The 71523-nt window shown below is 40.3% G+C and overlaps 6 protein-coding genes across 6 annotated transcripts; 1 reads left to right on the forward strand and 5 right to left on the reverse strand.

Moving 5' to 3' along the window:
* The first annotated feature begins 3070 nt into the window (after nucleotides 1-3070).
* LOC138891254 (uncharacterized) lies at nucleotides 3071-6256 on the forward strand. The gene is made up of 2 exons (XM_070174523.1): nucleotides 3071-3229; nucleotides 5969-6256. The coding sequence occupies exons 1-2, from the start codon at nucleotides 3071-3073 to the stop codon at nucleotides 6254-6256; spliced, it is 447 nt and encodes a 148-aa protein (XP_070030624.1).
* Nucleotides 6257-15092: 8836 nt separating this feature from the next.
* LOC138891256 (secreted RxLR effector protein 161-like) lies at nucleotides 15093-15604 on the reverse strand. Its single transcript, XM_070174525.1, has 2 exons — nucleotides 15584-15604; nucleotides 15093-15488 (listed from the first exon to the last, which is right to left on the reverse strand). Exons 1-2 carry the CDS (start codon nucleotides 15602-15604, stop codon nucleotides 15093-15095), a joined length of 417 nt encoding a protein of 138 aa, XP_070030626.1.
* A 16088-nt stretch (nucleotides 15605-31692) lies between these two features.
* On the reverse strand, nucleotides 31693-33489 carry LOC138891258 (uncharacterized). The gene is made up of 2 exons (XM_070174533.1): nucleotides 32368-33489; nucleotides 31693-32262 (listed from the first exon to the last, which is right to left on the reverse strand). Exons 1-2 carry the CDS (start codon nucleotides 33487-33489, stop codon nucleotides 31693-31695), a joined length of 1692 nt encoding a protein of 563 aa, XP_070030634.1.
* A 306-nt stretch (nucleotides 33490-33795) lies between these two features.
* Nucleotides 33796-34974, reverse strand: LOC138891260 (uncharacterized). Its single transcript, XM_070174540.1, has 2 exons — nucleotides 34701-34974; nucleotides 33796-34640 (listed from the first exon to the last, which is right to left on the reverse strand). Exons 1-2 carry the CDS (start codon nucleotides 34972-34974, stop codon nucleotides 33796-33798), a joined length of 1119 nt encoding a protein of 372 aa, XP_070030641.1.
* A 9343-nt stretch (nucleotides 34975-44317) lies between these two features.
* Nucleotides 44318-45998, reverse strand: LOC104231752 (putative germin-like protein 2-2). The gene is made up of 2 exons (XM_070174542.1): nucleotides 45879-45998; nucleotides 44318-44515 (listed from the first exon to the last, which is right to left on the reverse strand). Exons 1-2 carry the CDS (start codon nucleotides 45996-45998, stop codon nucleotides 44318-44320), a joined length of 318 nt encoding a protein of 105 aa, XP_070030643.1.
* Nucleotides 45999-46590: 592 nt separating this feature from the next.
* On the reverse strand, nucleotides 46591-47013 carry LOC138891264 (uncharacterized mitochondrial protein AtMg00860-like). Its single transcript, XM_070174546.1, has one exon. The coding sequence runs from the start codon at nucleotides 47011-47013 to the stop codon at nucleotides 46591-46593; it is 423 nt and encodes a 140-aa protein (XP_070030647.1).
* Between the last annotated feature and the right edge of the window lie 24510 nt (nucleotides 47014-71523).

A 71523-nucleotide genomic window follows, 5' to 3' on the forward strand; every position in this document is an offset into this window, starting at 1 on the left:
TTATGAAAATTGAAAATCCTAAAATGTTTTATTATTTACTTTCACACTTATCTCCCAGAACTACACTCAAGCTGATTCATGTGGGGTCATGATACGTAGGCAATCTCCATTGGATTCGACCATACATAAAAAGAGAGAGAGATAGAGAGAGAGAGAGAGATAGAGAGGAAAAACAAGAGAAAAACAAGAAAATAGAAAAGAGAGAAAAACAAGAAACCATGGAGTGGAAACCATGAGAGATCAAGCAAAGAAAGGTAAGAATGAAAAAAGAAAAGAAAAGAGAAGTTGCAAAACGAAAATAAGGAAAAGTCGGGATGACGCAAGCAGCCGATCAAATGCACAATAGAAACGGTTAACTGCTTAGGTGCATTCATTCCCCAAAATATGCGGTTACTAATTTGTTAAAGCCCTAATCGCTAACAAGGTTGCTGTTGATGTATTGAGTCCAGGCAGGTGGTTAGTTGATTGGCATTCTGGCAACTCACTCCTACAACACCCGATCAAAAGACAAGTTGAACATAGCCAACCAAGAACCGGAGGCAAGTATCGTTGATCCGTCAAAAGAGGTGGAAGAATTGGATGTTAATGAAATGAAAGAAGAGATGTATAATTTAAAGCAGCAAATGACTGAAATGTACCAAGCCTGGGCAAAGGGGAATCCACCACCGGTTTATCGCGCCAACCCTGCTTATATCCCACCATTGGCTCAGCCTCAGGAACCTCCCACTGTGAACTCGTCTCCGGCCTTTCCCCTCTACCAATAATGCTATGGCACCACTTCCCATACATCACAAGCTCCACCACCCAAACAAGTATTGCACCCTCTTCCACCAGTCACTCCTGTTTTGTGTCACCTCCACCTGCTGTATTACATCAGTCTTCCAGTGAGCCTCTATTCCAGACTCATGACAACCAGTATTATCCCCCTGAGCCCACCTTCAAAGTTCCAGAACCATATTCTTACACCCCTCATCTTGATCTCCCGGTAGAGACCGAGAAGCCACCCAAAAATCCCGAACATGAGGAGATGATCAGAAAGGTCAAAAGCTTAAAACAATCGTTTAGAGATATGAGGGGGTTGGGAGGTCAAATAAGTGTGGCCTATAAGGATTTATGTCTATTCCCGGATGTTCAATTACCAGCAGGATTCAAGATGCCCAAGTTTGATTTGTACGATGGGCATGGTGACCCAGTAGCATACTTAAGAGGATTTTGTAGCAAGATGAGAGGAGCAGGCGGAAGAGATGAATTACTGATGGCCTATTTCAGCCAAGTGTGAGTGGATCGGCATTGGAATGGTATTCCAGACAAGATCACAGCAGGTGGTACACATGGGACGATTTGGCCCAAGTTTTCGCCTTCCATTTTCAGTACAATCATGAAATTATCCCAGATCGTCTGTCATTGATGAAGATTGAGAAAAATCCTGGTGAGTGTTTCAGGGAATATGGATTCCTTTGGAGGGAGCAAGCAGCGAGGGTTGACCCTCCGATGAAAGAAAGTGAGATGGTTGATTATTTCTTGCAGGCCTTGGAGCCCACTTATTTTGGTCATTTGGTGTCAGCAGTGGGCAAGTCCTTTAATGAGGTTGTAAAAATGGGAGGCATGGTAGAAGAGGGACTCAAGTCTAATAAAATCATGAGCTACTCAGCAATTAAAGCAACCACCCAAGCCATTCAAAATGGTACTGGGGGTGTACTCGGGAAGAAAAAGAAAGAGGATGTTGCGGCAATTGAGTCGGGAGCTTGGGTCGGATCCAGGGGCCCTTCAAATTACTACAACTAGCCTCGACCCTATCACCAAACTTACCACCGCACTCCATATAGTCCACCACAACACTATTACCCACCGCCAGGTCCCCATTTTTCTATCCATCATGCACAAACATACACTCAACCTCCCGCTCACGCGTAATGGCATGCGCCAGCTCCACAAAGTATCTACCCAGCTCCACAAAATGCCTATCCACCACCAAGAGCCTACCAAAATCCCCCTGGAACAAGTTTCCGGCCCAATCAGGCCACCAAGAATGAGAGTTTGCAGAAGAAGACTTTCACTCCATTGGGAGAATCCTATACCAGTTTGTTCCGCAGGTTGAGACAATTGGGTATGCTGAGTCCGATTGAATCAAAATTGCCAAATCCTCGCCCAAGGAATCTTGATCACTCCGTGAGTTGCGAATATTATTTTGTGCCCCGGGGCACAACACAGAGAAGTGTTGGCAATTGAAAACAGCTATTCAAGAGCTCAATGATACTAATCAGATTGAGGTCCAAGCTCCGGAGACACCTAGTATCAACCAGAACCCATTGCTAGCTCATCAAGAGACGAATATGATTGAGATAGTGCATAAGGAAGGGGAGCCTAAGAAGCATTCACAAATTGTCATGATGATTCGGTCCATTAATGGCAGGTCGTTCGAAAAGTCAACAAGTGAGAAGTCTGCGATCAAGTTGAATGGGGAAAATAGTGAACCATCTGTGGTGGTCAAGAAGGGGTCGTCAAGTGACGTTGCAGGAAAACATGAAAGAGCGAAAGTGGTTGTGCCAGGAGTGGCGAACAAGCCTGCTGTAATTGTGGAAGGTGCCCGCATAGACCCTGTCATCATAAAGCCGGTAACTCAATTACCAATAGTCAACAGCAGGGCGGTCCCATGGAATTATGAATGAGTGACAGTGACTTACAAGGGGAAAGAAGTTAAAGAAGAAGTATGTGAGACCCATGGTTTGACTCGATCGGGAAGATGCTTTGCCCCCAAAGAGTTGAGAAAAGCTTAAAGCTCCAAAGACAACCCAGTATTGGGGAAGAAAGTTGTGACTGAGTAAGAAGCAGAGGAGTTCTTGAGAAAGATGAAAGTGCAGGATTATTCCATTGTGGAGCAGTTGAGGAAGACACCGGCTCAGATTTCATTATTGTCATTATTAATCCATTCAGACGAGCACCGTCGGGCTTTGATGAAGATCCTGAATAAGGCACACGTTCCTGGCAAAATCTCAGTAAACCACTTGGAAAAGATAGCTAACAAGATATTTGAGGTTAACAGAGTCACTTTTCTAATGATGAGTTGCCCATGGAGGTTACAGAGCACAATAGAGCCCTCTATCTGACAGTGAAATGCGAAGATTCTGTGGTTACTCGGGTGCTGGTTGACAATGTTTCCAGCGCGAACATTTGCCCTCTCTCCACTCTGAACAAGTTGAAGGAGGATGATGAAAGAATTCCAAGAACAGTATCTGTGTTCGGGGATTCGACAGTGGAGGGAAAGATTCAGTCGGGGACATAGTGCTTGAGCTTACAATAGGGCCAGCTGAATTTACCATGGAGTTCCAGGTGCTCGATGTGGCTGTTTCTTACAATCTAATGTTATGTCGACCCTAGATTCATGCTACCAAAGTGGTCCCGTCTACTCTACATCAAATGGTCTAGTTTGAATGGGATAGACAGGAAATCGTTGTGCACGGCAAAGATAATTGGTGTGTTCCTAGCGATGTTATTGTTTCGTTCATAGAGTTCGAGGACGACAAGGGGCCATGGGTTTATTAAGTTTTTGACACGGTATCAGTAGAGAAAATTCCATAAGGGAAGTGCGTTCCAACCTCGAGGGTAGATGCCGCATCAGTCATGGTAGCTACCAAAATGTTGAAAAATGGTTTTGTACCGGGCAAGGGTTTGGGTGCATCTCTGCAAGGTATCGTACAGCTGGTGTCTCTCCCCAAAAACTTGGACACGTTTGGTTTGGGGTTCAAGCCCACAGTTGCGGACGTGAAAAGAGCTAGAAAGTTGAAACAGAGGACCTAGGTCCTCCCAAAGCCCATCCCACGACACTTCAGATAATTTGTTAGGCCTGGCACCAAGAAACACACAGTGGCAACAATTCCCAGTTCAGTGGTTGATGTAGATAGAGATTTGATTGAAAAGTTCGAGAGGTTATTCGCAGATGTGAACATGTTAGAAGCTGGAGAGGGTTCGAGTAAAATGGATGTGCAGTTTGTTGGCCCAGTGCAAAGATTAACAATTGGGAAGCTACTCCTCTCCCCACCAGGAAGGAGTTTTGATAGTTTGCTTTGATTTTCTTTTAGTTTATCTGGATAATTCCAGGGTTGTAATTCAGATTCTAGGTTCCGTCCATTTGGATGTATAAACCTTGTTATCTTTAATTTCAATAAAATGCAATTTCCCTTTTTCTTCCTTCGTGATAGTTTTATTTTTGTTTTTCTTTTCTTCCTTATACAGTTCTTTTTATGCTGGATTCAATGATATGACATGCATGAGGAATCTCCGGCCCAGTCCTAAAAGCCAATCTAATTCTGAAATAGTAATTCAAGAAATAGAGTGTGATGGTAAACCGGAAGATGACGAGGATGAAGCCTTTAAAGAGATTAGTAAAGAATTAAGCCATTTTGAAGAAAAACTCAAGCCTAACCTAAGTGATACAGAAGCAATCAATTTAGGGGACCAAGATAATGTCCGGGAAACTAAAATAAGTGTCCATCTTGAACCACAACTCAGAGAGAAGATAATTAAAGCATTGTTCGAGTATAAAGATGTTTTTGCATGGTCCTATGACGACATGCCGGGTCTAAGCACTGACTTGGTGGTTTGCAAATTGCCTACTGACCCGTCATTTCCCCCTGTCAAGCATAAGCTGAGGAAATTTAAAACTAATATGAGTGTGAAGATTAAGGAAGAGGTCACCAAACAGTTTGAGGCCAAAGTCATTCGGGTCACCCAGTATCCCACTTGGTTAGCCAATGTTGTGCCTGTGCCGAAGAAAGATGGCAAGACCAGGGCGTGTGTTGATTATCGAGATCTCAACAAGGCAAGTCCCAAGGATAACTTCCTGTTGCCGAACATGCATATATTGATCGATAATTATGCCAAACATGAGCGTGGTTCTTTTGTGGATTGTTATGCGGGATACCACCAGATCTTAATGGATGAGGAGGACGTAGAAAAGACGACATTCATCACACCATGGGGAACATACTACTATCGGGTCATGCCATTTGGTTTAAAAAATGCTGGGGAAACCTACATAAGGGTGATGATGACCATATTCCACGACATGATACACAGAGAGATCGAGGTTTATGTGGATGATGTGAGTGTAAAGACTAGAAAGCAGTCTAACCATGTCAGAGATCTGAGAAAGTTCTTCCAAAGGCTTCGCAGGTACAATCTCAAGCTCAATCCTGCAAAATGCGCGTTCGGTGTTCCGTTTGGAAAGTTGTTCGGATTCATAGTCAGCCGCCGAGGTATTGATTTAGACCCATCAAAGATCAAAGCTGTCCAAGAATTTCCACCCCCAAAGAACAAGACTGAGGTAATGAGTCTGTTGGGGAGATTGAATTACATCAGTAGGTTTATTGCTCAGCTCACGACTACTTGTGAACCTATCTTCAAACTGTTAAAGAAAGATTTTGCGGTCAAGTGGATAGATGAATGTCAGGAAACATTTGATAAGATAAAGGGGTACTTGTCAAACCCACTTGTGTTGGTCTCGCTAGAACCAGGGAGACCTTTGATTCTGTATTTGACGGTCTTGGACAACTCATTTGGATATGTGTTGGGATAGCATGATGTCACCAGCAGGAAGGAGCAGGCCATCTATTATCTCAGCAAGAAGTTCACATCTTACGAGGTTAAGTACACTCACCCTGAGAGGACATGTTGCGCCTTAACTTGGGTAGCACAGAAGTTGAAGCACTATTTGTCATCTTACACTACTTACCCCATCTCTCGTTTGGATCCGTTAAAATTAATCTTTCAGAAACCTATGCCTACAGGGAGGCTCGCAAAGTGGCAAATCTTGCTCACAGAATTTGACATCGTCTGTGTGACTAGGACAGCAATGAAAGCCCATGCATTGGCCGATCATTTTACTGAGAACCCAGTGGATGAAGAATACGAACCTTTGAAGACCTATTTCCCTGATGAAGAGGTAATGCACATTGATGAATTGGAATAGATTGAAAAGCCAGGAAGAGAACTTTTCTTTGATGGGGCTGCTAACATGAAAGGTGTTGGGATAGGAGCGGTACTTGTTTCTGGAACAGGGCATCACTACCCTATTGTGGCTCAGCTTCGGTTCTACTGTACTAACAACATGGATGAATACGAGGCATGCATTTTAGGTTTGAGGATGGTTGTGGATATGGGTTTCCATGAAGTCTTGGTCTTGGGTAACTCGGACCTTCTGGTGCACCAGATTCAAGGAGAATGGGAAACACGAGATTTAAAATGCATACTGTACTGACAGTGCTTGCAGGATCTTTGTCAACGGTTCCAATAAATAGAGTTCAGGCATATTTCGAGGATTTACAATGAGGTTATTGATGCTTTGGCTACTCTGGTGTCAATGTTGCACCATCCCGATAAGGCTTATATGGACTCTTTGCAGATTCAAATCCACGATCAGCACGCTTATTGCAATGTGGTGGAAGAAGAGCTCGATGGGGATCCTTGGTTTCACGATATCAAGGAATACATCAGGATGAGGGTGTATCCAGTGCAAGCCACAAGTGATCAAAAGAGAACAATTAGGCGGTTGGTAAATAATTTTTTCTTCAGCGGAGGGGTTCTATACAAAAGGACTCCTGATCTTGGGTTGCTGAGATGCATAGATGCTAGGCAGGCTACAACTATTATGATCGAAGTACATTCTGGAGTCTGTGGACCGCACATGAGTGGGTACGTGCTGGCAAAGAAGATTCTCCGAGTAGGTTATTATTGTCTCACTATAGAGCGAGATTGTATCAGTTTCGTGCATAAATGTCATCAGTGCCAAGTGCATGGAGATTTGATTCATTCTCCACTATCTGAATTACACACTATGTCTGCACCATGCCCTTTGTCACTTGGGGCATGGATGTCATTGGGCCAATTGAGCCATCAACATCAAATGGGCACAGGTTCATTCTGGTGGCCATAGACTATTTCATCAAGTGGGTAGAGGCTAAAACATTCAAGTGTGTAACCAAGAAGGCGGTGGTTGATTTTGTGCACTCAAATATCATTTGCCGGTTTGGGATACCAAAGGTGATCATTACAGACAATGGGGCTAATCTCAATAGTCATCTTATGAAAGAGGTGTGTCAACAGTTTAAGATTACACATCGCAATTCCACCCCATATCGCCCCAAGGCGAATGGAGCAGTCGAGGCAGCCAACAAGAACATAAACAAGATACATCGGAAAATGGTGGAAGGGTCCAGGAAATGGCATGAGAAGCTGCCTTTTGCATTGTTGGGTTATCGCACTACTGTTCGTACTTCAGTAGGGGAAACTCCTTATTTATTGGTATATGGCACGGAAGCAGTGATACCCGCGGAAATTGAAATTCCATCCCTTTAGATTATTGCGGAAGCCAAAATTGATGATGATGAGTGGGTTAAAACCAGCCTGGAACAATTGAGTTTGATCGATGAGAAAAGATTAGCAGCAGTGTGTCATGGCCAGTTGTATCAACAAATAATGGCAAGAGCATATAATAGGAAGGTGCGTCCACGGAAGTTTGAAGTGGGTCAGTTAGTATTGAGACGCATTCTTCCTCATCAGGCTGAAGCCAAAGGCAAGTTCGCCCCAAACTGGCAGGGGCCATTTATCGTGACAAGAGTGTTGTCCAATGGTGGTTTGTATTTATAGATATAGGAGGCAAATGTGTAGAAATGGCCATCAATTCTAATGTAGTCAAAAGATACTATGTATGATTTCTTTGGTTAAACTGGGTTTGTTTGTACTTGGCATATTTTGGAGATTGGAATGATGAAGGCATTTTGTTATGCTACCTAAACACTTTATCCTTTGTTACCCCTTTTGAGCTTGTTTATTTTCTTTCATACCCTCTTTTGGAATCAGTGGCAAAGTTCAAAAACGCGAGAACAAACGACAAGTAAAAGAAAGAAACTAAAAGAAAAAAAACTACAAAAAGAAAAAGGAAGAGAAAAGAAAAGAAGAGAAAAGGCACAAAAACAAAGCAATTTCTATGACATGAACTATGTTTGACCTGATTCCTTTTAAGGATACGTAGGCAGCCTCACGGTTCGGTTCCATCAAAATAAAATCCAAAAGTCCCAAGAAAGAAATTGGGACAAAAGTTGTGGTTGTTGCAGGAAATCTGATTCTAAAAGTTGTAATTTTGAACCTAGTTGAATTGTTTTGAGCCTTTGATACCATTTCTTTCTAACCCTATCCAAAAGCCCACGTTACGGTCCAAAGAAATACCTTCAGATCAGTCTTCGAGAGATGCCAAGTCGAGCAAGTAGAAGCGATTCATATCAGGGGCAACACTCTGGTCCAAGCAGGAAAATCAAAATGAGAGAGTCTTATTGGAGAAAACTCTCACGGGCACCGTAAGGCGACGGAAGATGAGAGAAACCAAAAATGAGAGAGTCTTATTGGTGAAAACCCTCATGGGCACCTTGAGGCGAAAGTGAGTTGAGAGATAAATAAATGAGAGAGGCTTGTTGGTGAAAACCCTTCAAGGCACCGCAGGCCGAACAAGGTCAAGGTTTTGGTAATGAAATCAGGTTATGGAAATTCCGCGGCAACAAGTATGGCAACTGAAAGTTGATTGGTTGGACAGATTGGGCCGATTAGTCCTAAATGCATGTTATGATTATCGGTTCCAGCAGTTCCACTCAGATAAGTCCATTTTTTCTTTTTCCCCTTCAGATAGTCTTCCAGTTTTGGATTCTTCTCATCCTTAACTCTGGAAGTCATTGCATTTCATTTCTTTTGGGTTTATTTTTCTAAGATGTTCCCAATGTCAGTTTTGTTTACGCAAATAAAAAGGAATTTCAAAGCTTAATACCAACTTCCAAAGTGGCACAAAACGCAGGGCGGCCAGGGCATTGCTAGATGTAGTATGATGTGAAATGGGGTATAAAAGGTCAGTGGAAGTTCCATCGGTGAAAGCGGTTTGGTAATTTCGTGGGAAATGCAGAGGTTCAAATAGATGGGTCAGAGATGTAACACAACGGTTTGGGTCTAAAATACTCGGGTCATCCAAGGTCATGGGGTTTGAAAGATAGTCAAGAGGTTCAGAGCCAGTTCGGGGAAGCCAGTCAAAACAAAGCACGGCGGTGGGAAGACTTTCAGCAAGAATGTCACAAACTAACCACCACATTTTAAACTGACAAGATTTTTCTCTAATTTAAACAGGGGCATAAAGTTTCGATTGTTTCGGGGAAACCCTCCATAAGGAAAGGCAAGCACCAGACAGGTTTGACCGTAAACTCTCAAGACCCTCCTGGATAATGGGATTTCATTTGACGTTTGCAGGACCCGCCTGGATAATGGGATTTCATTTGAAGTTTCAGGACCCTCCTGAATAATGGGACCTAGCTGTAAGATTTCCATTAGATAACAAGATGTACCATAAGTTCTATTGTAGGGCAGCATAATTCGGCAGAAAATATTTGTCACTCTTAAGATAAGATTTGACGTTTGATTTTCAGGACCCTCCTAGATAATGGGATTTAGTTTTAAGTGTTCAGGACCCTCCTGGATAATGGGATTTAGTTTTAAGTGTTCAGGACCCGCCTGGATAATGGAATTTAGTTTTAAGTGTTCAGGACCCACCTGGATAATGGAATTTAGTTTTAAGTGTTCAGGACCCTCCTGGATAATGGGATTTAATTTTTTGTTGTCAGGACCCTCCTAGATAATGGAATTTAATTTTTTGTTGTCAGGACCCTCCTGGATAATGGGCTTTAATTTTAAGTGTTCAGGACCCTCCGGGGCAGACGTTTTCTTTGTTTGTTTATTTTGTGGAAATCAGGAGCCCACCTGGAGAACAAGGGAATACATTTCAAATTCAGCAATCAGGCGCCCACCTGAAGAACAGGGGAATACACTTCAAGTTCAGCAATCTGGCGCCCACCTGAAGAACAAGGGAATACATTTCAAATTCAGCAATCAAGCGCCCACCTGGAGAACAAGGGAATACATTTCAAGTTCAGCAATCAGGGCCCACCTGAAGAACAAGGGAATACATTTCAAATTCAGCAATCAGGCGCCCACCTGGAGAACAAGGGAATACATTTCAAGTTCAGCAATCAGGCGCCCACCTGGAGAACAAGGGAATACATTTCAAATTCAGCAATCAGGCGCCCACCTGAAGAACAAGGGAATACATTTCAAGTTTTGGTAATCAGGCGCCCACCTGAAGAACAAGGGAATACATTTTAAATTCAGCAATCAGGCGCACACCTGGGGAACAAGGGAATACATATCTTAAATTCAGCAATCAGGCGCCCACCTGGAGAACAAGGGAATATATTTCAGTTTTGGTAATCAGGTGCCCACCTAAATAACAAGGGAATACATTTTCAAGTTCAGTCATCAGGCGCCCATCTGGAGAACAAGGGAGTACAAGTCAAGTTTTAGCTTTCAAATTCTTACTGATATGTGGTAACATGATTTAGTTTACAATCACATATGTGCCTAGCCACCAAACTGGGGCAGCAAATTTTCTTTGTTTTCGTCTATTTTTGTTGAAATCAGGAACCCACCTGAAGAACAAGTGAATACATTTAAAGTTCAGTAATCAGGCGCCCACCTGAATAATAAGGGAATACATTTTAAGTTCAGCAATCAGGCGCCCACCTATAGAAAAAGGGAACACACTCATGTTTCAGCAATCGGGAGCCCACCTGGAGAGCAAGGGAATACATTCAAGTTTCAGCAATCAGGCGTCCACCTGGAGAGAGGGAAAACATCTCAGATTACAATTCAAGGCGGCGACAAGGGGATTCCACCGTAAGAATACAAGTCAACAAGGTAACAGGAACCATAAGAGCAAGTTTGAAGATATAGATAGGAATTTATAATGCATAGATCGTAGTCTAGTCTAGCTTCTTTTTATTTTATCATGGTGTAATAAGGGGATTCAGCAAGCAATAGCAGCAGCAGCAACAGTGAAATCACAGCTTCATGGTAGTCCCAGCTACCAAATGTTTCCGAACTATACTGACCTGATTCCTTTATAGCCAAGGATATGTAGGAAACCTCGAAAGCAGGGTGCGATCAAATATTTCAAAAATGCTTCCCACAGAGTATTCAAACGGGCAAAAATCGCTTATATCCGCTCATTTTATCTTTGCACGAAAACTCTTCGTGTTTCCGAGCAAAGAGGGGTAGATGTGAACACGTAATTTTTGCCCTATATGAATTACTCCCATAATTTCAAAAAAAAGTAATTTATTTTCATTATTTGCAATTTTATGGATTTTCGTGGCATTTTATGTTAAATGTTTGCATTTGTTTATGCATGTCTATTTTATTTAACTAATGAAAAATATAAAAATATGTTGCATTTGCATTTAGGATTTAACTTTGCACTTTTGAATTAAGTAGTAAATTTGTTATTCGATAAGAATTGGAAAATCACAAAATAGTTATTTTTGCATTTTTAATTTTAATTTTTGAACTTTGGCAGTTTTTCCTTTAATTTGGTTTTAATTAATTGTGGTAATTATTAGTTAGAGTTAATTAATTCAATGTGGTAGGGTTATTTTGATTTAGGATTTAGTTGGGGTTTTATTTTATTTTTTATTTGAAAAAAAAATTGAAAATAAAAGAATTAATTTGGAAAAGAATGAAAAGAAAAAAAGAAATAAAGAATCAGTTTTGGGCCATTTTTATTTTAACCCACCCCAATTCCAGCCCAAACCCTTCTTCTTATTTATAAAATCACATCCAGCCCAAACCCACGCCCCAACCCGGTCCACCCCCACTTCCCAACCAAACGACGTCGTTTGCCTCCCCGGATCCCAGCCGTTAATCTCCATTGATCCGACGGTTGGGAAGTAGCCTCCCCAAGCTACTTAAATGTCGAAAAAAAACCCTCCCCCCCCCAGAAACCCCCCTCCCATCTCGTCTCTCTCTCACCTTCGTCTCTTCAGAGTCCAAACCTAAACCCTAAACCGCCGCCCCTAATTCCCATCGCCTTAACCCGGCGGCGCCACCTCCGTTCACCTCCATTTTTACACCCCAAGACCTCCTTCATCTCCTCTTCCCAAATCCCTAACCTATATCCTTCAAATCCCACTGGTTCGTCTCGAATCTTAAATCGAAGACTAGACCAAAAACCTAACTTTTCCCAAATCACCCCAAATTAACACCCTAGAATCCCCGTAGTCCTCTATTTCCCAATCTCAAACTCTGGACTCTCGAATCACCTTCAAGCTCATCGAATGTTGAACCGGACGCCCGAGCTTTCGAAGCCAAATCCAAGCCCTTGCATGCAGAGTTGTTCTTTGAAAAAGAACAAATACTTAACGTCATTTTAGAGTGCCAAGCCCCAGGTTCGAGTTTTATTCGGTGAGTCCTTCCTTCGTTTCTTGGTTCATCTCTCCTCCTCTTTCTGGTCGATTCAATTGAAACCTGGTTAATTGTGTTGTCTGAGAGTTGGTCATGTTTTCGTGTTCTTCGTTAAGTTTTATTTTCCCAGATTGGTTTCTTTAATTGTTTTGATCCATTAAGCACGACTTTGTTAGTACCTCGGTTTAATTATTCCAAACCTGCTTAGGGTTGATTTTGTTGTGTCAACTTTGATATTATTGATCTTGTCTCCTTTTAATTCATAATTGTCAAGGTAATAGTCAGTACAGAGTAAAATTGTTTATTCGTGTTACTGTCACTTAGTTTTGTTGGGATTTTTGGGTCAAAGCTCGAGTTTCCGAATGTTCATTTGGACTGATTTGGAACCAGCCTTGGGCTTTTTGAGTCATTTATGACCCAATTCAAGATGCCCAGTTGTTTTGAGCCCAAATTTGTTTGGTTAGCAAGGTAAATAACATGGGCATGGGGGATAGTTTGGGTATTTGGTTGAGGGAATCTTTCTGATAACAAAAAGAGGAAGCTTCTAGTAGGAGTTTTTATTTGAATTTCAGATTGTTAGTAAGTTAGCTTGGTTAAAAAGCCAAAACTTGAGGGATCTCTAAGCTAAAGGCAAATTTGAAAAGGGCTTAAAGGGTAGAACTAAAATCTGAAAGGTTGCCCTATTTGCTTGCCTATAAAGGCACATTTTCTTGCTTGAGAAGGCAGAGATTGAAGAATTAAAAATACAAAAAATACAAACGGCTGAATTATTTTACTGTTTTATTGAGTTTCTTCGGTGATCTTTGAAGTTTTCGATTACCGAAACATTTATGATTCATCCGGGATTAAATGGCATGAATCTGTGTTCTTAGAGCTTGGTTTTTGAGGTTTTGTTGCTGGGATTACTGTGCTATTAGACTTGGTTTCGAGTTCTGCTGCTACTATTACTGTTTTATTGACCAAACCAAATTGGATCCTTGCCTCGTTTTCTGATTATTGGGTTGTTGCTGTTACTGCCTCTTCACCTCTTTTCCTTTCATTTCCAGGTACATATTCTGAATTCTTCATGATGTAAATTTCAATTTGAAGATGGAAATAAAGACAGTGGTTGAATCATGGCAGTAGTTCTATTTGTGCCACAGCTGTACTTCCTTCTCGATGTTCATGCTTTTAGTCAACTGATTCGTAATGTAGTCTAGCTAGTTTTTGTTTGAATAGCTGAGTTCCCATGTGGTATTTAAATTATGGAGTGTTGTAATGTTGTATTAAGGTCTTTAAGTAAGTCAAAAAATGCAGCAAGGTTGCTTCAGTCTCGATCAAAAATGAGTAATCATCGCTTTGGGTGTTAGCTTCATGTTTGAATTGGGATTAAAGATGTTGAGAGTAATCATGATATTGTTTGATGTATTGTCAAAGGGTATGTGAGTGATTTTAGTTTAGAAATGGTGTAGAAGTTGAAATGCTTATTCGGTTGGCTTAAATGTGAATATCAAAGAATGAGCACGATTACTTAGCCTCATGAGTTTCAATAGTTGCAAACTTTTAGCATTTCATTGATTAGCATATGAATGTGTTTTAACTAAAATGGTTTGGAATAGGTTTCAGCTTAATTCTAATCAGTCTTTCAGTGCCCAGTAGTTGTTAATTTAAATTTTGTGGATTCTCAATGTCAAGTTTACAAATCTGCTTATGTATAAAATTTCTTTATCGTCAAGTTTCAAAATCTGATCGCTTCTGCTATTGTACGGGTTCGATATGTGAATCCCTGAAATGTCCAGCTTGTGCGTTGCTTCGTATGAATTGGGATCATATTGGGCCTGAACATGAAATAACTTGCCCAGAATCAGGATAGTGTATTTGGCATCGTTTGGGCCCGCTTGATTTTGTTGGCCCATTTCCCTTGCTTGTTGGTTTGTGGATATCAAATTTAGTTCGGGCTTTTTAGCATAGTAGAGAGTCTGAACTCCTGGGGTTGCCTCTCTTCCATAATTAATTAGACTTCCTAAAATGAACTTGAGGTGCGTCATATTTAACAACAAATAGCTATGGCCCTCATTATTAAATTTAGAAGTTAGAATAAATAGAGGTGTGTCGTGTCGAACAAAATCTCAAAATGCATGGCCCTCGCTTAATTAATATTTTAAATCCTTAGAACTCGAGGCGCACCATTTAGCAAATTTTCCATGGCCCTCGCAAAGTTAGAAACGCGTAATTACTTTAGGCGCGTTATTTTAATAATTTACTTTCCTAAACTCGGGTGCGCATTTATGTGACCCAAATCCAAATATCAACAACGTTAGATAAAATTTGTTGCAGACTGCGGGTGCATTTATGTGACGTGGTTCAAGACGCGTTTTATGTGACGTTGAATTTTCTAAAATAATTAAACAAAAACGGTAATAAAGTTAAAACTGCACCATAAGTTAAAACATGTAAATAGGCCAATTATAACAGTTGAGCGACCGTGCTAGAACCACAGAACTCAGGAATGCCTAACACCTTCTCTCGGGTTAACATAATTCCTTACCCGGATTTCTGTGTTCGCGGACTGTAATACAGAGTCAATCTTTTCATCTATTCCGGATTTGAACCGGTGACTTGGGACACCACAAAATTATCCCAAGTGGCGATTCTGAATTTAATAAATATATAATTCCGTTTCGATTGTCACTTTAAGTTGGAAAAAAACTCTCTTTTACACCCCTTTACTCGGGTGTAGGTAAAAAGGATGTGTAACAATGCACATCAATGTGCTTAGTTCTATTATGTTAGACTGGATTCTTGGCCATGTTGAGTGCACTGGTGTTGTCACGTAGCAAGGGCACGCACTCAGAGAACATACCAAAATCTTCCAGCCACTGCTTAATCCATAATAGTTGAGCACAGCAAGATGCTGCAACAACATATTCAGCTTCTGCAGTAGAGAGGGCCACTGAGTTTTGTTTTCTTGTACCCCATGAAATCAGACATGAACCCAGAAAATGTACCATTCCAGAAGTGCTTTTCCTGTCTAATAGATACCCAGTGTAGTCAGCATCCACATATCTAACTAGATCAAAATTGTCTCCTGATGGATAGTAGAGAACGAGGTCCTGTGTTCCTTTGAGATATCTTAAGATTCTCTTGGTAGTTTCAGATGAGATTCCTTTGGATTGGATTGAAACCTGGCACAAAGACCCACACTAAAAACAATAATTGGCCTACTTGTTGTGAGGTATATAAGTGACCCTATGATACCTCTATACATGGTCTGATTTACAGGCAAACCAGGTTTATCCATGTCTAGACGAGTAGCTGTGGAGATGGGAGTGTCAATAATTTTTTATGTTTACGTGTCAAATCTCTTCGGCAGCTCTTTGATGTACTTCTGATGACTTATCATTGTCCTCTTTTGAGATTGCTTCACCTGTAGACCCAAGAATAAGTTTAGTTCCCCCATCATACTCATTTCAAACTCACTTCCCATGCGTTTTGCAAATTCTTCACATAGGGAATCAACTGTTGCTCCAAAAATGATATCATCAATATAGACTTGCACAATGAGCAGATTCCTTGCTCTTTTCTTTAGAAAAAGAGTGTTGTCAATTTTCCCTCTTGTAAAGCCATTTTCTAGAAGGAAATTTGACAACCTTTCATACCAGGCACGGAGAGCATGCTTTAACCCATACAAAGCCTTGTCAAGTTTAAAAACGTGCTCAGGATGTTCAGGATGCTCAAATCCAGGAAGCTGCTTAATGAAAACTACTTCTTTTAGAAAGCTATTCAGAAATGCATTTCTGACGTCCATTTGAAACAATGTGAATTTCATATGTGATGCAAAAGCAATAAAAATTCTGATAGCCTCCATTCGAGCGACTGAGGCAAATGTTTCATCATAGTCAATCCCTTCTTCCTGATTGTAGTCTTGAACTACAAGCCTTGCCTTATTTCTTATTGGGTTTCCAAACTCATAAGTAATTGAGAAGGCAAGTGAGTTTCTGGTCTTTGATCTGGTTTGAACTCCTGAATCAAGAGGAGTGATTATGTTATCAGGGGGATATGAACTTTTTTGTTTCCAGTTAGACATCTGAACCTCATTGTGAGAAGGTCCAGGTATTTCAGTCTGTGCACCTTGATTGCTTCTCATATCAGCATGTGGGGTCCTTTGAACCGCATCGACGACTCTATTTTCAGCTTCAGTTGTTGTGATTGAGGGACCAGGTTCTTCTCCATCAGTTGGATATATGGTTGCACCTTCCTCATTTGATTCTTCAATGTGGCTCATCATATCAGCCTTTCCATTTGGCATGTCAATGATTTTACCAGGAACAAGTGACTGTTCTCCATCTTGATCATTCTTATCATTCTTATCATTCAAATCCTTTCCACATGGGTCATGAGATTCATTGAAGATCACATAAATGCTTTCCTCAATACACTGAGTTCTTTTTATATATATTTTATAGGTTTTGCTTTATGATGAATAGCCTAAAAAGATTCCCTTATCACTTTTGGCATCGAATTTTCCAAGTGTTTCTTACCTATTATTGAGGACAAAACATTTGCAAACAAATGTTCTCAAATGTGTCAGCTTGGGCTTCCTTCCATTCAATAGTTCATATGACGTCTTGTTCAAAAGGGTCCTGATCATGCACCTATTCACCAAGTAGCATGCAGTATTGACGGCTTCTGCCCAGAACCCTTTTGCAATGCCACTGTCAATCAATATTGTTCTTGTCATGTCTTCAAGCATTCTGTTCTTTCTTTCCACAATACCATTTTGTTGAGGTGTTCTTGGAGCTGAGAAGTTGTGAGTGATGCCATTTTCAACATAGAATTCATCGAATTTTTCATTATCCAATTTTGTCCCATGGTCAAACCTGATACATACTACATTAAGGCTCATATTCACCTCTTCTTCACAAATACCACAAACACTTAAAAAGTTTCATTCTTGGTTCTGAAAAACAGAGTCCAAGTAAATGTGGAATAGTCGTCCACTATGATAAATATGTACCTCTTTCCTCCTCAACTTTGCACCCTCATAGGTCCACATAGATCCATATGGAGGAGATTGTTACATCCCGTATTTTGAGTGAAATATTTTTTGTAACTTATCTTCAATAAGTAACCATAGCAAGTTCCCTTTTTTATTTTTAAAATTTTAAATTACTATATTTTCTTGAATACCCAATTGGGGTTTTTAAATTGTTCCGCTTCTAATCTTATTATTGGTAAAGTTTATGTCTTTGGAGCTTTGATGGGTAAAAGTTTGAATTTTGTATGAAAGAAATATGATTAGGGGAAGTATAGTTATTGAAAATTGGATTTATCTTGTTGTTTGATTTCTGATTTTATGAGCAAAATGGCTTGATTTATGCATTCTTGGTGTTCATTAGATATTGGTATTTTCTAAGGGTTACACCACTGAGTGTTGCAATATTTGAGTTGATGAATTGTAGGGATCATGTAAATCTTTGTTTTTTTTCATACTTCTAGGAAATTCTGGGTTTAAGTGGTAATTTTGCATTGAGTTGGTGTGGTCTCATCTTCACTAAGTAAGATATAGTCATTTTTGCTTTTGTATTAATTTTTGGAGAGGTTTAGATGTGTTAAGGTGTAATAATTTCAAGATATCTTTAATTGCAAGTAAGGTAGTGATATCTTCTTTTAATCTCTTACAACAACAACAATCCAGTATAATCCCACTTAGTGGGGTCTGGGGAGGGTAGTGTGTACGTAGATCTTACCCCTACCCTGGGATAGAGAAACTGTTTTCAAATAGACCCCCGACATCCTTCCCTTCAAGAACTTCCCACCTTACTCTTGGAGAGACTCGAACTCACATCCTCTCGGTTAGAAGTGGGGGTTGCCTCTCTTAATGTCTTAAACTGTCTTTATTAATTGACCATACTTTGAAAAGCCAATATATGAGATTAGGAACATTATGAGTCGAGAAAATACAGGTATCTTTACATGCATATTTTTATAAAAATAATAGTGTATGTATTTATTTTATGTAGTACCATATGATCATGATAGTAGGATATATAAAGTGTATTAAAAATAAGTAAAATTTTAAGAAATTTGAAATAATTTTTAATTATGCTGGTAATTAGTTAATTACCAGGTAACGGGACATTACCTAATTACCTAATAGGTAGATAAGTTTAAACTTTCCCCACCCCCACTCCCCACGTGGCAGCACCCTCATTTCAATTTAGTGACTCTTAAATTTCTAACATAGGTGTCACAGTACATGGTACCCGATCTCATTTCAATTTAGTGACTCTTAAATTTCTAACATAGGTGTCACAGTACATGGTACCCTATGGTTTCACACAGTTCCATGTTTGTCTGCTTCCCAATTCCTTACTTAGGAATGTTTATTGAACAATTACTCTTGGCATCACAACATTCTAGGGCAAGAATTATACTTTACATAGACATAAAGGAACAGATAACCATGGACCTACAGTCTAGCAATATTTTCCCCTTGAATACAATTCCTAATTTTAGTTAGTTGGTCATGAATACAATTTGCCCATTTCCTACATTTGATGTTTTTCAAGGAATCAACTTGAAATTATTAACTTGCTAGTAATAGCGGTGGAACAGGAATTAATATGGGGTTAAACTTTCAAAGAAGGGATTCAATTTTTGCTCTACTTAGCTCCACCATTGGCTACCGCACGTTGTTAAAGGAAGTAGCATTTCTTATGCTTAACCCAAAAAGATTCAATTGATTATCTCTTCTGAAAATAGGGGAACTAAAAATCTCAAGTTACTAGAAATCTCTCTTCTACATGCACATTGACCAATGAACAGAAAGGCTATACTAGTATTGAGAATAGAAAGAGATTCTTTAATCTGCGGACGTGGCAGATATACCTCGAAGTCTCTCCGAAAGCGCCTCGCCTCAAGTGTGATAAGACTGAGTGGAAGTACCTGGATCTGCACATGAAAAACATGTGTAGAACGTGCATGAGTACACCACAGCGGTACTCAGTAAGTGTCAAGCCTAACCTCGACCGGATAGTGACGAGGAAGATTAGGATCCTACTGAGATTAAATGAAATATAAGGTATAACAGTATAGAATGAGACAGTACAACTAAGTGCAACAGTAAGAAATAACACATAATAGAAAGAACAACAGCAACTATAACAAAGATAAAATAATCACGGAAAGGAGTACAGCTCAACACAGAGATAACAACGGGGGATCTTTCAGGATACCGTCCTATAGTCCCCAAATATAAATATTCAGTGTATCCCCCGAGTGCAGTCCCGTAGTCCAATTCATAATGCACGGGGATCTACCGGAAATCCGATCTGTAGTCCTAAATGTAAATATCCAGTACAAGGGGAATCTACCGGGTGCAGTACCGTAGTTCCAATGTAAGTGTGCAGGGGAATCTACCGAAATACCAATCCGTAGTCCCAAAATAAACACGCAGGGGGATCTCCCGGGATACCGTCCCGTAGTCCCAAAGTAAACACATCTGCAACAACGCGAAGAATACAATTCAATTCAAATTCCATACCAAGGTAAAACAGGTATTTCTAGCCTATCATGTTGCACATAATCTAAATAAGGCAGTTTGAGCAAGTAAAGCAATTAAATCAATTAGACATGTTTTCCTAAGCTAACAACATGCTTAAATTGCAAGTAGTATAATCAGGAAAAAGGAACACAATTAAAATTACTTAAAGAAAATCGGATTTCAATAATTAGCACAAGTACGCACCCGTCACCTCACGTACAAAGAATTTCAAATATCAATAATACCAAATCCTAAGGGGAATTTCCCCACACAAGGTTAGGTAAGCCACTTACCTCGAACCGCCTCAAAATTAACCCGAAACCATGTTCTTGCCACGAGTACTTGACTCCAAATGGCCCAAATCTATTCAATTCAATTGCATAATGTAAATAACACTTCAAGTAACTGATTCTACAAATAAATTCTAAGCTAATACGCGAAATTAGGTAAAATGACCAAAATGCCCCCTTGGCCCACGTCTCGGAATCAGGTCAAATTTACATTTCCAGGATTCTCATACTCTCACGAGTCTAACCATACCAAAATGATCCAAATCCAATGTAAATCCCCAATCAAAACTCGAAATTTAGGTCTAAGAACTTTCCCCCAATTTTCATTCCAATTCCGAAATTAAATGATAATTCATGTTTAGATTAATGGGTTATAAGCAAAAAGGAGTTAAGAATTATTACTCAATCGATATCTCTGAAAATCTCTCTAAACCCCGTTCAAATCCGAGCTCCCAAGCTCTGTTTTCACAAAAATGGCTAAACCCTCGACTTTGAAATTCTATATCCTGCCCAGCTAATTCCTTCATCGTAAACGTGGAAGGACCCTCGCGTTCGTGAAGCATAACTCCACTTGGTCCAGCTTTCCTCTTTCCCAAACGCGATGCCCAAGTCGCGAATGTGATGACCAACCTCCTCCTCCTCCTACGCGAACACGGGACTACCTTCACGGACGCGTAGGTATGAGACCCTACAGCCTCACAAATGCGGGAATACTTTCGCGAACGCGAAGCATTAACCCTTCACCAGCCCCAGCTCCTCTTCACGAATGCGAGACCCCACTCGCGAAAGCGAAGAAGGAAACCAGAACTGACTGCTGCAACTTTTTTTGCAATTCTCAAAGTTCCAAAAATGATCCGTTGAGCATCTGAAACACATCGGAGGCCCCCGGCACCTCAACCAAACATGACAACCAATCCTAAAATATCATTCAAACTTGTTCCAATCTTCGAAACGCTCAAAACAATATCAAAACACCAATTTAACATCGGATTCAAGCCTAAGAACTCCAAAAACTCTCAATTTACGCTTCCGATCAAAACGTCTATCAAACCTCGTCCGAATGACCTGAAATTTTGCAATCAAGTCACATTCAACACTACAGAATTACTCCAACTTCTGGAATTCCATTCTGACTCTGATATAAAAATCTCATTATCGAACCGGAAACTTCAAAAATTCAACTTTCCGAATTTCAAGCCTAAAAAAGCTACGGACCTCCAAAACATTGTTGACGCCCCCTTTTTCCATCCTAAAAGAAGCGAAATTGGGTTTACGACATTATGGGCAAAACAACTCTTATTCCCTTTTGAGGAATCGGGTTATGGAATTTGAAGAGTCGCCACCTAATGATTATAGTGCATTAGGACACTTTTAGAGAAAAGAAGAAGGTTTTTTGGAAGAAAACCAGAGTTCGGGTAAGGGCTTAAAATTATCTCGAGGGGAAGGTGTTAGGAACCCCTCAAGATCCACTAGTGTGGTTCCCAGCCATGCTTAATTGTGACTTTAAGAAGAGTAGGAGTAGACAAGCAAAGTTTTCACATAAGAAATATAAACAAGTTGAAAATTTTGAAAGAAGAAAGACACAAGTGATTTTTTGGAAAAAAGGAAAGCTTAGTTTGAGGAAAATGTTAATTTAAATGAAGGAAAAGCAAAGAATAAAGTCCTAGGTTTAAATACAATATGGATCACCTTGGTGCAATACCCAGCAATCATTCTCACACGAGATATTAGCGCACCGGTCATCATATCCATATTCTACCCTTCCCACCCCATTAAAGTATTAAACGTGATTAGTCTCGTTTACTTATTGCATGCTAATACCCGTCCCAACCTATCTGTCCCGGGGTATTAGGACTTCTAATCCTAAGAGGGAAGAAAGGGATGGGGCCTTTATAGAGTTTAAAGGATAAAATTCTAGTTTCGACATTCAAAACAAATATCAAATAAAGGGATGAGTAAACAAGCAAACAAGGCTCAAATAAACCCCTTAAATCAGACAACACTTAGTTTAGCATGTCTTAGCATATACTGATTTGGTCTTAAGTTAAAAACTAAGCGGCGAGCGGACTGGTTCAACACATATATTTAGACAGAAAGTCTGCATTAGGCAACTCGGATACAATTGTCAGAGATTAAGGCACTTAATTAACACGAGTGGGATTACTGATTCTTTTGAAAAATAGACAGAAAAGTTTTGAAGAAAAGGCAAGCCGCAGACTTAACAAAATGACGTAGAATAGTTCCTAAAAGACAGACCATTGAATTGTAGATTAGTAGAGAAAGAGCAATTTTAAACAAGTTTCAAAAGAGGCAGATTGTTTAAGGAGAAAACGAGTTCGAGCTGCAGAACTTATTAAAAAATGATAAAATACAGAAAAGTGATATGTAACTGAGTTGGAAATCGTTCATCGAACTACTAGAAAAGGCAGTAAGTTTTAGAAAGCATGCAAGTTTACCAGAAGATTAGGTTTTAGAAAGAGTTGCACTAATCTGAGAAGAGGCTCAATGGTTCGGAGAACCATTGGTTTTTTGTCTGTTCGTCAATGAAATCGTTACTGCTTTTAGACGAGTGAGGCAAGTTTGAAAAAAAAACTTCCTATAGACATGATCTCTACTAGTCATTTGTTTATGCCATGTTAACAAACTTGTAAATAGATTCTGATTTGATTATCCCTAAACATTCGCCTAATATCGTGAACATGCACATTCCTATAGGCATGATATCTATATGCAAGATTGCAGAAAGTTAAATATTGTCTCCTATAGGCATGATTTCTATGTGATTGTATCAGAAACATTAAAGAGAATTAAAACCCTAAAGCATGGTTTCTACCCTTTGATACAGGAAAGTAAAATCCCTCCCACACCTTTTTACTAGATCCCCGAGTTTGTACAAGTTATTATAGACCAAAAGAAAAGATAAAAATACATCAAAGACCAACAGCCGCATCCGAGGAACCTAATTCAATCTTAATGTCTAATAATATGTGATTAACCAATTCCGAATCCAGATTTCCAAGGCCTTCTCTTACCCAAAGTGTTTCAAAGTTCCAAGGAGCCTCGAGGACTCCAGGCAGCGCTTACACTCTGGATAACAATTATTTTAACAGAATGGTGCAGTGTGGAATAGCAAACCCTCAGGCATCCAAGTTCAGAGGGAGCTCGAGGGTCCTAAAGCATGGCTTACCAAAGGGGGAAGAACTTAGAAACTAGGAATAAGTGCAAAGTGAGAGAGGGATTAAGGAGCCATAGTAGAGGGTGGTCATACCCAGCCATGGGTATAGACTGGCACACCCCTGACCCTCTTCTTGGTCCAAGCAAATAAAGAGTAGACTTTAGAAGTCAAACTTGGGTCTGGATGGTGATTAGGACACCACCAGACCTAAGTTAAGGCTCAGCACATAAGGGGTAAAGGGAATAGGGAACTGACTTGAGTAGAGGTTCAAAAGAACCTGATTCTAAGTCATGAGTGGCAATAATAGATACCAACATGACTCAAAATTACTCACACATAAGGAGGGGCTAGAGGTAAAGGGACTTACATAGGAAAGCATATACAGAACCATCAGGGAAAGACAAGAGAGCATAACAGACTGAAGATGCAAGGACATAAAAGAAAGAGTAGAACATGCATAAACACATAGTGAGGGATGTGTAGAAGAGGAGAATTAAAACATAGTTGGAGGGTATTATTTAAACCAGAAGGACATACCAGTTGCAATCTCAGTACAACAAGACAAACCACAACAAATAAACAGCCAGAAAGTTAACAAGAGCAACTTAAAAACTTCAGCAAGCACTTGAGAATTCAAAGGAACTCAAGAATGTTTTCGCAGTAATGAGAAGAGGAGCAGGGTGCTCAGTAGAGAAAGCAGTAGTAGAGAAAAATCAGTAGTAGAGAAAGTAGTATATCATTTTAAAACAGAGGTGTCTGTGTGTTTTTGAACTCTATTGTTCGTGTGTTTAAAGGAAAAAGAGCAGGGTATTTATAGTTTAAAAACCAGGCAAGTAAGCAAGGCAAAGAATAATTCAGTATCAATTAGAATCAATTAGGAGAAGGGGATTCCTTTAATTAAGGAGTCCAAATTTGAACGGTAAAAGGGCAGAGTTTTATTTAACGAAAGAAAATCAAGTAACACATTGGGCAATGAAGGGTAAATACATAAGGGAAGTTTAAAAATACACGGTTAGGTAAATAAGGTAAGAAGTAAATCAACTAGTACATAGTAAATCAAGGAATCAAGGATTCACAATCAATAATGAACCAAGTCAGAAAAAGGTCAAAATTAGACAAAGAAAGAATCAAACAAGCTCACATAATGGTACTCTGAAATCAATCCCCAAAATTAGGGTTATTTCGAGAGGGAAAGGTCTGACTATAAAGAGTGCATAGCTTTAAACATGCGAGGCTGGAATTAAATAAACAGAGTGGTCATGCAATCAAGAGTAGAATAACATAGCTAGAAGAGAGTGTCAGATAGAATGAGAGAAATCAGAAGGTCTTGCAAAGCTCAGCAAGAATCAGAGAACATGAGACGAACTTAGAAATTAGGGTTTTCGAAATCAAACTAGTTTAGAAACAGGAAGCAAAACAATCGCACTCAAGTGTTTTGAAAACCCCCAAAATCTAGGGTTTCCTCCATAGATTAAATGTAAAGACGAAAGCGTAGAAAATCAGGCAAAATAAACTCAGAAAATCCAAGGAACATAAACATTTCATGGAATCATAATGAAAGAAAACACAGTAAAAGAAATTACAAGTAAACGATAGGAGGAAACATAGTAGAAGAAAACACGTAGGAATCACAGTAGAAACATATAGGAGTTGCAGTAGAACAAATACAGTAAGAGTAACACATAGGAATCACAGTATAACAAGTAAAATCAAAGAAAACCTAAGTCGGAGAAGATGAACAGTTTTTGAAAGCAAGGCTTTGAGAGGGACTTAAGAAATCGTTTGAAAACCCTAAAATAAACACAGATCTGGAGCAGATCTAGAGAAAAAAGGAAAACCTCGAAAGGCTAGGATTTCAGAAGAACCCTAGAAGTGAGAAAGGCCTGGAAAAGGGTCTGCTTTGAGTCGAATGAGTCAGGGATGGACTTATAGGGCTAGGATACGCTGGAGCCAAACCGTAGATGGTCGCAGAACTCGAATCGGCGGAGGTCTGAGCATGAGCCTTCAAGGTCAGACCTTGAATCTTCAAGTAACAGGGGTATAAGGACACATGGAGGTGAGTATAGGTTACTCGGGGCTTGGGGTGCCATTGATTCCGGTGAAACAAGGTGGAAACCAGCGGGATGGGGGCTAGGGTTTCGAGTGTTAGAAAGAGTCTGAGAGACGAGGGAGTTTGAGGGCGGCGGATTTTGGAAAATGAGGTAGGGTTAGGATGGTTTGGGAATTAAAAAAGGTAAGGATAGTTTGTGGCCGTTGATCACAGAGATCAACGGCCTGGATTAAAAGAAATCCGGGCGGGTTTAAATAATGGGTTAGGGGCCGGGTAAAAAATGAAATTGGGTCGTCGATTTGGGCTGGACTTGGGGTCAGAATTAGGATGCCCAAATAGGCTATGATTGAAAGTAATTGAGGCCCTAAATGAAATAGCCAGTTTTTCCCTTTTGATTTTATAAAAAAAAATAGTGAAAGATGTTTAAAATCAAATTAAAAACATTGAGTTAATAAATAATATTTAATTTTAATTTTAAAAATATTGGGATTGATTTTGTAATAAAAAATGTTATCAAATCTGAAAGTGGGCTAAAATTGCAATTATATGCAATTTAGTTTAAAAATATCAAATGGACTTGTAAAATTATGCAAAAAATAATGTAAATTATATTTTGGTGTAAATATAAGGATGGAAATAAATTATTCACCAAAAATGATAATTTTGGGAATAATTATTGGATTTTGTACTGCTAAAAATAGGCAATAAATTGGTTTAAAAATCATTAAAAATGGCAAAACCCTTCGGGGTGCTTATATACGCGCATATATGTTACTTTGAAAATATATAGGGAAAAATTGGGTATCAACAGCTGCTTCTCTTTACCCGAGGAGGATGAAAGAGTTGTCAGGTAAAGATAAGATGGCCAATTTTGACCAGAAGCGGCAATTGAAAAGAATTTTGACCGAGATCTGGTTTTTGAGCCACCTACATATCCCTGGTCTTACAGGAATCAGGCCATATGTAGTTCAGGATCCATTGACGGAATGTGTCAATGGAGATTCGAAAAGACGGACACAATGGTCAGATTTAAAAGGTGTTTGGATTCGAATAGATTGCGGAGAACTGGAGTGGGATCGCTTCTGCTGAGACGGCCGTTCGCTAGCCAGTGTACCTGTGGATGAGCAGATGCACATATTGTGCATAATTTAAACATGATGCAAATTCCTGTTAGACCATGAATGCTGTCTTTGGACGGTTAGGATGACGTCCTCAGACTATGATGTCCTGGGCCATGAAGAGCATAAAATAAAGATTCGCAGGCCATGAAATGGTGTTCTCGGCCTATGCAGATGGTGCCTCCGAACTATGACGCCTTTGAATAAGTTGGCGATTTTTCAGCCCATGAGAAGGTGGTAATCTTTCAGCCGAATGAATGCAAAGGGTGGCGATCTTTCAGCCAAAGCGAAAATTTAAATGCAGGTTACGATATTTCAGCTGAAGTGAGAGATTGAATGTAGGTGGCGATATTTCAGCCGTTCGAAAAAAAATAAAGTAGCGATATTTCTGCCAAAGCACGATGGAGACAATGCTTAGTCTCGGAAGGCAGATAGGTAGCCTTATGCAGGTGATAATGGAGGTAGAGCTTAACCCCGGAAGGCAGAAAAGTAGCCTTATACAAAATGCAGATGGAGACAAAGCTTAGTCTCGAAAGGCAGATAAGTAGCCTTATGCAGGATGGAGGTAGAGCTTAACCTCGAAAGGCAGAGAATAGCTTTATGCAAAAATATAGATGGAGATAGAGCTTAGTCTCGAAAGGCAGATAGATAGACTTATGCAATATGGAGGTAGAGCATAACCTCGGAAGGCAGAGAGTAGCCTTATGCAAAATGCGGATGGAGACAGAGCTTAGTCTCGGAAGGCAGATAGATAGTCTTATGCAATATGGAGGTAGAGCTTAACCTCGAAAGGTAGAGAGTATCCTTATGCAAGATGCAGATGGAGACAGAGCTTAGTCTCGAAAGGCAGAAAGTAGCCTTATGCAATGCAGGAATGTAAAGGAGCAAATAGTATTAATTTTCTTAGCTGATAGGCGGTTGCGATATCATGACTACTGGGGAATGTTGGGTGTAGATAGTAGACCTTTGTGAGTTGAGTGATTGTTTCGAGGGTTTCGACTTTGAAAAGTGAATGCATTTTGCATTGCAATTTGAGTTCCTGCATCCAAAGAAAAATCGTGAGTTCTGTAGAGGGGAAGGTTAGTTCGTATCCCTTGGCTCCTGACGTTACGTATCATTGGGGTAGCATTGCTAAACGATGGTAGTGCAAATGATGTTTATGCATGATTCATTAAATGTAATGTAAGTATATATATTTTGAAAAAAAAATGACTTTATTTTTGATGAACCAACAACTGCAACATGGTTCAAGACACGGCAACCTTACTTGCTCTAGAATTTTGAGGGTCCTCAAAATTCTGCCCCAGTTCACTGGGCTGGCGCTGCTGACGGCTGTGCTGAAACCGGATCGATTCCGAAATTTTGAGGGTCCTCCTCAAAATTCTGCCCCAGTTTACTGGGTTGATGTTGATGCGAAAGCCGACAAACTGACTTCGGAATTTTGAGGATCCTCCTCAAAATTCTGCCACAGTTCCAATAGCGGGGAAAATGGAATTTTTATTAAAATATGATCGAACCCATAGGGCTGCCTACGTATCCCCTCTTAAACAGGAATCAAGTCAGGCGTAGTTCAAATTACATCATAAAGAAAAGCATACGATCAAATATAGTATCTCTTTACTGCGTCTGAGTTGATAGGCTTCTGCCGGACTTCTCCGTCCATTTCTACAAGAATAAGGGCTCCTCCGGTTAGAACTCGGTGAACCATGTATGGACCCTGCCAATTGGGAGAGAATTTCCCTTTGGCTTCGTCTTGATGTGGAAATATCTTCTTCAACACCAGCTGTCCTGGTGTAAACTTCCTTGGTTTAACTCTTTTGTTGAAGGCTCTGGACATTCTGTTCTGGTATAACTGACCGTGACATACTGCATTCATCCTCTTTCCATCTATGAGGGCTAACTGCTCGTAGCGACCTTTTACCCATTCTGCGTCATCTAACTCATCTTTTTGTATGATCCTTAATGATGGAATTTCTACCTCAACGGGAATGACCGCCTTTGTATCATAAACCAGCATGTAGGGAGTTGCCCCGGTTGATGTACGGACTGTGGTACGATAACCCAATAAGGCGAATGGCAACTTCTCATGCCATTGTTTGTGCCTCTCGATCATCTTCCTTAGTATCTTCTTGATGTTTTTGTTGGCCGCTTCTACGGCTCCATTCATCTGCGATTTATAAGCCGTAGAGTTCTTGTGTCTGATCTTGAAAGTCTCACACATTGTTTTCATCAGTTCGCTATTAAGATTGGAACCGTTGTCGGTGATGATTGACTCTGGAATTTCGAACCGACAAATAATGCGGTCGCGGACGAAATCTGCTTCCACCTTCTTGGTAACTGCTTTGTATTATGTTGCTTCAACCCATTTAGTAAAATAATCAATTGCTACCAAGATGAACCTTTGCCCGTTTGACGCGGTAGGCTCGATTGGACCGATAACATCCATTCCCCAAGCAGCGAACGACCATGGTGAGCTTGTTGCATTAAGCTTGTTTGGAGGCACTTTTATCATATCTGCATGTATCTGAAAGTGATGGCACTTTCGGACATACTGGATGCAGTCTGTTTCCATAGTAATCCAGAAATATCCTGCTCGGAGTATCTTCTTTGCTAAAACAAAACCATTCATGTGCGGTCCGCAGGTCCCTGAATGTACTTCCTCCGATAACTTGGTTGCTTACCTTACACACCTTAATAAACCCAAATCAGGAGTCCTCCTGCACAGGATTCCTCCGCTGTGAAAGAAATTATTGGATAGTCTCCAAAGCATGCGTTTCTGGGTAGCATTGGCAAGCTTTGTATATTCTCCTGTGGTCAAATACTCTTTGATGTCGTGGAACCATGGTTTCCCGTCGGCTTCTTCCTCAACATGAGCACAATAAGCTGGTTGGTCATGAATATTGACCTGGATGGGGTCAGTGAAATTTGTATCTGGATGCTGAATCATAGATGACAAAGTGGCAAGTGCATCGGCGAACTCATTCTGTACCCTGGGAATATGCTGGAATTCTGTCTCTCTGAAAGTCTTTCTCAATTCCTGTATGTGATGCAGATAAGGGAGTATCTTGGGATTCTTGGTTGTCTATTCTTTTCGAACCTGATGTATGAGTAGGTCCGAGTCTCTGATTACTAGTAACTCCTGAATGTTCATATCAATGGCCAGTTTAATCCCTAGAATGCAGGCTTCATATTCGGCCATGTTGTTGGTGCATGGGAACCTGATCTTGGTGGATACCGGGTAATGCTGACCATTTCTGATACCAGGACTTCTCCTATGCCAACACCTTTGAAATTTGCAGGTCCGTCGAAAAACAACCTCCAACCATCATAGGATTCTGCAATATCTTCTCCTATGAAAGATACCTCTTCATCGGGAAAATACATTTTTAGGGGCTCGTATTCTCTGTCTATAGGATTCTCGGCGAGATGATACGCCAAGGCTTGCCCTTTGATTGCTTTCTGGGTCACGTAAACAATGTCAAATTCACTTAGCAGGATCTTCCACTTGGCGAGCTTGCCAGTGGGCATGGGCTTCTGGAAGATATACTTCAGAGGGTCCATTTTGGATATGAGATAAGTAGTGTAAGCACATAAGTAATCCCTCAACTTTTGCGCGACCCAAGTCAGAGCACATCAAGTGCGTTCTAAAAGAGAATATCGGGCCTCATACCAAATACTCCTTACTGAGATAGTAGATGGCTTGCTCCTTTCTCCCTGTTTTATCATGTTGCCCCAAAACACAACCAAATACTCCATCCAACACTGCGAGATAGAGCAAGAGGGGTCTCCCTGGTTCAGGCGGAACCAAGACTGGCGGCATAGACAAGTATTCCTTGATTCTATCAAAAGCCTTTTGACATTCATTGGTGCATTTGGTGGAGGCATCCTTCTTCAGCATTTTGAAGATGGGTTCACAAATGACAGTAGACTGAGCTATGAATCGGCTGATATAGTTGAGTCTTCCCAGGAAACTCATCACGTCCTTATTCTTCTTTGGCAGCGGAAATTCTTGGATAGCTTTGACCTTTGATGGATCCAATTCTATTCCTCCACGACTCACGATGAAACCCAATAATTTTCCAGCAGGAACCCCGAATGCACACTTGGCGGGATTCAGTTTCAAATTGTACCTTCTCAACCTGTTAAAGAACTTTCGCAAGTCTTCCATATGATCTACAGCTTTCCTAGATTTGATGATGACGTCATCCACATACACCTCGATCTCTTTGTGTATCATGTCGTGAAAGATGGTAGTCATGGCTCTCATATTGGTAGAACCAGCATTTTTCAATCCAAACGACATCATTCTATAACAGTACATCCCCCATGGCGTGAAAAACACCATTTTTTCTGCATATTCTTCATCCATCCATATCTGATGGTACCCAGCGAAACAATCAATGAATGACTGCAGCTCATGTTTGGCGCAGTTGTCGATCAAGATGTGTATATTCGGCAAAGGAAAGTTGTCTTTGGGACTGGCCTGGTTGAGATCCCGGTAGTCGACACAGACTCTAACCTTCCCATCCTTCTTTGGTACTGGCACGATGTTAGCTAACCATGTCGGATATTCTACCACCCTGAGAACCCAGGCTTTGACTTACTTAGTAACCTCTTCTTTAATCTTCAAACTCATGTCTGGCTTGAACTTCATGAGCTTCTGCTTTACCAGCGGACATGTAGGATCTGTTGGCAACTTGTGAGCCACAATGGATGTGCTGAGGCAGTCATATCGTCATAAGACCATGCAAAGATATCCTCATACTTTTTTAGGAACTCTGTGTACTCTTTCTTTTCTGATGGCGACAAATGTGCGCTGATACGTGTTTCCTTGACATTCTCAGTATCACCTAAATTAACGACTTCGGTCTCATCTAGATTAGACTTAGGCCTATTCTCAAAGTTTTCGACCTCTCTGACAACCTCTTCTAGTATATGATCTTCTTCTGAATCTATATCCGTTTGTTGCATTGCCTCGTTGCAAGTTACAGTCATCGGTTCATCATCAAGATATGTAATAGTAATGTTGTGTAAAATAAAGTGAATGATAGGAAAATAATAAGAGCGCAATATATAATGGATTTGAAATGCTTTGATTGAAATTCATAATCGTTCGAGACATCGGAGCTCTTTTGGAAAGTAAAGACAATGCAGAAAGGAAAAGCAACTAAGAAAATAAAGATGCGATGCATGATGCTCGTTCAGCCTTGCTACCCCGAAGATGTCCGGGCACTGGTGGTCCTGACCGACCAATTGGTGAGGTGTTCCCCTCGGTTTACGGCTTGAATGGAAGGGCCTTCCTCCCCTTTCTCCTTGAAGATAACACAACAATCCATATCATCTTCCAGAAATAGGTTCTTTATTGCTGCTAGTGCCTCGTCTTCCTCTGATCTGTACAAAGTGTGGAATGGCTGAAAAGTCTGCTCCAACTGAGGTATAGGGTGCTCCAGCGGATAGTATGGTCCGTGCCATGGAGGTGACCAGTGGTTGAACTCCTCCCAAGTGTACTCATACCCTAGGCCAAAAGTGGTACCGTGCTTCTTCAGCTTGATAGGTTTGGTGATACCCTGCAGGTTCTTGCCAAGTCCTTTTCCGGGTTCATACCCGCTCCAATTCAGGATGCTTTCGATCTTGTTATCCCACCACTTGTCTTTGTCTACAACATTGACTCGCTCGATGTGGTGGTACGTTTTTCCTCCTATCCTTCTTTTGCCTCCGATCATCGGAATGGTTTGGCGACTGTATATAGGGTTACTACCGTCACCATGAATGATTACTTCCTGATGATTCCATTCAAATTTTACAGCTTGATGCAAAGTTGATGCTACAGCCCCAGCGCCGTGGATCCAGGGTCATCCTAGCAACAAATTGTAGGATGCTAGTACGTCAATGACTTGGAACTCGACATCAAACCAGGTGGGTCCCATCTGTAGGCATAGGCTAATTTCTCCAATGGTGGACCTCTGAGATCCATCAAAACCTTTGATACTGATAGCCCCGTCTTTGACCTCGTGCAATCCCTTACCCAATGTCCTGAGAGTTATCAATGGACAAATGTTAAGGCTGGATGCCCCGTCGATTAAAATCTTGGTGATAAAGTGATCCTCGCATTGCACAGTGATGTGCAATGCTTTGTTGTGACCAAGCCCTTCTGGTGGTAATTCGTCCTCGTGGAAGGTGATCTTGTGGCTTTCCAGTACCTGCCCCACCATGTCTGCCATTTCGCCTCCTGTTATGTTGCTGGGAACATAAGCTTCACTCAGTATTTTCATTAAGGCATTTTTATGTGCCTCAGAGCTTTGCAGAAGAGCCAGAATAGAAATTTGTGTTGGTGTTTTGTTCAGTTGCTCGACGACTGAGTACTCTTTGGCCTGTATCTTTCTCCAAAGGTCATCGGGCCCAGTTTCGACAGGACCTCCAGAGGCTTGCTTGCTGGACTCGGCTAAATATTCTGGGTTGTATACCCTGCCTGTTCTAGTCATGCCCTGTGCGGTGACCGCTTCTCCGGTATGTGTCTTCCTTTTCCTTCTAGCATCAGCTGTGTAATCCCAAGGTATAGCTTTCGACTTGAATGGGGTCATGTCTGTCATGGAAACCGGAATGGGCACCCTTGGAGGTAACACAGCAACTTCAAACGGTGCGGGTGCCTTTGGAATCCCTAACTCAACCTCAATCGATTTTGGCACCTTTGCAGGCGGTGCTTCAAACTCGAGTGGCACAGACACATTTACCACATCCTCCTTAGAAGGCTGAATCTGAACAACAATGGGATTAAGGGTAACCGCCAGCTTCTTAGGTTTATCACCTTCAGCTATCAACCCGATTGACCCTTTGGGGTCCCAATCGTCTTCAATCTCAATCATATAGATGCCCCCGCCCCTGTGGTCAGGCATAGGGTTGTTGCAGACATTGGGAGCGGGCTCCTTTGCTACGATAACCTTGTTATCAATCAGGGTCTGAATCTTATCTTTCAATGAGAGACACTCGTCGATGGTATGGCCTTTCATCCCGAAATGGTATGCGCAAGTCTTGTTTGGGTTGATCCATTGGGAAGGATTTTCTGGAGTTACGGCTGGAATAGGGGTAACGTAACCGACTGCTTTGAGTTTTTCATATAATTGGTCAATTGGCTCGGCTATGGCGGTATATTGTCTGGGAGTATTACGGTCGAAGTTTAGTCTAGGTCGGGGAAAGTTTTGGCGGGTAGGAGGTGATGGGTAGTGAGAAGGTTGGGAGTTGTATGCTTGGTATACGGGTGCGGGTTGAGAATATCTGGGTGAAGTGGGTTGATACGTAGGTGGTGGAGGTGATTGTTAAGCAGGTGGTGGAATTTGGTAAGTGGGTGATGGTGCTTGGTAGTTTAGGGTAGGTTGATATGTGAGTGGAGCTGAGGGATAGGTTTGGTACTTCATAGGGGAATTGTTTCTTTGCGCAGCCATCACGGAATTCACATCCTTTTTCTTTGACGTGCCACCAGACTGTAAAGCCTTGTTGGTGGCCTGCAACGCTTCGAGATTAGTGACCATACCGTTCTTGATACCTTCTTCGATCCTTTCTTCCAACTTGATGATGTCGGAGAACTTTTGACCCTCTATCAACATCAGCCTCTCGTAGTATTGCGGGTCCTGAGCCCAGACGAAAAACCTGTTCATTTGTCCTTCCTCCAAGGCCGGTCTGACCTTAGTAGCTTCAGACCTCCAACGAGTACCATATTCGCGAAAGGTCTCTGTGGGCTTCTTCTTGAGATTCTGGATATAGAACACATCTGGTGCGTTCTCAGTGTTGAACCTAAACCGGTCCATAAAGTCAAATGCCATGTTCACCCAACTAGTCCATTTCTTTGCATTCTGGCTAATATACCATGATAAAGAATCACCCTTCAAACTCCTCATGAACAGCTTCATGCGGATTTTCTCATCCGTTCCGACTCCTACCAACTTGTCACAATACATTCTCAAGTGGACCCTGGGATCACCTGTACCATCGAACATCTCGAACTTGGGGGGTTTGTACCCCTCCGGGAGCTCAACATCTGGATAAACACAGAGATCTTCGTAATTCAACCCTTCGATACCTTTGTTACCTTGAACCCGGCTAGTCAACTTCTTGATCTCAGCGACCAAATTCTGAATGAGGGAACTCTTGTAATCTGACTCGGCTGCACTTGTGATTGGCTAACTGTAGTGCGGCATAGTGTCCACAAAGATAGGAGTGTTACGGTCTTTTGTGGTGTTTTGTGGTTCAGAAATGAGCCTTGGAGTATTATGAGTGGGTTGCATCGGAGGTTGTGGGGTGTTTTGTGGAGGTGCGGGGTTCTGGGTGTTAACATCAGGAGCGGCAAGAGTGATTGACAGGCTTTCCAGGTTTCTAACTTGATCCAATTCCTCTCGTAATCTTAGCAAAGTTTTCTCCAGATGAGCAGCAGTCTCCTTGGTGATTGCAACATTCTGAGAAGTTTCCTCAAGTTCCTTTCTAGCGCTTGCATCTCCCATTTTGCCTTTGTTCCTGTTTCTAGTATGACTCGGAGGAGGAGGAGGTGGAGGACCCTTGGATCTTGTTGAGTATGTTGATGGTGCCAGAATGCACGAACTAACCTTTGGGGAGGGGAATAAAAAATAAAAGAAAAACAAAAGGTAAGAAGAGTTAGTGCGGGTTATGAGAAGAAAATGTTGCAATATTTAAACACATTGTGCAAGAATATAAATCGCGTCCTAATTTGAGTGTCTCGTTGTGACTGAGGTAGGCCTAGCGACAAATTAACTTGGAGAACTTATAATGCTAAATGCTTCATTTTATTGATAAAAATAAGACGAATCCCAAAACGACACTAAAATAGTGGAAAGTAAAAATGTCACTAATGGATATTGGCCTTATTACATTAAAAGCGAAAAGAAAGACTCCTAACTACTTGGCCCCAGAAGGACCTTCTTCAGGTTGAATGTTCTCGTTGATCAAGTCTTCAGCTCGCGTAGATTTTCCAGTTAAAATGCTATCGCCAGACGTTCTCCTTTGCCTTCCTCAACATTTTGACAGTCGATGACTCTTTTCCTCACTTTCCCTTCCAATTCCAGCAAGCTGTACTCCAGGTATTCTATCTTCTCACTAGCCTTGGTGACTCTCTCCTTCCACTCGTTGATATGGTTGCTCGATGGGAGGTTTCTCCACCAAGCCTGCAAGAGTGAAGGCATGTTTACCATACCGAAGTCAGGAACTTTGTCATTCATTTTCTGCAAAACAAAAGGGTTAAGACCTCACCCCCACCGGACTCGACTATTTAATACCAATAATCAGCATAAAAAGCATTTAGTTCTCCAAATAAATGCACAGAACATGTAGGAGTCCGTTTGGGTTTCAGGGAAACCCAATGGACTTTGGACAAGGCTATCTTACTGAGTCATCATGCGGACAACATAACTGACTCGGCTAGGTTTGACCATGATGCATGCACAGTTTCAAGGGAATATGGTTTCTACTTTTTTGAAGTGCTAGACAAGGTACCCTTGAGTGGAAAAATCAAGAGGGAAAGGCGCGGAACCGTCGACTACACCGTTGATCGACTGGTTTTACTGCAAATATGCCTTTGCCACATTTAGGGGGTTTATAATATCGGAAGGGCGCAACCACTCATTATAAGCGTTGCTATAGGATTTGTTTTGGCACGAGTGGAATATGATGTTGAGGAATGCAGTTATAATAATGAGACAAATTGCATGTATTTTCACGTTCATAAAGTAAAGATTACAATAAATGCTCAGTAATTACAACAGAATTGAAATAATAAGGCAGTAAAAGAAGAAATTAAAAGGAAAGAAAAACATGAAGAGCCAAGTTAGTATTTTGATGAAATAATTAAAGACAGAAGGTAAATGCAATTAAGGAAGAAATAAAGTCACAAAAGCACGTAATGGTAAAAGCCTTAAAGGTGTCCCCAGCAGATTCGCCATGCTGTCGATGCCCCCTTTTTCCCTCCTAATAGAAGGCGAAATCAGGTTTACGACATTATGGGCAAAACAACTCTTATTCCCTTTTGATGAATCGGGTTATGGAATTTGAAGAGTCGCCACCTAGTGATTATAGTGCATTAGGACACTTTTAGAGAAAAGAAGAAGATTCTTTGGAAAAGAACCAGAGTTCGGGTAAGGGCTTGAGATTATCTCGAGGGGAAGGTGTTAGGCACCACTCAAGATCCACTAGTGTGGTTTCCGGCCATGCTTAATTGTGACTTTAAGAAGAATAGGAGTAGACAAGCAAAGTTTGCAGATAAGAAATATAAACAAGTTGACAATTTTGAAAGAAGAAAGACACAAGTGATTTTTTTTGGAAAAAAGGAAAGCTTAGTTTGAGGAAAACGTTAATTTAAATGAAGGAAAAGCAAAGAAAAGGGTCCTAGGTTTAAATACAATATGGATCATCTTGGTGCAATACCCAGCAATCATTCTCACATGAGATATTAGCGTACCGGTCATCATATCCATATTCTACCCTTCCCACCCTATTAAGGTATTAAACATGATTAGTCTCGTTTACTTATTGCATGCTAATACCCGTACCAACCTATCAGTCCTGGGGTATTAGGACTTCTAATCCTAAGAGGGAAGAAAGGGATGGGGCCTTTATAAAGTTTAAAGGATAAAATTCTAGTTTCGACATTCAAAACAAATATCAAATAAAGGGATGAGTAAACAAGCAAACAAGGCTCAAATAAACCCCTTAAATCAGACAACACTTAGTTTAGCATGTCTTAGCATATACTGATTTGGTCTTAAGTTAAAAATTAAGCGGCGAGCGAACTGGTTCAACACATATATTTAGACAGAAAGTCTGCATTAGGCAACTCGGATACAATTGTCAGAGATTAAGGCACTTAATTAACACGAGTGGGATTACTGATTCTTTTGAAAAATAGATAGAAAAGTTTTGAAGAAAAGGCAAGCCGCACACTTAACAAAACGATGTAGAATAGTTCCCAGAAGACATACCATTGAATTGCAGATTAGTAGAGAAAGAGCAATTTTAAACAAGTTTCAAAAGAGGCGGATTGTTTAAGGAGAAAACGAGTTCGAGCTGCAGAACCTATTAAAAATGATAAAATATAAAAAAGTGATATGTAACTAAGTTGGAAATCGTTCATCGAACTACCAGAAAAGGCAGTAAGTTTCAGAAAGCATGCAAGTTTACCAGAAGATTAGGTTTTAGAAAGAGTTGCACTAATCTGAGAAGAGGCTCATTGGTTCGGAGAACCACTGGTTTTTTGTCCGATAGTCAATGAAATCGTTACTGCTTTTACACGAGTGAGGCAAGTTTGAAAAAAAAACTTCCAATAGACATGATCTCTACGAGTCATTTGTTTTAAACCATGTTAACAAACTTGTAAATAGATGCTGATTTGATTATCCCTAAAAATTTGCCTAATATCGTGAACATGCACATTCCTATAGGCATGATATTTATATGCAAGATTGCAAAAAGTTAAATATTGTCTCCTATAGGCATGATTTCTATGTGATTGGATCAGAAACATTAAAAAGAATTAAAACCCTAAAGCATGGTTTCTACCCTTTGATGCAGGAAAGTAAAATCCCTCCCACACCCTTTTACTAGATCCCCGAGTTTGTACAAGTTATTACAGACCAAAAGAAAAGATAAAAATACATCAAGACCAACAGCCGCATCCGAGGAACCTAATTCAATCTTAATGTCTAATAATATGTGATTAACCAATTCCGAATCCAGATTTCCAAGGCCTTCTCTTACCCAAAGTGTTTAAAAGTTCCAAGGAGCCTCGAGGACTCCAGGCAGCGCTTACACTCTGGATAACAATTATTGTAACAGAATGGTGCAGTGTGGAATAGCAAACCCTCAGGCATCCAAGTTCAGAGGGAGCTCGAGGGTCCTAAAGCATGGCTTACCAAAGGGGGAAGAACTTAGAAACTAGGAATAAGTGCAAGTGAGAGAGGGATTAAGGAGCCATAGCAGAGGGTGGTCATACCCAGCCATGGGTATAGACTGGCACACCCCTGACCCTCTTCTTGGTCCAAGAAAATAAAGAGCAGACTTTAGAAGTCAAACTTGGGTCTGGATGGTGATTAGGACACCACCAGACCTAAGTTAAGGCTCAGCACATAAGGGGTAAAGGGAATGGGGAAGTGACTTGAGTAGAGGTTCAAGAGAACCTGATTCTAAGTCATGAGTGACAATAATAGATACCAGCATGACTCAAAATTACTCACACATAAGGAGAGGCTAGAGGTAAAGGGACTTACATAGGAAAGCATATACAGAACCATCAGGGAAAGACAAGAGAGCATAACAGACTGAAGATGCAAGGACATAAAAGAAAGAGTAGAACATGCATAAACACATAGTGAGGGATGTGTAGAAGAGGTGAATTAAACACATAGTTGGAGGGTATTATTTAAACCAAAAGGACATACCAGTTGCAATCTCAGTATAGTAAGACAAACCACAGCAAATAAACAGCCAGAAAGTTAACAGGAGCAACTCAAAAAGTTCAGCAAGCACTTGAGAATTCAAAGGAACTCAAGAATATTTTCGCAGTAATGAGAAGAGGAGCAGGGTGCTCAGTAAAGAAAGCAGTAGTAGAGAAAAATCAGTAGTAGAGAAAGTAGTATATCTTTTTAAGACAGAGGTGTCTGTGTGTTTTTGAACTCTATTGTTCGTGTGTTTAAAGCAAAAAGAGCAGATTATTTATAGTTTAAAAACCAGGCAAGTAAGCAAGGCAAAGAATAATTCAGTATCAATTAGAATCAATCAGGAGAAGGGGATTCCTTTAATTAAGGAGTCCAAATTTGAACGGTATAAGGGCAGAGTTTTATTTAAGGAAAGAAAATCAAGTAACACATTGGGCAATGAAGGGTAAAAACATAAGGGAAGTTTAAAAATACACGGTTAGGTAAATAAGGTAAGAAGTAAATCAACTAGTACATAGTAAATCAAGGAATCAAGGATTCACAATCAATAATGAACCAAGTCAGAAAAAGGTCCAAATTAGACAAAGAAAGAATCAAACAAGCTCACATAATGGTAGTCTGAAATCAATCCCCAAAATTAGGGTTATTTCGAGAGGGAAAGGTCTGACTATAAAGAGTGCATAGCTTTAAACATGCGAGGCTGGAATTAAACAAACAGAGTGGTCATGCAATCAAGAGTAGAAGAACATAGCTAGAAGAGAGTGTCAGATAGCATGAGAGAAATCAGAAGGTCTTGCAAAGCTCAGCAAGAATCAAAGAACATGAGACGAACTTAGAAATTAGGGTTTTCGAAATCAAACTAGTTTAGACACAGGAAGCAAAACAATCGCACACAAGTATTTTGAAAACCCCCAAAATCTAGGGTTTCCTCCATAGATTAAATGTAAAGACGAAAGCGTAGAAAATCAGGCAAAATAAACTCAGAAAATCCAAGGAACATAAACATTTCATGGAATCATAATGAAAGAAAACATAGTAAAAGAAATTACAAGGAAATGTTAGGAGGAAACATAGTAGAAGAAAACACATAGGAATCACAGTAGAAACACATAGGAGTTATAGTAGAACAAATACAGTAAGAGTAACACATAGGAATCACAGTAGAACAAGTAAAATCAAAGAAAACCTAAGTCGGAGAAGATGAACAGTTTTTGAAAGCAAGGCTTTGTGAGGGACTTAAGAAATCGTTTGAAAACCCTAAAATAAACACAGATCTGGAGCAGATCTAGAGAAAATAGGAAAACCTCGAAAGGCTAGGATTTCAGAAGAACCCTAGAAGTGAGAAAGGCCTGGAAAAGGGTCTGCATTGAGTCGAATAAGTCAGGGATGGACTCATAGGGCTAGGATACGCCGGAGCCAAACCGGAGATGGTCGCAGAACTCGAATCGGCGGAGGTCTGAGCATGAGCCTTCAAGGTCATACCTCAAATCTTCAAGTAACAGGGGTATAAGGACACATGGAGGTGAGTATAGGTTACTCGGGGCTTGGGGTGCCATTGATTCCGGTGAAACAAGGTGGAAACCAGCGAGATGGGGGCTAGGGTTTCGAGTGTTAGAAAGAGTCTGAGAGATGAGGGAGTTTGAGGGCGGCGGATTTTGTAAAATGAGATAGGGTTAGGGTGATTTGGGAATTAAAAAAGGTAAGGATAGTTTGTGGTCGTTGATCACAGAGATCAACGGCCTAGAATAAAAGAAATCCGGGCGAGTTTAAGTAATGGGTTAGGGGCCTGGTAAAAAATGGAACTGAGTCGTCGATTTGGGCTGGACTTGGGGTCAGAATCGGGATGCCCAAATAGGCTATGATTGAAAGTAATTGAGGCCATAATTGAAATAGCCAGTTTTTTCCTTTTGATTTTATAAAAAAATAGTGAAAGATGTTTAAAATCAAATTAAAAACATTGAGTTAATAAATAATATTTAATATTAATTTTAAAAATATTGGGATTGATTTTGTAATAAAAAATGCTATCAAATCTGAAAGTGATCTAAAATTGCAATTATATGCAATTTAGTTTAAAAATATCAAATGGACTTGTAAAATTATGCAAAAAATCATGTAAATTATATTTTTGTGTAAATACGAGGATGGAAATAAATTATTCACCAAAAATAATAATTTTGGGAATAATTATTGGATTTTGTACTGCTAAAAATAGGCAATAAATTGGTTTAAAAATCATTAAAAATGTCAAAACCCTTTGGGGTGCTTATATATGTGCATATATGTCACTTTGAAAATATATAGGGAAAAATTGGGTATCAACAAACATAATCCGAATATGCTCCTAAGCCTGAAATCACCCAACGGAGCTAGCGGAATCGTTGAAATTCCACTCCGAGGTCATCTTCATACTAGTCTGACTACCACCCAAATTCTACAACGTAAACTTTCATTTATGGACTAAGTGTCCCAAAACTCTCTGAAACTCCAAATAAATCCTCCCGAAAACTCACAATAGCAAAAACAAACACGGGGAATACAGTTAATAGGGGATCAGGGCGTTAATTCCTAAAACGGCCGGCCGGGTCATTACACAGGTCCGCTTGAGTAATTTTTTAAGATCACTCTTGAATCTTCCTAGTTCTTCCTGAAGTTGTTTGTTTTTCTCAAGCTCAGCACACAAACTAGATTTCACTGATTTTAACTTATTTTCAAGCTAAAGAAGTGCCTCACTTCAAACTTCCTTTCCCTTTTTATTTTTCTTTGGTCTATTCTCCATTTTAAGTTCCTCAATTGTTTCCTTTAGGTTTACCACCACTACTAATAGGTCATCTCTGTCATGCTCAATGTTAGCAACTTTCTCAATTAAAACTTTTTTCTTCTTTTTAACACACTCAATGGTCTCTTTTAGATCGACCACAACAACCACTAGATCATCTCTATCATGTTTAATGTTTGCAATTTTTTTAGCTAAGACATCTTTTTCTTTCTCCACTCTCACTTGTTTCCTTTAAATAAACCCCAACGATTATTAGATCATCTCTAGACTGTTCTGCTTCTCCTAGTTCCACAGTTAATGTATCTTTATCATTTATAAGATTGTAATAAGCATCAATTAAAATATTTGCCAAAGACATAAGTTTTTTAGAAGAATAAGACTTTAGATTTCTTTGAGTATCTAGAAAGTTTACCTCATCATCATTGTCGTCATCTCCATCATCATCAGATTGTGCCATCAAGGAAAAAATGGAGTCACTTAGCTGCTTCATTTTCCACTTTCATCATGGAGTTGTTACCTTGATCATCATCTTCTTCAGACTCGCTGAAAGAGTGTTTCCCATGCAGCAAGAGCTTGTTTCACAATATTTTTAGCAGTATTTTTCCTCTTGAAGCATTTATCAGGAACCGAGTTCTTCTTGGCTGCTTTGTCAATGTTATTTTTGTACTGATCTTACTTTAGGAGAGGTAAATCCTTGATGAAGTGTCCAGGCTTACTGCACTTATGAGATAGGTCATAACCTTTTGGCTTGTTGGAGCTCCCCCTTTTTGGAATGCCTCCATTCCTGCAAACCATCTTCTGGAAACGTTTTGTCAGTAAGCCATATCAGCATTCTCACCACTAGAATCATTGATGTTCGTCTTGAGGACCAGGTTCTTCTACCTTTTGGGCTCTCTTCTCTCATTATCCTTCTTCTTCTTCATTTCATAGGTTTTTAGATTACCAACAAGCTCATCAATAGTTAGCTCCTGCAAGTCCTTTGCCTCTGTGATAGAGTTCACTTTTCTTTCCCATGGGGCAGGACACTGAGTATTTTCCTGACAAGTTTGTTTCTTAGAATGATTTCTCCAAGAGAGTAAAGCTCATTGATGATAGAGGTGAAATGATTATGCATGTCTTGGATGAATTCATCATCTTTCATCCTGAAAAGCTCATGTTGAGTTGTAAGCATGTCAATCTTTTATTGTCTGACCTGTGTTGTTCTTTCATGAGCTGTTTCGAGAGCTTCCTAGATTTCCTTTACTGATTGGCATACCGATACCCTGTTATATTCATGGGGACCAATGCCACAAACAAGAATTTTCTTTGCACGAAAATTCTTTTCTATGGCCCTTCGGTCAGCGTCATTGAATTCCTTTCTCATTTTGGGAATAGTTACAACTAGGTCACCCACGATCTTGGTAGGAACAAAGGGTCCATCATATATGACATCCCAAAGCTCGGAATCTTTAGCTATGATGAAGTCGTGCATCCTAGTCTTCCACCACCCATAATATTGGTCGTTGAACCTTGGTGGTATGTAAGTAGACTGACCTTCTTCAAAGTTTGGCGGAGCAGCTATAAGGATCCTTTCTAGGTGTTAGCCTGATAGAAAGAACCCGCTCTGATACCAATTTATAGAATTTAAGGGTCCACCAAATTATATACAGAACCAGATTCTCTATTAATTTCCATAATACACACGCACACTACAGTAAGCAAATGACACAGAGGAATTTTACGTTGAAAATTCCCAACTCACGGGAATAAAAACCACGACCTACCCTTGTAGGATTTCAACTTAACTATTGAGCAACTTTAGATTACAACCTATTGTAATCTAAGAATTAACCTCTTAATCCCTCACTAACTTGTAACACTCTATTACAATCCACTTTGTAATAACTTTATTACAAAGACTTTACAACTCGACTAACTCTATCCAAGATACAAACACAAGGGTTTATGATTTACAAAGGGTTTCCTATGCAATGCTTCTAACTAACCTAAGTAGGAATTACAAGTAAAGAATTTCAACAAAGGTATAACGCAACTAAGGACATATAATAACTCAATACGGAGAACTGGTCCGTTGCTATGTTGTTCTTTATTCTTGATGCCCTAGAGAGTCACTTGCAAGATTGATGGATGACTTGAGAGAATGCTTGATCAAATCTTGAATGTACAAGTAATTTGTCTTTACCTTGATTGATGATAATAATTCATCTGTGACATCACTTTGAATGATGTAAGCAAGTTAGGTAAAGGGCGTTCCCCCTAAAGTTGACTGTTGCACTGTTTCTGTACTATAGAGTGTGCAAGCAGAACTTTACAGCTAGAGCAGTTGACTTGTACAGTTCCCTCGGGAACTGGTAGCTATTTGTTCCCTCTATTGTTCCTTTGACTTTGTAGAGTTGAATAGTATCCCCAACTGGAGACTTGTTGATCTTTAAGTTCTTGAGAATATATATCAGGTTCCTTATCTAGTTCTTAACATTAAGTTTATTAGATCATCAAAATATAACAGGGATACACATATAACCTATCATATTCCATTTGCAAGAATCTACTACGGATAATGATTGAGTAAGAGAAACAAAATACAACAAATAGTGTTAAAACTGGAGAATCTTTCAATGACATATCCTAGGAGAATTTCTTTCGGAGTTGTTTGATCATTTTCTTATCAAGCTGGAAACCTTTTGCAAGAACATCGTCGAGAATAGACGGATCTGAAGCGAATATTGTATTAGGAATCATAATAACTCCAAGATTTTGACTATTGAGAGAAGTGAGAAAAGTAGCATTTTTGCTTCCCATGCTATACTTGAAGTGAATAAGCCCCTGTGGATCGCAAACACATCTCCAAAATTCAAGATTTTGGAGAAGAGTGTAGCGTTCTGCTACTGGTTTGATTAAACGCAGCTCTAAAAAATATCGAGAGAAGGAAAGAAAGGATAAAAATGCTAAGAAGGAAAAGATAAAATTTGGATTTCAATTTTGCATATCTTTCTTTCAAGAATGACTAGGTACATATAGAAAATACTAGGAAACAACTGTCAAATGCTCAGCAAATGCTAACAAATTGTACTACCTGGACACATATCCTTAATTAGCTATTCATAGGATTAAGGAGGGAAAAATGACTAAACTTAAAAGGACTTTTAAGTATCCCCTACTAAGTAACATAAACTACACAAACACCTACTTTTCTAATTAGCATTGATTTTCCTAATTACTCATCCAAGTCATGACCAAATCGTAACATTCCATCCCTCTTACAGCGAAGCTTCTACTTTAGGGATCAATCAGGAAATTGGGACTTCAGAAAGGAGTAATCTTCCTAGGTTGCCTCTTCCTTAGACAAATTTTCCCATTGAGCTAGAACTTGAACAACAACCTTGTTCCCCTTCTTTACCATGCGTCATTTCAAAATTGCAAACGGCTCTGTTAAGATCTGCCCTTCATCAGTACAATGCGGTGGGCTCCTTCGACACTGCTACTTGACCACCCACCACTTTTTTCAACTGAGACACATGAAAAATTGGGTGTATTTTTTAACCTGGTGGTAGCTGAAGCTCATAAGCCACTTGTCCTATTCTGCGAATTATCTCGAATGGCCCATAAAATTTGGCTGCTAACTTCAAGTTTCTTCGAATTGCTACTGACATTTGTCGGTAAGGTTGTAACTTTAAGAAAACTTTTTCCCCTACTTCAAATGTTCTTTCACTCCTCCTTCTGTTAGCATCTTCATACGATTTTGAGAAATTTTCAGGTTATCCTTCAAAATCTTGTTAATTAACTGCCTTTCCCTTAAGAGTTGATCAACTGACTCTAGCTTTGTTTGTAACACAAGATCAAATGAAGGTAGAGGTGGATCGTAGCTGTAAAGTGCCTTAAAGGGAGTTATTCTGATGGTGGACTAATAATTTGTATTGTACCACAATTCTGCCATAGGTATCCACCTGCTCCAATCTCGTGGTTTATGCCTGGTCATATACCTAAGGTATGTCTCAACACATTGGTTCAACCTTTCGAACTGTCCATCGATTTGAGGATGATAGGTTGTACTCAACCTCTGTTCCACCTGTAGTCCTTTGAATAGCTCTTTCAAAAACAAACTAGTAAAAATTGGATCCCTATCCGAAAGGATATAACTGGGAACCCTGTGTAATTTACATATTTTGTCCAGAAAAATTCGAGCTACCTGTGGTGCATCATAAGGATGGGATAATCTGAACAAATGAGCATATTTTGTGAACCTGTCGATGACAACCAGAATGGTGTCATTTCCATGTGATCTAGGTAATCCTTCGATGAAATCCATTGTCAGGTGTTCCCACGCCCGGGATGAAATGGGCAATGGCTGTAACAACCCCGGATAACAGACATGTTATTCCTTGTTTCTTTGACAAATAACACAAGCCTGCACCATCTCTTTGATATCTTTCAGTAATGTAGGCCAGTAAAAATAGATCTTGCTCTTTTTTGAGTTGCAGTGATTCTTGAATGTCCACCCCATGGGGTTGAATGCATTTGTTTCATTACCTTCTTTCTTAGTTCTCCATTTTTACCAATCCAAACTTGCTCATTGAATCTGATCACTCCATGTTGTGGTGTTGTATTTGGAATAGCCCCAGCATCCAAGCTTAATTGTTCAATAATGTTTTGAGCTTCTGCATCCCCATCAAAACTTTCAACCACTTCTTGGACCCATTTGGGCTGGACAACAGTAAGCGCATTGCATTCTTCCTGGCCCTCAAATCTTCTGGACAAAGCATCTGCAACAACATTATCAGCCCATTTCTTGTAATGTATCTCATAAATTAGGCCCATAAGTTTGAAGATCCCCTTATGGTGCAGTGCTGAAGTTACTCGTTGATCATTTAAGAACTTTAGGCTGAAGTGGTCAATTCTAATTATAAAATGGTTGGGCTGCAAAAATGTCTCCATTTATCAACTGCTATTAATAAAGCTATAAGCTCTTTCTTATAAGTTGACTTGCCCAGATGTTTATGACTCAAGGCTTGACTGATGAAAGCAATAGCCCTATGATTCTGCATAAGAACTGCCCCTTCTCCCACGCCACTAGCTTCAACTTCAACCATAAATGGAATGGAAAAATCGGGCAAAGCTAACACTAAGGCGTGCACCATTGCATTCTTCAATTCATCGAATGCTGCTGTAGCCTTTTCATTCCACAAAAAATCCCCCTTTTTAAGCAACTCAGTCAACGGTTTACTTATCAAGGCAATTTTTTTAATAAAGCGTCGGTAGTAACCAGTGAGTCTCAGGAATCCCCTCAAGCCTTTGATGTTAACAGGGCAGGGCCAATTCACCATTACATCGACTTTGGACAAATCAATACTTACACCCGAGCCTGAAATAATGTGACCCAAGTATTCAACTTGATTTTTTTGCAAAGCTACACTTCGATTGTTTGGCAAACAACTGATTGTTTTGCAACACTTCAAACACCACCCTTAAATGCTCGACATGGTTTTTGAGTGACACACTGTAAATTAGTATATCATCAAAAAACACCGAGACAAACTTCTGGAGGTAAGGATTAAAAAACTTATGCATTAACGCCTGAAAAGTTGTCGGGGTGTTAGTAAGATCGAAGGGCATTACTCTAAACTCGCACAGTCCGTGATGAGTTTTGAAAGCTCTTTTGAACTCGTCCCCTTTTTGCATCCGTATTTGATGGTACTCGGATCGAAGATCGATTTTGGAAAAGAATTGGGCACCATGTAATTCATCAAGCAACTCCTCCACCACCTGAATTAGGTATTTGTTCTTCATTGTTATCTCGTTCAACTTGCGATAGTCAAAACAGAATCGCCAAGTTGAATCCTTCTTTTTCACCAAAATTACAGGTGAAGCAAATGGTGATGTGCTTGTTGTCACAGTCTGGGCCTCTAACATATCCCTCACCATCTTCTCAATGATGTTCTTCTGCTCATAAGAGTATCTATATGGCCTTTGGTTAACTGGTTTAGAACCCGGTATAAGTTCAATGGTGCGGTCATAAGTCCTTGAAGTAGGAAGGTCTTTAGGTTCTTGGAAGATATTTACAAATTGTCCAAGCAACTTGCGAATTTGGGTCGGGCTCTTCTGAGGATCTTCTTCTGTTGTTACTGCTACTAATTGGGCTGACAAGCAGCAGTGGCCCATGCCCAGTAATTTTTCAATGGATTTGACATCTCCTTCCTTTAATTCTCCCATGCTCTCAATCCCCATTATAGTAACCAATTTATCACCTCTAAAAATTATATAATGCGAGGGCGTGTGTGCAATGCAATAGGAGTTACAATATCAATCCAATCCATGCCAACAATTATGTCACTACCTCCAGCTTTCAACAAGGATAAATCAAACAATAAAGCTTCATCACCCATGGTCCAAGAGAACCTTGGGCATTTGTAACTGAAAGGCATCAATCGATCATTTTCCACTCTAACCTTCATGGGCCTACCAATAGGTTCTGTTAGAAGGTGTAGTTGTTTGACGATATAGGGATACACAAAGCTGTGGGTTGCTCCGCTATCAATGAGTATCGTCACAGGGAACTTCTTGACCAGCCCTTGGATTTTGATTGTGGTTGATGATTGGCCTCCTCCCAACATCATTGCCAATGTCACCTCCCCCTGTATTTCCTCCTCCCCAATTGCTTCTTCGAAGACTTCATCCTCATCTACCCTTTCATCTTGTTGTTGTTCCCCTTCCATTGTATTCAGTGCTTTGTTTTTGCATTGATGGCCAGGAAAATAGTGATCATGACATTTGTAGCACAAATTGCGCTCCCTTAAAGTCTCAATACTGGGGTCCTTTAGTCCTAGAACTTTAGGATTTATTGCTGAGGTAATTTTACTGGAGGAAGGTAGTGAAAGTTTAGAGCTATAGCTGAAGTGATTGGGTCTGTTGGGTACTTTGGTAATATTATTTTTGGATTGGGCACTTAAGGACTGTTCATAAAGCTTAGCATGGCATAAGTTTTCAAAAGGGTTGGGGCATTGGCTACTTTCAACATTGGGCCCAAATCTAGCTTTAGCCCACCTATAAAACAAGTAATAAAATAAACTTCATCGAAATAAGACCTAGCTAACAGGACAGGGCCTCTTAGTGCCTCAATTTTTTTTTGATAAGTCTCCACATTTATCACTTGTTGGAGCCTATTGAATTCAATCACCACATCTAAAGGTTCGGCCTAACCATAACGTTGACAGATATCAAAACAAAACTGAGCCCAAGATACCTGACCCTCATTATCAATCATGTAAGGATCATACCAATAGTCAATTTGATCCCGAATATTGATTGCAATATAAGTCATCTTCTCTGCCTCCGGCACCTTGTATAAATTTAAAAAATTATTGCAACGTCTAATCCAACCACGTGGATTATTACCATCAAATTCTGGGAAAGCGAGTTTTGCTTTAGGCATGCGAAGGGAGGGCTGGGTATTAACAGGGTAGGAAATGTTTTGGGGAAAAAAATAATTTGTGGGGGGGAAACTGATGGGATAAATGGCCTGAAGTTGTATAATGTGGGGGGAAAAAAGGTTGGGTTTGTGTAATGTGATGGCAAGTGTGCGGTATATGGTGTCTAAGCAAACGAGGGTGCATGAGTAGATGAGTACATGTGTGATGAAGTGGAGCCAGGAGTGAAAAGCCCATAGGTCATAGGTATTTCTATCGTGGGCGGTGTAAGGGTAGTGTGAACATTATACAAAGGTCCCATAGGGGCTAAAGGCCCAAGTAACTGCCGAGAAAGCCTAAAAGCAGGTGTTGGCTGGGGTACTTAAATATTGTATGAAAAGTAAGGGTTCATCAGGGCAAAAGAAAATGATTCATTCCCAGGTGAGGTCATGCCGATAAGGTGAATATTTTGGGTGGTAGAGGGAAAAATTAAATTTTGACTGACATTAGCGTTTATTGGGGTTACTGGAGTCGAAGCCACTGAATATGCTGACAAAGGCAAGTTGGTGGTGGTAGCATGTACCACAGTAATCGGCGTCGAACTTGACCTGAAAGCTCCTCCAACAGAAGATTGACCGCTTTCAACGTAAGAGCTTCCCTGAGCTACTGCCATGAAAGATCTGCTTATATTCCGACCTTCCTATTGCCTATTCATGTCCATAATTGAGTTTGAGCACTCTTGAAGACGTGCGTCTATATTTCTCTGTATATCCTCCATTGTCTCCATACGCCTATTAGAGGTATCGATAAATGCTTGAATTTGATGTTCCAAATTCCTAGAACCTCCTTCGTCGTCGCCGGCTTTTTGTTTATCGACCATCGTGGCCCGAGAACCATGGCTCTAGATACCAAATGTAGCGTTCTGCTACTGGTTGGATTAAAGGCAGCTCTGAAAAATATCGAGAAAAGGAAAGAAAGGATAAAAATGCTAAGAAGGAAAAGATAAAATTTGGATTTCAATTTTGCATATCTTTCTTTTAAGACTGACTAGGTACATATAGAAAATACTAGGAAACAGCTGTCAAATGCTCAGCAAATGCTAACAAACTGTACTACCTGGACACATGTCCTTAATTAGCTGTTCATAGGATTAAGGAGGGATAATGACTAAACTTAAAAGGACTTTTAAATATCCCCTACTAAGTAACATAAAAGACACAAACACCTACTTTTCTAATTAGCATTGGTTTTCCTAATTACTCATCCAAGTCACGACCAAATCGTGACAAAGAGACGACTTTTAAAGATGTTTTAAGCATCAGGGAGAAGAAATCCAGCATAAATAGTACCATCCAACATATTTATAACCTCAGTAGCTCGAGGGTGCATGTGAAGTGGAACTAGACTTTTCATGTCAACTCGAACTATAGAAATACAAAGAGTGTTGAGTCCAGACATTGTGTTTACATCCACAATGTTTACAACAAAACCAAACACTAGTAGAAAACTGGCAAAATCCGTCCACAGAATACCGATCGAAATCGGTCGGAAAAAAACGATCGAAATCAGTCAGAAAATAAGTAAATTGGTCGCAATAGTAAAAAATATTTCCGACAATGGAAACAATGGTCCCAAAATAAAGATATAAAAATTCTGACTGATTTCGGTCGGAAATTGATCAATCTTTGACCAAGACCTGGTCATACTTGCATATTATCTACCAAAAACATTTAATTAAAAATTTCAATTATACCAACCGAAGTTGGTCGGTATATTTGAAATTATTGTTTCCCGCCCAAGGCAATTAGTTTTTTAATGAAAAAAAAAAAAAATATATATATATATATGTGTGTGTGTGTGTGTGTAAAGCCCCGTGAAGTTTATAATGAATTCGGGCCAATTTCGAGCTTTAAAATACAATCTAATTAAACACGAGCTACATAAGATTCCTTGAGTGGAATCAAGTTATTGGAGTGCTTGGGGATAATTATTTTACCAAATAATTAAAGTAATTATTATGTCATGTTTAATTATTGATAATAATTTGCGTTCTTATTATTATTTATATAAGGGAACAAAGAAAATAGGGAACAAGAGATCACGTGGCAGTTGGCTAGCTTTGGAAATTTGTATGAGAAAGCAAGGACAAGAGATTAAGAATAAAAGAATGGAATGAGTGATGAGGTTATAAAGAAGCTCAAGGAAATTGGACAACAAACAAAAGAAAAGGATATACTACTATACTAAGCTTTAGGGATTGAAGCGAAGAAGGATGCTTCGCATCCCGGTCTGAAATAAGTTGCAGAAATAGCAATGGCAGTGAACTGCCACGCAAGACTCAACCTTTTTAAACGCAATTTTCGGGAAGAGAATATTATTTTTATTTTGGACCATGTCTTGAAGGTTTAGTGAGGAGGAAAAGCTCTCTACCATTGGTGCCACATTGAGGTGAGTAATTAATAAGTATTTTGATAGATTTGGTTCATCAATATTATCTTCTAATACTCCAACTACATGAAATTCTTAAAGAATTTCTCAAGTGTATTTTAAGGACAGAAGTCTTGAAACTTTAGGGTTTGATAAGGAGGTAATCCTTTCACTCCAATCTTATACATTATACTCCATGGACTTAGTAGAGTATATTTAGAAAGAAAAAATTGTATTTAAGGATCTATTCATGAAATCTTAGAAAACTAGTTTTGAAATTAACAAGCTTGTTGGTAGAGAAGATGAATAGTGTTGGGTTTATTTGAATGATGTCATTTTGAGCTTCTAATGGAATGTCTAGATTCCATAACATATTTAATGGATGAATTAGAGTTAAAACTCAAGGATTGACCTTCAAATGGTGAAATAAGGATTTTTGTGAAACTTGTGAAATTGGACCTAAGTGTTGGACACTTAGTTAATTTGGTTCGTGTTGCTGCGACACGTTATTGATATATGTGAGCTCGTATATGTAGATTATGGATTGTTGATACCGTTGAGATTTTGGATAAGATTTGGAAAGCGACTTGAGGTAAGTTGATTAAACTTACTTTTCACGAGGGACTTTCTCTAAGAGCATGATTTGGGTTAAGACATCAGTTATTTACATATATGCATGTCCGTACTTGTGGGGACAAGCGGGTGCGGATATCCCCATGTACTAAAATATTATATTGCATATGAAGTGTCATGTTATTTTCTAAAAACTTTGTTTTAAATATTAGTTGGTAAAATGATACTTGAGACTAACTTTATAAGTTTTATTAAAGAACTTGTGTTCATGATAATGCGATTAAACATTTGAGTTTTATTGTTACCTTTGTTGTATAAAATGAGAAATATAATATTTCTATAATCTTTATATTTCGAAGTACCATTTGTTAAATCAGTAAGGATTGAAATCTCATTTTATTAATTGCTTAATATGAAATGAGGAAGGATTTCAATTGATTTTGTTCAAAAGCTTTGGATTGACCGTAAACGTCATGATTTGATAAAATATATACTTTGAGGCTATTTGCTATGAATCTATTTTTGGGTATCAAATATTTTGGGAGTTACTTGCATATAGATGAGCATTTTTGTACGGATTGGTTCGCCCGGATTGGATACTGTGTCGGGTGTTAGTCACGTAGTTTTGGACCGTGACAAACTTGGTATCAGAGTACTATGTTCTAATTCGAGTCCTAAAGAATTTATGGAATCGTGTCTAGTAGAGTTCTCCTTATCGGTGTGTTGTGCACCACACTTATATCGGGAAAGCTATCTTATTGTGTTGAGAATGAGAATAAGGATATCTTATAAGGTACACGCTCATTGTGTAATCACGTGTTAAGTTTCATGGGGTAGTAGGGGTATGCCTCGAGACTTTACATACACAGTGTGGTTTGAAAATCTATATGGCATATGAAGTTAGAACGTAAGTTACTCGCATTTGTTATTGTGAAAACAAGATTTATTATGAAAAGTTGTACGAAGATGATGTACGGATTTCTCGTAATGGGGTCGTACTTGTTGATAACATACTCGGACATGGGCTCAGAGTCGTAATGAATTATGGAAAGTATATTTGAAAATGGACTCATGAGAAGTGCAACAGAGTTGTACTTGCTAAAATTATATTTGAGCACGGACTAAGTAGCGTGATGTTACAAAGTTACCGAGGATTGTACGAATACATAATGAATAATGTGCTAATCATATTATTGTTGCAAGAGCAGAAAAAGATATCACTTAACCACATGAGTTGCGGTTAGGGGGTGTTGTGGTACTTAAACATAAAAGGAACTAAGGGAGCTTTGATGAGCGTAACGATTCTATCCTATTATCATAATCGAAAGATAACGCAAGTAGGATGATGAGGATATGAGTCGAGGAAGTGGAAAACTATGAGATGAGATTTTTTTAATTGGAAAATAAATGACCCTTAATATAAGGATGGACACGTAAGTGTACAAGATAAGTTTACTTGTGGTATAAAGACTTTGTAAAGTGACTTACTCCTAAGTGAAGATCGGAGAGTCAGGCATGTAATTTCATCGTAAGGTGATGGTTAAAAGAAAGATGCTACTTAATAGAAAGAACGAGGACAAGTTCAATTTATCAAAAATCTCCAGGGAGAAGACAAAATACAAGAGCAATAAATAAGGTTGTACTAGGGTAACGAGCTTGTTATAAGTGAAGGAGATACGGTATTTTTATTGTGAAAGTTAAAGATATTGATCGTCATTATTTAGACAGCTATCAATAAGTGAATGAATGATTCGAAAGAGTCCTAGAAGTTTGGATTAGATTTGACTCGACTTGAGTACCGAAATATCAGTTCCAAAAATAAACATGATAATGTTATGCGCGCACACTTAGCGTAAGATGAAATAGGGAAAGATTTCTTCCAAGTGTATTCCTAAATGAGAAGTAATGTATTTTAAGACATGGATCCAAAGTTAAAGAAAGAAAACATGTTGGAAGGGAGTGGTAATCCTTAAGAGATGAAATACCATCGGGGTCACGTTAATAGTCAGGTGTCAGAAGCCTATGGGTTGTAGTAATTTTGCAATGATAAGACGTTCTTAAGGTAAAAGGATTGGAACATAGGACATTGACATACGGAAATTATTGGCGGATGTGTATCACAAGCCTGATAATATTGGGGATAATTATTTTCCATCATAATGGACTTATTGGGTAGGGTGACTAACAAGTTTGGGTTGAAGGCAATCTAGTTGCGGTCGTCATCAAGTTAAGGAGATAACTATATGTTATGGGTAGGAACAAGGTAAGAAAATATCGTGCTAGACTTCTGGAAGAGTAAAGGAACTTCATAGACGAATTTGGACGACTTTAGTTCGCTACGAGTCTCGAATGAATAGACGATGTCATGGAATTTTTTTAAAAAAAAAAATCTGTAAAATAGAGTGACATAATTCTAAAATCCTTGGCACGAGAGAAGATAGTAAATGAGACCCTAACCCATTAAGGAAAACTCTAACTGTGAGATTGATCAAAAAGTTTGAAAATGAAGAACAAGTTATATAATGTCACTTTAAGAGTTGCGGTGAAACTTAAGTTCTCAAAGAGTTACAAGAGATGTAGGGATGAAAATAATTAGATGACATCTCAAGTATGAAACTGTTACACAGGCCGGCATTACCTAGAACATGGGTTTAAAAAAATACTATTTAGTAGCTTTTTTTGGACTATCAAAATGAGAAGGAAAAGGCAAAAAAAAAAGGAGAAAATGGCTTAACCAATTCAATATTCTAGTGTTTGACTATAATAGAAATTCAATATCGTAGTTGGATGTATAATAGGTATTATCCTAATCGTCGGTTTTTTAGAGAGGAATTTATTGAAGGGGTTAAGGAATTTATTAGGCACGCAATGCCACTTGAACCGTTTCGGATTGGAGGGATGATTAGGTGTCCTTGTACGAAGTGCAAGTGTTTGCATTTTTTGGATTCGGAGGATGTTACGACTCATCTTTATAAAAAGGGGTTTATGGATAATGATTTTGTGTGGACTAGTGATCGCAGCCTACTCCGCACTATTAAAAAGTAGGGAGAGAGGGTCGCAATAGCTTTTACCCGATTTGTGGGTCGGGATCGAATTCCACAGGGAGCTAGGAATGGAGTCGAGTATCTATTTAGAGTGGAATTGTGTATTTGTTCCAAATATCACTTCCAATCATTTTTGGTTTTTCTTTAACAAACTACTATTATCAATTACTAATTATAAATGCAACTAGATTATGATAAACGAGAATTGCTAAAAGTTATATCTAATGGATAAAAAGGCACTAGGGTGTGACTTTCACCTAGGTGGCTAATTGACGGGTAATTGCTTCTAAGGCACGATTGACATGATTGGAGAAATATGCTATAACCACTGCACGATTTTACCCACTCTCACACCTCTCGGTAGAGAGAGTGATTTTGCCCAATTGACTTTCTCAAGACCAAATGGGTAGGCAAATTTGCTCAAGCAACTAGGGTTCAAGTCGGGTAATTACTCTCTCGAGGTTTAACCCTTTAATTGGGACTATCAATTCTCTTGAGTCCATCCCAATTCCTTGTTGGGTCAATTTTGGAGACTTAGGCTCTCTTTCTCAAGAAGAGCCAAGTCAACTTAGCACAAACTAGTGTTTGCAACCACCAATTCATAAATTGAACCATAAAATTGACCCAAATAACAAACAATCATAGTCAATCTAGCCCTAAATCACAATACCCATCAATTACCCACACTAGAGTTGAGCCACAACCCTAGCTAATGGGTTTAGCTACTCATGCTTGAAGAGAAAAACAGAGAAATAGATGAAGATAAAGACATATTAATTAAACACTAAAGTAAATACAACGATTCCATGATAAAAACTAAGTAAAAATGCCCAAAATGGCTATAGATGGTCTTCTCACGAACGCAGCTCAGTTCAGAAAATAGTTGATACCCTAAAAATGGAAAAAGGTTCTATTTATACTAAGCTGGAAAAACTGGACAAAAATGCTCCTGCGGGGTTAGTGCGAACCGCACAAAATGGGGTACGGACGCACTAGGCTCGTGACTCTGGAAAATCAACTCTCTGATCCCAGGCTCTGCGGACCGCGCAGAATGGACCGCGGCCGCGGAGGCTTCCAATGCGGTCCGCGCAGAATGGATTACGGACCGCACTGGCTTGAACCCTGGCACTTGACATCTCTCTGAAGTTCGTTTCCGCAGACCGCAAAAATTGTAGTGCGGTCGCGGTGTCTTCAGTGTGGACCGCACAATATGTATTGCGGCCGCACTGCTTTGATGCCTTCAAATCCAGCTCTCTGAATCTCCTTAGTGCGGACCACACAAAGTGTAGTGCGGCCGCACTAGGCTTGTTTGTCCTGAGTTGTCTTGTCTTTAGTACTTATGCAGGTTTCACTCCTTTTGAGCCGATATTTGACGTCTCGTCACTTTGTTGATCAAACCTACAATCATGCACAACTTATGAGCCTTTTGGGACTATTTTGTAAGAATTTATAATCAAAGCGTAAGCAAGAAGGAGCATGAAACACGACAAAATCCCTAGTTATCAACTAGTCATGGAGAGATTGATGGTATTAATGGTGTATTTCATAACGTAGTTGTTGGTGAAAGCAGTAGGTTGGTGGAGAATAGCGTTCAACATCCTAGATACCATGCAATGGTTGCAGATGCTTTTGGTATGCACTTTGATTTTGAAACCCATGAAAGTGTTGAACAACCTCCTAACGAAGAGGTAAAATATTTTTATAAACAGTTAGAGGCCACTAGTCGTCCACTAAAGGAAGGGAGTATGGACTCTCAGTTGTCTGTTGCGGTTAGATTATTAAGTATCAAATCAGATACAAATATTTCTCAAGCGGGAATAGATTCTTTCATTAGCCTTATGAGTGAACTAGTTGACCTAACTTTCAACATACCCGAATATTTCTATAAGGCTAAAAGATTGGTTTCTGAGTTAGGACTCTCGTCTATGAAAATCGATTGTTGTGAAGATGGTTGCATGTTGTATTATAAGGGTGATGCAGATTTAGAAAGTTGTAAATTTTGTGAAAAACCTTGTTTTAAGCGGGTTTCCAACAGGAAGAATATTGTTGTGAAGTCGATGCATTATTTACCTCTTATTCCTAGATTAAAGAGGTTGTATGCATCGATGAGTTTCGCACCTCATATGAAATGGTACTATCAAAATAGAAGGCCACCCGGTGTTATGTGCCATCCTTCATATGAGGAATCTTGAAGTATTTTGATAGGACGTATCCGGATTATGCTAGTGAACCGAGGAATGTTCGATTGGGTTTGTGTGCTGATGGTTTCACGGAAGTTTTTATTTCTCCAATACCATATTCATGTTGGCCGGTCTTTATTATGATATATAATCTTCCCCCTGAAATGTGTATGACTAGTCCATATATTTTTTTAAATTGTGTTATTCCCGGTCCCCGCTATCCAAAGAGTTTGATTGATGTATATTTGCAACCTCTGATTGATGAGCTAAAACAGTTGTGGTATAATGGAGTTGAGACATATGACATATCAACTTAGCAAAATTTCAACTTGTGTGTTGATAACTAGGGATTTTAACGTGTTTCATGCTCCTTCTTGCTTATGCTTTGATTATAAATTGTTACAAAATAGTCCCAAAAGGCTCATAAGTTGTGCTTGATTGTAGGTTTGATCGACAAAGTGACGAAATGTCAAAGATCGGCTCAAAAGGAGTGAAACCTGCTCAAGTATCAAAGACAAGGCAATTTGAGAGCAAAAAGGCCTAGTGCGGCCGCATTCGACTTTGTGCGGTCCGCACTAGGTGGTTTAGAGAGTTGGAAAAAATGGGCTTCTGGTAACGCGGCCGCAGTACACATTTCGCGGTCCGCGGTGAAGGCTCCACGGCCGCACTATCATTATCTGCGATTCGCGAAAGAGAGATTCAGAGAGGTAAAATTTGTCATGGTTCAAGCTGCGCGGTCTGCAGTCATACTTGTGCGGACCGCATTAGAGATCTCCAAGGCCGCGGTCCATTCTACGCGGTCCGCGGAGCCCAAGTTCAGAGAGCCCAAAATTGAAGTCCAAGAGCCTAGCGCGGCTGCGGTCCATTTTATGCGGCCCGCGCTGACCCCGCAGGGGTATTTTTGTCCAGTTTTTCTAGCCTAGTATAAATAGAACATTTTGCCATTTTTAGGAACATTTATTTCCAGAATGTAGTTGCGCTCATGAGAAGCTATTGTGTAGCCATTTTTTGGCATCTTAACTTAGATTTTATGATAGATTCTCTGTATTTACATTAGCTTTTAAATTAATATGTTATGTTCTTCATCTATTTCTCTATTTTCTCCTTCAAGCATGAGTAGCTAAACCCATTATCTAGGGTTGTGGCTCAACCCTAGTGTGAGTAATTGATGGGTGTTTCCATCTATTGTTAGATTGACTATGGGTGTTTGTTATTTGGGTCAATTTTATGGTTTAATCTATGAATTGGTGGTTGCAAACACTGGTTTCTGCTAAGTTGACTTGTCTCTTCTTGAGAAGAGAGCCTAAGTCTCCAAAATTGACCCAACAAGGAATTGGGATGGACTCAAGAGAATTAATAGTTCCAATCAAAGGGTTAAACCTCGAGAGAGTAATTACCTAACTTGAACCCTAGTTGTTTGAGCTAATTTGCCTACCCATTTGATCTCGAGAAAGTCAATTGGGCAAAATCACTCTCTCTACCGAAGGTGTGAGAGTGGGTAAAATTGTGCAACGGTTATAGCATATTTCCCCAATCATGTCAATCGAACCTTAAAAGCATCTACCTGTCAATTAGCCACCTAGGTGAAAGTCACTACCTTAGTGCCTTTCTACCCATTAGATTCAACTCTAGCAATTTTCTTATTAGCATAATTTAGTTCTAATTAGTAATTGTTAATATTAGTTTGTTAAAGAAAATTCAAAAGATGTTTGGAAGTGACATTTGGAACAATTACACAACTCTAGTCTAGATAGATACTCGACTCCATTCCTAGCTCTCTGTGAAAATCGATCCTGACCCTCATATCGGGTGAAAGCTATTGCGACCCTCTCTTCTACTTTTTAGTAGTGTGGAGTTGGCAGCGATCACTTTTTGGCGTCGTTGCCTGGGAGCTAACGGTTTTGGCTATCTATTTAGTTAGTTTTGTGTATTGTTCTTCTTTCCTTCTTTGTTACTTACTTGTTTGTGTCGTTACTCAGGTACCAACATGGCTTTAAACAATGCTAATGATCCTCTTGGAAACACGATAGCGGGGGAGGAGGTAGATGATCTTGAGCAAGATGAGGTGCCTCTTGCACCTCAAGGTCAATGGAGAGGCTGGAATGCCAATGCTAATCCAAATGACAATATTTCAGACTCCCCCAGTTCCTCCAAGAGTGGCTCCCAGAGTATTACCGAACCAGGACTACGCAAGTTCTATTGTCTCACCATGAATCCGGGCGGGCAACTTTCAGATAACCAATGTGATGTTGACCTTACTTGAGCAGCGTGGGTACTTCACGGGCGCTGCAAATCAAATTGCCTACAAACATCTCAAGGGTTCGTAGATACATTCTGGGGGAGCAAACAGACGAATGTGTCCGAGGATGCGTTGAGATTGAGACTTTTCCCGTTCTCACTTCGGGGAAAGGCATTGGATTGGCTCAAGAGACTCCCCAACAATTCCATCACGACTTGGGATGAGTTGGGGGATAAGTTTATTGCCAAATTCTTCTCTCCTAGTCATATGGAAGCACTTCGAAATGAAATATTAGCCTTCAAGCAAGAGCCAACGGAACCTTTGCATGAGATTTGGGAGCGGTATAGAACGATGGTGAAGGAGTGCCCAAATAATGATATGACCGAGGCCATGATCCAACAAACCTTCTACCGGGGCATAAATACTACAAATTAATGCATTGTTAATCAAATGGACGGGGGCAATTTTATGAAGCTTTCTTATGTGGAGGCATGTGATGTACTTGATGAAATGGCGGACACTTCTTCAGCATGACAGAGTAGAGCAAATGTGCCTCAAGGTGATCCTACGGTTATCCATTTGCACAAGGAATTACATGATCATGGGCAAGCGATAGATGAGCTTACTACTAAGATGAATCAATTGGCTAAGGCACAGTTGCAACAAGTTCAGAATCCTCGCCAAGTGAATGCCATGGAGGGTGTTAGTATTCTTGTCAACAAGAGAAGGAAAAGGAGGCAACAAAATCAAGGTAATTCTGAGCAATTTGTTGATGAATATGATGGGTGTCAAAATGATGGTTATGATGACCAAAGTGAAGAGGTACAATATGTCAACAACTATCAAGGCAATAGAGGCAACTCTTCAAACCAATAATGGCGACCCCAAGGAAATTGGGGCAATCAACAACAAAGTGGTGGCAATTGGAATAACAACCAAAACAACAATTGGGGTAATCAGAACAATAACCAAGGCAATTGGAATGGAAATAACAACAAATGGGGCAACAACAACAATCAAGGCGGGTGGAACAACAATGGAAACTAAGGCAACCGGGGGCATGGCTTTCAAAGGCCCCCAATGTACCAACAACCGAACAACCCACCCCCTTTCCCTTCTCAAGGTCCTAGTTCTTCTGGTAATGATATGGGTAGAATTGAAATGATGTTCGAGCAGATGATGAAGAGGAATGCGGATTCTGATGCACAGTTAGCTTCTCACAACACCTCTATCTGAAACATGGAGGTACAATTAGGCCAAATCTCTCAGTCATTAAATACTCGCCCGAAGTGTGCTCTATCAAGTGATATGGTAGTGAACCCAAAGGGTGGGAACAATCATGTTATGGTGGTCACAACAAGAAGTGGGAGAGGCGGTGATGTTAATGCCTCTAAGCAAAAACAAGTCATGGATGATGATGTTGAGTTGCAAGATGACGAAGTCCCTTTGGTAGTTGAAGATGTGGTTGATGAAAATGTGAACAATGAAGTGAGTATTGATATTTAAGAAGCCTAGGTGGAAACCCAAAATGCTGTGAACCTATCTAGGGAACACATAATTGACATGCCGGAGCCGGTTGTGCCAAAAGCAAAGGCTCCTTTGCCGAGGCCACCTCCATCTTATCCTCATAGGCTTGCAAAGCAGAAGAATGATAATCAGTTTAAAAAGTTAATTGACATGATGAAGAGCTTATCTATTAATGTGCCTCTGGTGGAGGCACTTGAACAAATGTCGGGTTATGCAAAATTCATGAAAGACTTAGTTACAAAGAAGCGTTCTATGGACTGTGAAACTATAAAGATGACTCACCAAGTTAGTGCTATAGTGCATTCAATGGCTCCGAAGCTTGAAGATCCAGGTGCTTTCACCATCCTTGCACCATTGGGAGTGCGGATTTTGCCAAAACTCTTTGTGACTTGGGAGATAGTATCAATTTGATGCCCTACTTGGTTTTCAAAACTTTGGGTATCGGGCAACCTAGGTTAACTTCAATGAGACTTCAAATGGAGGATCAATCGATAAAGCAACCTTTGGGCATTATTAATGATGTGCTTGTCCGGGTGGAAATATTCATATTGCCGGCCGACTTTGTGATTTTGGATTATGAGGTGGACTATGAGGTTCCTACTATCTTGGGCGGACCTTTCCTTGCAACGGGGAAGGCATTGGTTGATGTTGAAGCAGGTGAGCTTAATTTCTGAGTGGGAGATGAAAAGGTCGTTTTCCACGTTTGCAAATCTATGAAGCAACCCAATATCACCGAGGTATGATCATTTGTAAACCTTGTCATAGCTGTGATTGTGGATGATACCAGTGCTATGATCAACGTGGAAGATCCTCTTGAAGCAGTGCTCTTAAACATGGATGTCAATGATGATGCTAGTAGAGTGGAGTGTGTGAATGCCCTACATGGGATGGGCTCTTATTCTTATGAGCCGAGGAAATTATCTTTGGACCTTGAAAATTGGAAAACTCCACCAACAAAGCCATCAATTGAGGAGCCACCGGTGTTGGAGTTGAAACCACTTCCTCCACACCTCAGGTATGAATTATTAGGCTCAAATTCTACTTTACCAGTTATTCTTTCTTCTGGCCTTACTAACATGCATGTTGAAGCCACCTTGGCGGTTCTTCAAAAACAGAAAAGGGCAATTGGATGGACTCTAGCCGACATTCGGAGAATAAGCCCTGCATTCTGTATGCATAAAATTATCTTGGAGGATGATGCAAAACCTTCCTTGGAGCATCAAAGAAGATTGAACGAGGCTATACAAGAAGTGGTGAAGAAAGAGGTTATTAAATGGTTGGATGTCGGGGTTGTGTACCCCATTTCTGATAGCTCATGGACTTCTCCGGTACAATGTGTGCTGAAGAAGGGTGGCATGACTATGGTGACCAATGTCAACAATGAATTTATTCTTACTCGGACGGTCAACTTGTGGAGAGTGTGTATGGATTACCGGAAGCTAAACAAGGTGACTCGAAAGGATCATTTCCCATTGCCATTCCTTGACCAAATGCTAGATCGTCTTGCGGGGCGTGCTTTTTATTGCTTTTTGGATGGTTACTCGAGGTATAATCAAATTTTAATTGCCCCAGAGGATCAAGAGAAGACAACTTTTACCTGTTCGTATGGCACATACGCTTTCTCTTGAATGTCGTTAGGATTGTGTAATGCTCCGGCGAACCTCCAATGATGCATGATGGCTATTTTTACCGACATGGTGGAGGATATCTTGGAGGTTTTCATGGATGATTTAAGTGTGGTTGGGGATTCCTTTGATGAGTGTTTGGGAAATTTGGATACAGTGTTGGCCCGGTGTGAAGACACCAACCTCGTACTCAATTGGGAAAAATGTCATTTTATGGTTGAAGAGGGTATAGTGTTGGGTCAAAAAATCTCAAAGCATGGAATTAAAGTTGACAAAGCCAAGATAGAGGTGATTTCTAGGCTTCCTCCCCTATTTCTATCAAAGGGGTAAGGAGTTTTCTTGGGCACGCGGATTTTTACCAAAGGTTTATAAAAGATTTCTCAAAAGTGGTACACCCCTTGTGCAAGTTGCTAGAAAAGGATACAAAGTTTGTGCTCGATGAGGGATGTATGCAAGCATTCGAACTTCTCAAGCTTAAGTTGACCACTACCCCGATCATTACCGTGCCAAATTGGAGCTTTCCTTTTGAGCTCATGTGTGACGCAAGTGACGTTGCGATTGGGGTTGTTTTGGGTTAAAGGGTTAACAAGATGTTGCTTCCAGTGTATTATGCAAGCAAGACCATGAATAAGGCTCAAAGGAACTATACAGTCATCGAGAAAGAGTTGTTAGCTATAGTATTTGCAATGGAAAAGTTTCAACCTTATCTTATGGGGGACAATGTTATAATGCACACCGATCATGTTGCCCTTAGGTACTTGATGACAAAGAAAGACTCCAAGGCAATATTGATGAGATGGGTGCTACTACTCCAAGAGTTTGATCTAGAAATTGTGGACAGGAAAGGTAGTGAGAATCAAGTGGCGGACCACTTGTCCCGTTTGGAGGAGCAAGGGAGGCCTTGTGATGGCCTTGAGATAAATGATTCATTTCCCGACGAACAACTCCTTGCGGTGTCAATGAATAATATGCCATGGTTTGCCGATGTTGCCAATTACCTTGTGACCGGAATAATCCCGTATGAGCTCTCTTCTAACCAAAGGAAGAAGCTCAAGCGGGATAGCATGGATTTTTATTTGGATGAGCCATACTTGTTCAAGATTTGCACGGATGGTGTGATTCGTAGATGTGTCCCGGAGGAAGAACAATTGAGTATCTTAGAGGCTTGCCATTCTTCACCGTATGGTGGCCATCATGGTGGGGTGAGGACCACCTCGAAAGTCCTTAGTTGTGGATTCTATTTGCCCACCTTGTTCAAAGATGTGGACGATTTTGTGAAGAGGTGTGACGATTTCCAAAGAGCGGGCGGAATTTCAAAAAGGGATGAGATTCCTCTCAACACCATTCTTAAAGTGGATGTCTTTGATGTTTGGGGCATCGATTTCATGGGTCCATTTGTTAGTTCTTGTGGGAATACCTACATTCTCGTGGCGGTTGACTATGTCTCAAAATGGGTTGAAGCCGTGGCTTTGCCTAACAATGAAGCTCGAAGTGTTGTTGCATTTCTTAAAAAGAGCATCTTCACAAGGTTTGGCACTCCTCGTGCGATTATTAGTGATGGGGGGTATCACTTTTGCAATAAAGCTTTCGACACATTGCTTTCCAAGTATGGTGTCAATCATAAGGTTTCTACCCCCTATCATCCTCAAGCTAGTAGTCAAGTGGAAGTCTCCAACAGGGAAATTAAGAGCATCTTGTCAAAGACTGTCAATGCCAATAGGACCGATTGGTCGAAAAATTTGGATGATGCCCTATGGTCTTATCGGACGACTTACAAAACTCCAATTGGTATGTCTCCGTATCGGTTGGTGTTTGTAAAAGCTTGTTATCGTCTGGTTGAGTTAGAGCACAAGGCCATGTGGGCTTTGAGGAAGTTGAATTTGGAATGGGATGTTGCGGCAAATCTTCGTGTTGAACAACTAAATGAGCTCGATGATTTTAGATTGCATGCCTACTCAAGTTCATCCTTGTATAAGGACAAAATGAAGTACCTTCACGACAAATATACTCGGGGTAAGGAGTTCAAAGTTGGAGATATGGTTCTCTTGTTCAATTCCCGGTTACGTCTGTTTCCGGGTAAGCTCAAGTCAAAATGGAGTGGGCCATTTGAAGTTGTGTTTGTGACCCCATTTGGTGCTCTTGATCTAAGGAACAAAAATGGTAAAGTTTTCAGAGTTAATGGGCACCGGGTCAAGCATTATCTTGGAAAATTTGATGACAGCCACGTGGTGGCACTTCTTTATCTAAAGTGATGTGATGGTAACATACGTCGTGCCGCGACGTTAAATCAGGCGCTTCTTGAGAGGCAACCCATGTCTTTTTCTTCTAGTTTTCTTTGATTTTTTTTGTAGTGTAGGATTGATTTTTGAGCTAATTGGTTTTGAGATGTTGTAGGGATTGTGTTGATACAGTGCAAAACATTTTGGAAAAATTGAACACTCTCTGAAGTTGCCGGTGCGGTCGCATTGCACTTTGTGTGGTCCGCACTGGTGAAGGCTAAATGGGATACTCTCTGAAGTTTGCCACCGCGGCCGCATGGCATTTTGTGTGAACTGCGATGGACCTCCGCAGTCGCGGTCTATTTTGTGCGGACCATGGAGGTTGCCTTCTCAGACTTCTTCTGAACAAACCGCTATCTGCGGTCCGTTTTGTGCGGCCGCACTGGTAGGTAAGACTGGGTCCCATATGTTTTTCTATAAATAGACCACAGGGGTCACCAGTTACCCTTTTCGAAAAATTGACTCTCAGAGACCTAAAATATACTATTTACCCTCTCTTTTCACATAAATCCTTGCTTAGATTGATTCCTTGCATTCCATCTCCACATCTGGTAATATTTCACTCATTTTTCTTTGTTTAATTTTACAATTTCATTTTATTTTCATGTCCATTAGCCTGTAGCTTCTTCTTCTTCCCGTAATTCTTAAATTTCTAGGTTATTTTGGTTTAACTGTTAATCTTTGTGTGCTTTGTGAGTGTAATGAAATGGGTAATTGAGTAGGGACGTTAATTAGGCAAAAAAACAAGATTTGAGAACCCTAACTCAGTGCCTTGACTTAACACCCTCTGCGGACCGCAGTCATCCTTGTGCGGTCCGCGGTGCTGTGATGCGGTCTACAGTAACCCTTTGTGCGGACCGCGATGAGGATTTTTTTTTAGGAAATTGACCTCTTGTACAGCGCGGCCGCATTATATTTTGTGTGGTTCGCGCTGGCCCACCGCGGTCGTGGTGCTAATTTGTGCGGTCCGCGGTGGTTAGATTCAGAAAAGTGGTTTTATAGACCTTGCCTCAGTGCGGACCGCGGTTGCTTTTATGCGGTCCCCGGTACCCTTAGTGCGGCCGCACTCCTTTTTGTGCGGTCCGCACTAACCTGTTTCTGCAACTGTGTCTGCAACTGTCTGTTTCTGTTATGCCATTCTTATTGCACTAATGTCTCACTATCTCTACTGATACTAACAAAGTTAGATGCTTGTGCTTGCAGATAATGGTTACTCAAATAGGGAGAGGCTCAAAACAACCCGGGAGAGGTGAATCCTCCCGGAGAGGCAAGGGCTAGAAGATGATCTGACGCACTCCCCAAGTGACAGAAAGTATTAAAAAGCTGCGGAAAGCAATTAAAGCTACTGATAGAGCTTGTGACCAGTCAGGGAGTGAGTACATACCTTCCCAGGATATATCCTCTGATTCTGTGCCCGAATTTGTCCCTAACTGGCCTGGGAGAATGAGATTTACTGATGATACTCCTCCACCCACACCCACTTCCCATGCAGCTGATCATGTCTCCATTGAGTCATCTGAGGGCTCAGCAGCCGGCAGCGTTGATTACTCCACTTCCCCACAGCTTCATTATCCGGGGAGAGTGCAAACGGAGAGGATGAGGAAGATAAGGAGGTACCTGGGGGTGGTGTGCCTCAGGTTGGGGGTGTTGATCGGACTAGAAATCCCGCTGTTTGGAAGATAGATTTGTCAGCCAGGTGGCGTTCCACAAGTTTAGGGAATGGTGGCCGTCACGAAAGTTGATTCTTGAGAGGAGCTTCATTGACAGAGACCTTCTACCCCTACACCCCAATGTGCATAGACAGTTTCGAGCTCGAGTGGGTTGGGAGCACTTTATAATTGATTGTGTGAAGGCGAATGAGCACATGGTCAAGGAGTTTTATAGCAATGTGGCCCACATCTTGAAGGGCACCAAAGTGACCAAGGTGCGAAACAAAAATGTGGTGTTTACCGGGAAGGCGCTGAATGAATACCTAGGCTTTAATGAAGAAGATGAGTCCCTTTACAATGAAAAGTTGGCAATGAGCGAGGAGGTTCGTCCGTGGTTAGCTTCATACCTGGAATCCCGGGTACTATTCTATAGTGGTTGACAGTAGGGGCCAAAATCTTTCGGAGGACCCTTAACTTTGAGGCTAGGGGGTGGTTGACTTTTGTATGCAGCCGGCTTGATCCTACTACACATGATCAGACTCTTCCACTTGCCCGGGCTGTTCTAGCTGCATCGATTATGGAGGGATACCCTATCAACGTGGGGAATGTGATATCCCGCATCATTTCTTCAGTGGGGGTTGAGCATGATCGGAACTACCCTTTTCCCAACACCCTCACTATATATTTCCGGGACCTGAAGGTGGAGAAGAGACCTTTTGACATCAAGGTCAAACCTGTGGCTCCGTTTTCGTGGTATAGTTTGAAGGGGTCAGACAACCCCAAGGACAAGAATTACAAGCCGCCTGCTTCTTCCCCAACTGTCCAATCTGAAGAGCCGGTTGCGGTAGAGCCCTCCATTAAGCCTATTTCTATTGAGCCTACCTCCACAGTTGCTTACATGCCTCCCGGACCTTCCATTACTGCTGGTCACTCTACTTCAGCTGGCCCGGTGATTCCATCTTCCCGGGCCCATCCTATCACTGCCCACCAACTAAGCCAGACACTTCATAGCTTGAACAACTGGATGGCGACTGCTTCGTCCAAGTTGTCTACATTGACCTCCATCATTGCGGCTCAGTCGGCACCACGCCAGTGCAGGTGCCCCAATCTATCGAGGATTCACTTAAGGAGATTCTTGCCAACCAGCAGAAGATCCTTGACTCTCAGGCTGCATTGGCTAAGGCAGTGGATTCACATGGCAAGGCGCTGAAGGAGCTTGCCCGGGAGCACAAAAAGCTGCGCAAAACACGGGCTTCCAAGGAGTCTGTGAAGGAGCTTAGAGCAGATGTGGACAAACTGAAGGCAAATCAGCTGCCTTTAGACTTGCTATTTGAGGATCCAGCTCCAGCAACAGTACCAGCAGCAGAGCCACAGCAGGAGCAGACACAGAGGCCTCCAAAGAAGAAGAGGAAGCTCCCTAGTGTAAATGAGGCCATCATCCAGTTGGCGGACCCACTGGAGGGCTCCTCCAGTCAGCCACAGGATGTACATGATATACAGCCTATCCAGGTCCAGGCCCCAGTCTCAGCAGCTAAGCAGCAGGATACCGGGAACCAGTCTGAGGTTCCCGCGCATACAGAGGACCCGGGGACTACTGATGATCCTATGCAGACGGACACGGCTTAGGGAGTCCTCATATCCTTTCCTTATACTTTTTGGTGCTTATTTGTTTAGTTGGCATTGGGGACAATGCCAGTTTTTATTTGAGGGAGTGCGCCCTACATTTTATCCTTGGATGATTGTATATATATACTGATTTAGTTTATGCCTTTTTGATTTTCTATTGGTCTGTATATAACTTTATATTTAGTTACTTTTATCGCACTTTTTATCTTTCCTTTGGTCTGTATATAAGGTTTACATTATTGTATATATTTATTCCCTGTTGTATATTCAATTCCCCTATTGTATATATTCTTTCTATTTTCGCAAAATTTTTCGTTTTTAGCTCTTAATTATATTCATAGCTTTTTGTTTTGTTTTTGAAGCTTTCAATAAGCCTTTGGTTTTCTTAATGTCACGGTTCTTTCCAAAGGTGGAGTATTGTGTGAACCAGGTGACTCTTTCCGATGATGGATGGTGTGACAACCTTCTTAAGGGTTCGAATCCATTTTTTGTTTTTTTTTTGTTTTGGTAGTTTATAGTTAAGGTTACCTCAAACAAAGCTTCACTTGGGCCTAGCACATTTGCCTTTGATCCCATGGTCAAAGATAAAATGTTGTGTTTAGGATGGTGAAAGTCATTACCTTGAGACTTTTGTGTTGACCAACAATCATCAAGTGGTCTTTCAGGACCATTGTGTGCTCAAATCGTGTCTAAGATTGTTGTGGTCCACCGACTATATGTCTTTAGCAATCCTTTAGCTCGTGTGGTGAGAAATCGAATTGTGAGTCCAAGTCCCGAGCCAATGGTCTAGAACTTGCCCTGAATGTCTGTGGAGGCGAAATCTTAAGTGAAATTTGACTTGAGAAATGAGTATAGGCTCTCCTTGATCCAAATGATAGTTGAACAATTCCATAGCCTACCAATGATATAATCCCTAGTTAACCCTTTTGAGCCTTAAACCTTTTTCTTCCAACAACCAATGTTATAAGCCTATACCTGTTCGAAAATATACCCTCTCTTGGCACCCGATCTTTCCTTGAGCAATGGCAAAAGTCTAAGTTTGTGGGGAGAGACAAGAAAGGGAACAAAGTGGTAAAAAGTACAAAATTGAAGAAAAGGAAGGCAATGAAGACCAAAAAAAAGCCCAATGTGAAAAAGAATAAAAAGGGATTCAAGAAAAGCAAAAGAGAAAAAGGTGTGGAAAAAGTTCAAAATGAGAAACGTTTTGAATTGCATAAGAAAGAGAGACAATGTGTCTCTCTAACCCCTTAGAAAGAAGTGAGATACTCAAAGAATCAAGAGAATTGAGCCAAATGAATAAAAGAAGTGCTTAAGGGAAGATGGAATCCATTTAGACCAAAATATTCCCTACCCTGAACCAAAAGCCTTCACATTGACTCCACAAAAGCCCTATATGATATTGAGTTGAATGACGCTTGCATTAATGGATACTTACATGAGGGGCAAGCATATGGTACTTAGAGCCGGACTTGTGACCTTTCCTTGAGAGAGACGAGTGAATTCCCATTAACCTCGGTTAGTGTGCTAATACTCTAAAAAGGTGAGGTTTGCTTAGGGAGAGTTGAGGATGTGTTAGTTTGGGTTCCACAATGACCAAAGTAATTGAGAGATTTCTTTGATGTAATGAGTCAACTCTTGATGCTCTTGTGTCACACTTGATCCATGGTTTTTCAAAGTTTAAATGTTGTAATGATTCATTCGTATTGAGGGCAATTGTTAGTCTCAATTGATGCTTGTTGAGGTTACTTTAGGATAGCTGGAAATACTTGGATTTTCCCTTAAGGGGTGGGTCTTATTTTGTTTGCTTGAGGACAACCAAAGACTTAAGTTTGGGGGAGTTGATAACTAGGGATTTTAACGTGTTTTATGCTCCTTCTTGCTTATGCTTTGATTATAAATTATTACAAAATAGTCCCAAAAGGCTCATAAGTTATGCTTGGTTGCAGGTTTGATCGACAAAGTGACGAAATGTCAAAGATCGGCTCAAAAGAAGTGAAACCTACTTAAGTATCAAAGACAAGGCAATCTGAGAGCAAAAAGGCCTAGTGCGGCCGCATTCGACTTTGTGCGGTCCGCACTAGGTGGTTCAGAGAGTTGGAAAAATGGGCTTCAGGTAACGCGGTCGCAGTACACATTTCATAGTCTGTGGTGAAGGCTCCGCGGTCGCACTATCATTTTGTGCGGTTCGCGGAAGAGAGATTCAGAGAGGTGAAATTTGCCATGGTTCAAGCTGCGCGGTCCGCAGTAATACTTGTGCGGACCGCATTAGAGATCTTCGCGACCGCGGTCCATTCTACGCAGTCCGCAGAGCCCAAGTTCAGAGATCCCAAAATTGAAGTCCAAGAGCCTAGCGCGGCCGCGGTACATTTTATGCGGCCCGCACTGACCCCGCGGGGGTATTTTTGTCTAGTTTTTCCAGCCTAGTATAAATAGAATATTTTGTCATTTTTAGGTCATCAGTTATTTCTAGAACGTAGCTATGCTCGTGAGAAGCTATTGTGTAGCTATTTTTTGGCATCTTAACTTAGATTTTACGATAGATTCTCTTTATTTACATTAGCTTTTAAATTAATATGTCTTGTTCTTCATCTATTTCTCTATTTTTTTCCTTCAAGCATGAGTAGCTAAACCCATTAGCTAGGGTTGTAGCTCAACCCTAGTATGGGTAATTTATGGGTGTTGCCATCTATTGTTAGATTGACTATGGGTATTTGTTATTTGGGTCAATATTATGGTTTAAGCTATGAATTGGTGGTTGCAAATACTGGTTTGTGCTAAGTTGACTTGGCTCTTCTTGAGAAAGAGAGCCTAAGTCTCCAAACTTGACCCAACAAGGAATTAGGATGGACTCAAAAGAATTGATAGTCCCAATTAAAGGGTTAAACCTCGAGAGAGTAATTACCCAACTTGAACCCTAGTTGCTTGAGCTAATTTGCCTACCCATTTGGTCTCGAGAGAGTCAATTGGGCAAAATCATTCTTTCTACCGAGAGGTGTGAGAGTGGGTAAAATTATGCAATGGTTATAGCATATTTCCCCAATCATGTCAATCGAACCTTAGAAGCATTTACCCGTCAATTAGCCACCTAGGTGAAAGTCACTACCCTAGTGTCTTTCTACCCATTAGATTCAACTTTAGCAATTTTCTTATTAGCATGATTTAGTTCCAATTAGTAATTGATAATATTAGTTTGTTAAAGAAAATTCAAAAGATGTTTGGAAGTGACATTTGGAACAATTACACAACTCTAGTCTAGATAGAT

This window comes from Nicotiana sylvestris, chromosome 1 (assembly GCF_000393655.2).
Source record: "Nicotiana sylvestris chromosome 1, ASM39365v2, whole genome shotgun sequence".
In the NCBI taxonomy this organism is placed as follows: Eukaryota; Viridiplantae; Streptophyta; class Magnoliopsida; order Solanales; family Solanaceae; genus Nicotiana; species Nicotiana sylvestris.

Bases quoted from the DNA above. Each gene is read 5' to 3' on its own strand.
- LOC138891254 (XM_070174523.1), top strand. From the start codon at position 3,071: ATGGAGGTTACAGAGCACAATAGAGCCCTCTATCTGACAGTGAAATGC. The intron at 3,230-5,968 runs GTATCTGTGTTC...GAATTGGAATAG, and splicing joins ATGAAAGAATTCCAAGAACA to ATTGAAAAGCCAGGAAGAGA.
- LOC138891256 (XM_070174525.1), bottom strand. From the start codon at position 15,604: ATGGATAAACCTGGTTTGCCT. The intron at 15,489-15,583 runs GTAAATCAGACC...TCTTTGTGCCAG, and splicing joins TGGATAAACCTGGTTTGCCT to GTTTCAATCCAATCCAAAGG.
- LOC138891258 (XM_070174533.1), bottom strand. From the start codon at position 33,489: ATGAAAGGCCATACCATCGACGAGTGTCTCTCATTGAAAGATAAGATT. The intron at 32,263-32,367 runs GTACTAGCATCC...TGGAATCATCAG, and splicing joins TCGAGTTCCAAGTCATTGAC to GAAGTAATCATTCATGGTGA.
- LOC138891260 (XM_070174540.1), bottom strand. From the start codon at position 34,974: ATGGGAGATGCAAGCGCTAGAAAGGAACTTGAGGAAACTTCTCAGAAT. The intron at 34,641-34,700 runs GTAACACTCCTA...TCACAAGTGCAG, and splicing joins ACAAAACACCACAAAAGACC to CCGAGTCAGATTACAAGAGT.
- LOC104231752 (XM_070174542.1), bottom strand. From the start codon at position 45,998: ATGGATTTCATCGAAGGATTACCTAGATCACATGGAAATGACACCATT. The intron at 44,516-45,878 runs GTAGCTCGAATT...TGCGATCCACAG, and splicing joins ATCCTTATGATGCACCACAG to GGGCTTATTCACTTCAAGTA.
- LOC138891264 (XM_070174546.1), bottom strand. From the start codon at position 47,013: ATGGTGAATTGGCCCTGCCCTGTTAACATCAAAGGCTTGAGGGGATTC.